We start from the raw sequence: 72089 nt of genomic DNA, 5'->3' as shown, positions 1-72089 counted from the left end.
AGGGGCTTTGGGGAAGCCAAATTTAGGTCACTGCAGCTCGATAAATCCAGCAGGATCTAGCTTCCTTAGCCGATGGAGTGTTCGCGCTCACTTGAAAACGTGCTCGTACATTTTTATACCAGAAGCCCCTGAAACGGCGATTCCCGAAAATGATCCCCTATGACCATGCCGAGCGTTGGTTTGGCAATCTTACGCGGACGGAACCACTTTATCTTTGACCAAAAGGTGTAAAAACCAGAAGATAACGTCAAAAAATAACATGCAAAAAAAAAAAATGGAAAAGCGGAAAAGAGGACATATAAAGGCGGGCATACGGGGTTAGCCATTTGAACTTTTGTTGGCATTTGGAGACTGCGTTCAGCTCGTGCCTGTCCTGTGTTCGTTGGTTGATTCTCTCCAAGTCTGCAATCGGTTCAGCCTTACCTTGGAGTCTGACGATCTCTATTTCCGTGGATTTTTCCGGCGACAAATATTTTAAAAGGTTGAAAAATATATTTGAGATAGTTAGTGCAAGATAGTTGGAAATGTGATTAAGATAGAGTAGCAGATACTCCAAACAAAATGCATTTGAAAGATACCGAAATATAGTGCCAAAAATATTTGAAATACCGTATCTGAAGTAGAGAGTAGAGTATCTAAGATAGGCACAGCTTAGATTCTTTAGATTCTCCCTTCTGTGTATTCGAAATTTATCCAGTGCAGTAGCACTGCTCGCCTGGTGCTTTTAACGTAGATCACGCAGTAGTGTCACACGACCGCACGCCAGTAAACAACACCCCCCTTACAAAGCTATTTATCAAATTTCTATAGAAATTAATTCTATAGATACTCTAAAGAAAATGTGTACACTTTTTTATCTACTTTCTATAGCTATTTGGTCGTTTTTTCATATACACATTCTATAGAGCTTAGTGCATAGACAAACTAGATGAAGATTCTAACAACGCTTTATCCTCTTTGTTCGCAATTGTTCACAAAAAAAAAACCTGCATATTAATTTTGGGTTTGTCTTGATACATCCAAAACAAAATGCAGTCGCCACTTTTTGTGTGCACATACGCAGACACCACAAGTACACAAGTTACATAGCACTCATAAGACAGTAATTCAGTGGTGTTTACTGCTCCAGCGCTATATATGCCTTACATTTGAAAGGCAATCGTTTTGAACGAGGATCGTTTCAGAAGATAAAACGTTTACAAACATGTTGATTTTTTTTTTGCCAAAACTTTATACGGAATCTGTTTTATAAGGGTTGGTGAACTACATCTCCAACTATGAAGCATTGCGAGGGGCGGTAATTATTTGACACAGTCGAAAAAAGCAGCCTCCGCACGGAGGCTCCAACGGGGTGTGACGCCGCTTCTCCACAATGCTTCTTATTTTATTGAGTCTGGTCTATATAAATTTTATAGAAATATTGTGACAGAAAAAACTATTAAAATATGGTAATAGAAATTTTATAGCATTTCTGTCGTCTTTACTTTATAAACGTCGATTGAAAGGAATGTCGAAAGAAAGCAGTCGATGCGATGAAAGTTTAAAGAGTCGTTAAAGTGGGGGTAGGATTTCTATAAACTGCCCGAAATATGTTTTTGTAAGGAACCATCCATATCGAAACTGGTCGAAGTGGAGATCGAAATGAACCCGGGATCCAAGGGATCCGCAGCAAAGACGAGGTTTCGCTTCAGTTGCTCGTGCTCCGAGCAGCGGTGCGTCAACATCCTCGGCCACCGATACCCAGAAGAGCGCCGCTGACAAGAAGGCTCATGACCGGAAACCGAACCCGGCCAAGTTGTAGCCTACGGTTCAGTAGGCGTTGCAATGACGTGTCCCCCGCGGCCTTGACAGGGTGTTGGCCTTTCGAAGCCCGGCCCTTTTCGTCTTTTAGTCTCAGACTTGGCTCGCCGCCGCCGACCCAGATAGGAGGGCATCGCTTCGGCATCGCTGCCCGTCTAATTAGAGGGGCATCCACATTTTGTCATAGTTTACTAAAGTACTCTTCACCGTGCATACGACGCTGTTCTACTCTAAGTCTGCTCGTGCCGGTGGCGACTCTGCCTTCAAGACTGGTTCAAGGCCATTGATCAACCTTCTTTGTGAGTTTGCGTTGCATCGTATTTTGCATTTTTATTTTTTTACGGAGTATTGCACAGGTTGGGCTTCCAGCCTGCTGCTCCAGTGATCAATTATGTTTACCTTCGCAGAGACTTGCTACTATACTAGAAGGATGCCGTGAGGATATTGTATCATTTTCGTCCGTTTGTTTTTGTCTTGTGTGGACAAAACCTCAACTGCCACAAAATTGTTATGTTTGCATTTGTGGACGAGTCAACACCAGCGATAGTCAAATACAAGTTAAAAATGCGCAGGAAGCTCCTCGCACGCCATTCTTGCCACCAGTCATTGTTCCCACGTAATGCGCAGATATTTCGTTACCGAGGCGCATGTCGCGCTGGTGCCCTTGGGAGTCGGTGCTTACTGCTCACACGCAAAAGGGCCAATACAGGCTGGTTAAAAAAAACCAAAAAACCTACCTCTATCTGAGCAAGGTACAACCCTAGAATCAACTATCTTGGTAACGACCATGGAACACCATTAGTCGGCTCTTCCTAATAATTGTTGATCCGGACAAGGCCTCTGCGCTCCTCTGAAATGCGGTGAAGCAACTCACTTTTAACCATACCATCTTCAATTTTTAAAGCTTTCTTCATCATTGCTCAGTACTCTTCAAGAGAAAACACCAGCACTCCACGGTTGACATATATGTTCCTTGTTAGCGACGCCACTGGCACGCTATCGATAGCCTTGAATAAGCGTCTCGGGTCTGCCGTAACTTTATATGTTTTTAGGCTTTATAATTTCGTCGGGGATCTAGCTCGTGTTTCACTCCACGAGCATCCGGTGATTAAAGTCGAACGCAACCGGAAGCTACACCAAAGAATCCGGTGCAGTCGTACCAGGCTGTAGCGGGACGTCGGTTCGTCAGCATCCTTCAGTTAGGGACCTGCCGCACCACAACATAGGATAAAGCTGCTTGGTAGTTCGATAAGCACGAAAACCGGCACGTATGGAGATTTTGGTTTGGCAAAGCAAAACATGGCGCCCAATTGCTCTTCTCGCCGCTTCGCCACTATGTTACAGTGTAACAGTGGTCCATTTAAAAACTAGAACTGCATGAAGCGAAGAAGAAAAAAAAACGACTAATTACGTCCGGTGGCGTTCTCTCTGTAGTGGGTGGCTCCACAACATGACCTACTGCGCCGCTTACAAATTGAAATTGCCTCCTACACTCTAAGAAAAAAGGGAGCGTGACTTGCTCCCTCAAGGGAGCAAATGCGCTGACACAACCATTGGTCCCCTAGGGGAGCAACGGTGACGGGAGCAACCCTTGCTCCCCTACCGTTCGTCCCTCAAAGTTGAACCCCCAGGAGTTCTTTTGCACCCTTGCATTTAGGCCCCTGGGACTAAATGTTGCGCCCTTACCTTATTTTGTAGGAAATTGCGCCCTTACACACCCAGGTGGCGCTAGTCAACGTCAAATCCAAAGTTGGTAAAAAATATGTGTCGCTGGGGTAGATCTTTTCCGCGCTCATCCATTCACATACGAACAACGCTTATTTCACATTTGCGGGTGTTATATACATTTCAACATAGACAAGAAATTAGAACACAGACGACACACACAACACACGCACAAGACACACGCGACGACGCGCCATTCCAATCGCCACCTCATAGCCTACCCGTGTGCCTTTTATACTGATCATATGAGAGGAGTCGTTTTGTCAGTGACCCTCTCAACGGTGAACGACATTACAAATACGGTGCTGCTTTCGCACCAGTATTGTTCTCCGATATTGTTGCTAAACTTTCCAAGGAGTGTTCTCTTACTAAGAAGTAACGGTACACACCGTAATTATTTGTGACAGTCTATAAAACAGCGTCCCCATAGGCTCCCGGCACCCATGTTCTCGGTTTCCCGCATAGACTGCCCTACTTTGCGCATGCGCGCCTCCGTGGCAACCGCGTCGTCTCTTGTGAAGAAAAAAAAAAGATTGTAAAGAACACAAAAAGAAAAGAAACCAGAATTCATCTTTTTTGTTTTTGGAAACGTTTTTACCACGTGCTAAGTGGTAAAACATTTTTCTACGTTCCAGTTAAACCAAAAAGAAAATATAAACGCTTTCAAAGCATGTTCAAAAGTATGCAAGAGAAGGACGCCAGGACAATGCTCAAAAGCCGCATGGCCAGTGCATCAACAATGGCTGCGCTTGAGTCAGCGGCGGCTTCCACGACGTGCTAGTACGGAAGCTGCGATCGTTATAAAGTCAGCTTCAACCCTTAAACATACCCCCTCTTGCAATTTTTGACGCTACGATTGTCTGTTGATACCTCCCCCTGCGTTCCGAAACAGTAAGTGTGTCGCGAACTCTGGCCATCGGCGATAAAGCAGACGCCGCCATCTTGTCCGCGCGTCTTTTGCACCCGCGCTCTTGCTCCCCCGCGCCTTTCGCTTCTTTTGCTCCTACGCTTTTGCACCCGGGGCTGCTTTTGCTCCCGCGCGCCTTTCGGTCAGTCCTGGTCTAATACAGTTAGTCCCTAGCATTTGCGCACGGTACCTAGCTCGAACCAGATAATCTCTTCGGGGAGCAAATGGGAGTTCAGAGGACCAAGTGCTGCCGTTAGTCCTTTGAGACCATCTTTTTTATTAGAGTGTAGCGAAGTTCGTTGGTTTTTGGTCGGACATTCTCTCCATAATGTCAAGACTTAAAACCTCCCCTTTGGGTGTCACAAAGGTTGCATCTATTTGTGAAAATCTTAAAAAGCGAAGTTTTAGTTAGCGCACAGAAATTAAAAAATAGCAAGAACAGGGTGGTGTGGATGTTTAGATACTCTGAATTATATCAACCATCAAAATGTGACAACTTGTTTCTCCGCGGTAAAGTAGCAATTTAGACAGTGCGGTAGAATTGCCAAACTGGGCCTTTAGCGCGCATCACGCAGTAATGTTTACTCCAGCGCGCACCTATATATTGATAAACGTAGTCAAACGAACTGAGGCGGAAATAAACTCCAGGATCCCTCTGTTCAGCAACACGATGTTTTGCCTATATCCCACACGTTGAAGCTTCATGGCCGACGTTATGAGACATTCCGTGGAGTTATAAAACGTTTTAAAAGAAATATTTAAACTCTACTTGAGTTACTTTCTATGATACCCATGAAATTACTTCCCTCGGGAACATTAGGAACTTTTGTAAAAAAAAAAGAACATTTATAATTTAGTGAAAGTGGTCCATAGGGTTTAACGTAAAGAATTTGCAGAGCAGTTGAATTATTAATACCCACGTCCAAACGTTTTATTATTGCTTATTTATATTTTATGATAGCCATCTCAAAAATTTCCAGGGAACATCGTATGTTTGTTGTTCAGTTCAAATTCTAATCTTTTGCATTTGCGGAGGTGTTGATTGTACCAGAAAGTTGGGGATGCGTCGTGTTAAGTCATTGGATGACTTACAAGCGGGAGCTAGTTCAGCTTGGAAAACTACCGATAGCTAACACTCATAGCCAAACGTAGTTATTGGGGAAGAACACTTATATATGCTAGTTCCTGCTGCTGCTACGCTGAAAGGATGTATCTGAAACCTGCACCTTCACGACAGCCGGCGCGAAAACGATTGTCACTGCACTTAATCTCTCTTCGCATGAACATGCATACTACAGTATTTCCGTTAAAATATGTCCCATCCTTATCTTCTTATTTTTATTTTCTTGCTTTTACACGTGTTCACTTGGCGGGTGAAGATTTCATTTGAGTTTTCATTACGGATTGGTGCGAGTTAAAAATAAAGATATGTTTTTGTTCTTCGTTTACTTATTTGGCGTTTCTAATGGAGCTCCAGGGTCAAAATCAAGACGTGGCGAATGTACATTTCGATAGGAGCATTCTCCGTTATTCCAGAGCTTTTGTGGGCTACGGTCTTTTCAAACCTTGGTCACAGCGTTTAGGGACAGACGTGAAGCAAATACGGGTAACAGTTCGTCGTTATGATTAATATACGTAAACTACACGCTCTACTGGCAGATAAATATAAAAGAAATATTTACGAGAAAGAACACAAAACTGATTTATTTCTGTCACCGCATTAAAACGTCTGGCCGCCGCTCTGAAACAAACCGGCTCATTCGTAATGGCTCCTGAAGCTGTGCATCAAAGTCAAAGCTTCCGCAGTAAGATTAAAAAAATAATAATAAACGATTCAGAAGACGCCGAGGCAATGAACGTCAAGCGATACATATATGGAGAACGAAACAGCGTCTCATTTGCAAACAAGTGTGCGTAGCTGTTCGTTCTGTTTATAAACACGAGCCAAGTATGTGAGTGTCCGGATCTGAGTGTAACCAGCAATTGGTTTTCACAGCTGTCTGAGATGGGCCGGCCTAGAGCCAAAAAATTAACTCTGCTTCAAAGTAAAGATCACGTCAGCCATGTTGTTGCTTAAAATCATAGTTTCTAGCCGCTTGAAGCTCTATCTGCAATCGCAGGAAACGGTTTCTCGTCCTCCAAAATGTTAAGACAGTCCGCGGCAGAGCAAACGACATCGCCTGAGCTTACTGACACTAAGGTGCCTGGACGCGTCTCCTACTCGTGTGTTCGGCGTCCTATTCCGCCCATGCCTCGAACGTGGTCCTAGAAATGACAGCAAATGACGTCACACATGCCGGAGTGTAGGGCTGTCGGATGTCCCTATCCTAGAGGTTGGTCGTAGAAGTTCAGACAAAAAGCAAGAGAAAACGCGAGTGTCGCTGTCGTCGCAGCGTCCCAACTCCCGGCTGCCGAAGCTTCCGTGGACTGTCACGCTGGAATGCGACCTGGAGCAGGACAGGCGTCTGCCACATTCACCACCTCTGCTGTGACAACGCCAGGGTCGCTGTCGGCGCCAATATGACACGTCTATCACGTCATCAAGCAGAAATCGAGAGACCACATTTTGGGACGCGGTAGTCACAGCAATCAGAGATGTGTTCTCAGCACCATATCTGACACTGTATGTAAAGCTGAGAGAGTCTTATTTTCGTATCGAAAGTATTGACAACTGCACCCGCCCTGCACTAAACACTAGCTAAGTGACGTCCCCGATATAATCGGGGAAGAGTGTCGGGACTCTAAGCGTTGTTTATCTAGTGACTCTAGGCCGGCCGACTAAGTGTCCCAAATCCGTGGCACATAAGAGAGAGAGAAAGAGAGAAAGGTTGCTTTGAAGAAAGGGGAAAACGTCGGCCATTAGGCGCCTGTGCGGTATCTTGTCGCCGTCGTAACTGTGTCACGTGCGTTTCGGGAAGCTTCATTTCCGTTTAGGAAAGAACGTGGAGAGGGGGCGTCGGAAGACTGATTTGGATCCCGAGATTACGAGGCACGGCTTGAGGCTTGTGCACCAAGGGCTGCCTGAAGTCACGTGCCCGGAAGTCGATTCCGCCTGTTTTATCAGTGGGATTAACGTGGTGTCAACCTCAGTGGCTCTTGCAAGCAACCCCCTTGCGTGCGCTGATATATGTAAGTCATAGTGGTTTTCGTCACTCTGAATGAATGAATTCGGCTAAAAGTCGACATGTTTTGTAAGTGAACAAAGTTTCACTTAAAACATGTCGACTTTTAGTATTATTATTTTTCATTAAAAATTTTATCAAAAGTACCAGGCAGATTTTTGCTTGGCCCTGAGCCTATAGTAGAGAGTTTTCTTAGATTGGATCCCGTATCCCGCCAAGACGTTCCGGAATCCGCTAGGAATTATTCAAAACTCTCCGAGCAACGCTAGTGACGCGCAAGTGCAGCAGCAGCGTCTCCGTTGTGGAGAGCATCGCAGAGGGGGAAAAACGACATACGAATGCTCCCAGTTGCCGGAGTTTTTCGCGTGATGCCTCTTTAGTATATACTAAAAGCCGTCCAAACTTTTCTTACGAAAATTACGCATCGCAAAGAAACAAACTGGCGCGTTTTCGGGATGCGCCTGACGTCTAGAACAGCGAAGCGCATATTTATTTCCCAATTACATTTTTAACAATAAGAAAATGCTCAAATATTTTGTTAAAACTAGTTGAAGACAACCGGAAACACAATCCGCAGGGTCAAAAGCGCATGTTACTGGGCTTTTTTTATTCAGGATAGGCTGAACAATGATAGAACAAGTGTAGAAACATGGCCAACACGGTGATGGTGAGCTTATGACGCTGTCTCAATGTTCCCATCAGCTCGTGTAGTTGGTGACAGATTAATAGTAAAGTTGATGCTCCTCCCAGCTCTTTCTATTTTAGCACAGTGAACGCTGAAAAGGAGGTCATCTCTTTGCCAGCGTTCGCTCTGCTAAAGTGGAAAGAGATGGGAGGAGCTTCCACTTTACTCTTAACCGATTAAGGCGCCGACTGCGTCTGTACTCAAGGTGAAACTAATTATAGACGAGTCACATTTAACCCCTTGCCTTCTACAAACGAGTGACTTTAGAAAAGCATGTGACGCAGTACCACATAGCGTACTACACAATAAATCAGCCTCTATAAACATTAATTGCAAGGCTCAAAATTGCATAGGAAAATATTTAAATGGTCGTGTCCAGTGTGTTGTACTAAACGGAAGAAAATCCTCACCCGTCCTTGTGACTTCAGGGGTCCCCGGGGGTACCATTCTTTGATCTTAGCTCTTTTTAATTTTTGTCAATGACATTGTAGAAAATATTCAATCAACGATCAAACGTTTTAGATTGTACAATAAATAAGGCAAGTAAAATGTTATTGTTTATCCGTAGAAATTTCAAAGACGGGTCCGGTGACGTAAAAGAGACGCTTTACTTTTTACACGTGAGGTACATAATTGATAATGCATGCGTTATATGGGATATGTTCCAGGAGTATCTCATCGATAGATTAGAAACACTTCAAATTCAAGCAGCGCAATTGGTTAGTAACCACTACGATCTGTATGACAGGTTGAAGCCATGCTCGGTTGGGAGCTTTTGAACAAACGGAGGCAAGAATTAAGACTCCAATTTTTTTCACCGCATTGATTATAACGATACTGGTATTAACAAGAATGTGTGTCTTTTGGAGCCAACGTACGTTTCAGCGAGGTGTGATACCTCTAAAATGGTTTTTGAATATCCCTATAAAGTAAACAATTGTTTGCAATTACTTTTTTGTAAAAACAATAAGAGAGTGGAATTTGCTGCCATAGGAAGTGGTGAGCACCTTGAAGAATAGTGTATATTTTCCTTGGTTGTATAACTAATTGTGCGCACAAGTGACCATTTTATGTTGTTGTGTGTGTGTTTTTTCCTGCCCCTCCTAGAATAATGCCATCGGGATGTTGTTGGTATTCTGTAAATAAATAAATATATATATATAATAGACACAATGACTATCCTTAACCAGTTCGCCTGCCTACATGCTTTAACTTCAAATATATAATGCCCGACCAGAAGTGTGACTCGCGTTTCGCTTTCGAAGCTTGCTTAGCGCGCTCTCTGGTAGACGGCAAAACCTAACTTGTTGCTCTATTTACTGTGGGTAGTTTTCTCGTTTGTTTTGCTGTTTGACAGATAGAGAACGCTCCATTTAGCCAAGGGGAAAAAAAACAGTCGCTTGTGAAAGTTTACGCCGAAACAACATGGCATTGGCGCGGAGGTCCGTTTTAGCCGACAAAAAGACACAATACTTTATTTTTGAAAGGAACTAATGCTCAGGCATCTGTGGTGACAAATCCTTCAGCCTTTCCTATTTTTAGGAATCGGACTTTATTTTGGCGGGCAGGGGCAGGAGCGACGAAAACGATGTAAATCCTGCAAGCATTTTATGCCCTTCCGAGTCTGCACGTCAGTGTTACTCAGACCGGAAGTCCCGACTTAGAGCAAGACATGACACCCGGACGGCGAGGACACTTTTGTTTTGTTTTATTTTACTGCAAGGTGGCTGTTTTAAACAATAAATTGATGTACCTTCCTCGAAAAAAAGATGAGCAGGCAAGAAGTTAAGAAAGCTTGTGACGCGTACAGTGTTATACCGCCTCTTGAAACGTACCTCATTTTGAATGCACCGCCGATCGGTTTTCAGTTTCCCACTGTCCGCGTCTTGACAACAACAGCCAAAAGTAAGCCCTGACACTGGGAGTGCGTGGCTGCATCCAATCAACACCTAACTATAATTGATAACAAAGCTGCGGTGCGATTGTTTGGCGAAATCTAACAAAAAGGGCCAACGCTGGGCCCAAATTACACACTAGCGATTCGTTAGCCCTCAGTCGTCACTACTTTTCTCTGTGCTAAAACGCGAGTCCCAGCTGAACGCTGACAAGCACCAGTACATTAATCTCCGAAGAATCAACGTTACAACTTTGTCATTTAGGTGGTGCAGATCAGCCGCTGTCGGACTGCTCATATACATCACACAAAGGGCACGGAGTTCGCAGCAGGCATGTTGACGCCTCAAGAACGCTCCAATCACTTTTCCTTCATGCACATGTACGCTCCACGCAAGTCTGCACAAAGTTCCTGTGTTAGCAATATGACGTCACACAAGGAAAAGGCACGCCTCAAAGAGTGTTTGCGAATTGCCCTTGGTGTGATGCATGAGCAGTGTGACCCAGACTTTATGCCAGGCATCAACACGGATAAATCACCGCCCATTTTTGAACCAGAGCGGTGCATTCAAAGTCTGCCAGTTTAGTTTTTGTTTCGAGAAGATTTGAAGCGCTTCGACGAGCCTTAAATATTTCTAAAGAAAATCTAAGATACATGGATGTGAGGAGTCTCCCATGCATTAGCTCTCACAGCAAGAATGGTCACGGTGCATGTGAGCTGGTTGCGTAATACGTATTAATTATGATGTCAAAATCCCGTGCTTATCCTTCAGTAAAAAAAAAAAAAATAGCGGACGCTGTTATGCCAATGACATCTAGATAAAACCAGTGAAGTAAGCTGTTGAATCGATAGATCCGATACTAAGTCATATCTTAAACCTGGCTTCAGTAACTTCAGCATTCTCAAAGCGCATGCAAAAAGCTAAAGTTTCGGTTTTATATAAAAAAAGAAGACAGGAATGAAATGGGAAACTACAGACCCGTATGAAGATTATCGGTCTTTTCAAAAACGCTGAAAATGCTTTATATCCGCTTGACAAATCTTATAAATATATACAAGCTGATTACAGGTTCTCAATTTGGTTTCAGGAAACATCGTTCAATGGAGGCCGCTTTACTTGTGCAGAAAGTGTTATTCTTCCAAATTTTCGAAGAAGGAAAAACGGGTTTGGGAGTTTTTGTGGATTTTACGAAAACGTTTGATTTCCTTGATCACGAAATTTTACTTAAAAAGCTTTACACTTTGGGCGCTCGAGGACACACGTTACGAATTTTAAGTCTTACTCGGATCATCGAGCCTAGTAGGTTTCTTCAAAAGGGAATTCTTCTTCAGCTACCAATTCTTCGTGGTGTTCCTCAGGGCGGTATTAAGTCACCTCATTTTTAACCTATACATAAATTACGTCGCAAGCATTAACTTAAATGTAAAACTTGTAAACTATGCCTACGATACAACAATACCGTTTTTCGGGAGAGCACTGAGATCTGCTAATAGACACGGAAAATCTGACGTTGTCCAAACTGGAAATTTGCAGTCGGGAGAGGTCATTACAAATAGACATACAGAAAACAAAAGCTGAACTTTTTCACATCAGAAATAAATCGGTCAGCCTAACGTGAGATGTCATTCTAAGTTCAACTCCAATTGAGATTCTGAGTCGTTTCAGGGAACTGTGAGTAAGTTTTTCTGAAAATATGTCCTGGGACAATCACATTAATTTTAGAATCCTTAAACTGACACAAATAGCTGGATTGATTTACCGCCATCGATCAATTTTGCCAAAGAGTGTGAAGCTACTAATCTATATTTCATTATTTTAATCGCACCTAAATTACTACCATCTTGTCTGGGGCTCGGCTACATTGTTCAATCTTGAGTAAATACTTTTATTACAAGAAAGGGTGTTGAGGTCTATAGGTGGCGTGTCATTTGACTCTCATACAGCTGGTCTGTTTACGGCTTTCGGCGTTATTAATATACACAATTTATACAACTATAGAGTTAGCAATACATTCAAATTGGAAAGGAACAGAAACACGCGTTTTTTTACGAGTTTGGTACATCTATCTGTGAAGGGACCGGTTTACCCACTTGTCACGCAGAACATTGGGAGATGGTAACGCGGAGCACAAATTACGGCTCTCTGATGATTAGATATACGGTGCTTAAATTGCTCAACCAATTTGATGCTAGTAAGTTGGATCTGATCAGAATTTCATTTAAGCTACCTAGAGAATATTTTGTAAGCCTAGATAGGTAAAATACCAGTGATCTGGTGTTTTTTTTTTTTAAATATTTACAGGATAATTCAATCTTCTTTGATATGTGTGCCGTGCTCGTATATCATGCACCCGTTTTGTACTTTTGCATGAAGTAGCATTTTCTCCTGCACCTCTGCTATTAAGCCTCTGTAGAGGGTCGAGGGCATTGTCAAGCTGTATTCCATAGCTATTTCTCTTGACTTCCACCATCAATGTAGATGGAAATAAACGAATTATTTTCAGACTGCGAAGGAAGCTGTAACTTCCAGTGTGTGTGTCGCGCGATTCTCCTGCTATGCAATTTGCGATTAATGGTATGTAATTGCCTTCCTCCAGGAACTCAGAGGTTCTGCACGCGGATCCCCCAGTGCCTAGCTCTAATTTTCGGTTAGTCCTCAAGGTGCCTGTCGAGATCTATGGATCTGCCAATGGCCAATGAAGGAGCGTCCAGCGATACCCAAGAAGACAACGAGGCGGCCATCGACGCCCGGGACTTCAATATGTACATCGACGCCGGCGAATCGGGCTCAGCCGCTCCGGGACACCAGGTCATGACGCAGTTCTTCACCACTGGGTGCGTAGGAGCTCTCGACAGGCACCTTTTAGACAAAGGCCAAACATTACTAACGTGAGGGAATAGAGGGAAATGAGCCTTCATGTCTGGGTAGTTTCGGTGGTAGAGCTCACCAGAAATGCCTGAGCGATGAGCACTTCCGTGACGAATCCCGAATGCGCCGAATCGGCTAAAATGCCCGTGGAGGACAGTCGGTTTGTCGTCTTATATCGAGACGACGCGCCTGCCTTTTGCCTTTTTTACCTTGATAATTTCCTCGAAACGCCCCGATGTATGTAGATGGTGCTGCAGTCGAACAAGATGGCGCTGCCTAAAGAGGTTTCAGCAGAATGGTCTATAGTGCCATGCAGAACGTTCAGTCATTTAATTTTAGCTGTTGCTTCAGCAACAAGTACCACAGCCTGCGCAACCAGCGCCGATAATTGCGGTCAATTAACAGGATTGATAGTACACTCTTAGAAAAGAGGGTATCGATAGTCCTCCCTTAGGGGAGAAACTGTCTTGTAACCTATGTTCCTTTAGAAAGGGAGAAACCTTCGTCCCTGACGCTGGGGAGCAACTAGTTCCTCCGTCGCCTGCATCTCATTATGGCGGCCCCGAATCGAGCAAATCGAGCCCAATAAGGCTAAACGAGGACGCTACGTCTCTTCTACGGGACGAGAGGAGCAGCAAAGAAAAGCGTACCACGAGCTTTCCGCGAACTGTGTTTATTTCCGAAGCGAGATTCCTCCCACAGGTACAGAAACTTGCGTTTCGAAAGCAGTTACTCAGTTTTCTCGTCGACAGCACTACGGAGACAACCGATACTCAATTACTTCGCGCACTTTACGTCTTACCTTTGGTATTTCTTGAGTCACAATTCCTTCGTCAACCGCACATCACAAAGAATGGCAAACTCAATTCGCGAAACCAAAAGCCGCTCTCAAAAGAACAAACTCGAAGCCGCTGCTCATCACGTAGCGTGAAAGAAGGTTAAATCACTTGCCACCAGATGGCAGGGTCAAGCAGAGTAATTGCAAGTAGCTAGGCTAGGTGGCGCTAGGTACTGCCCAATTCATGTTCTACAAAAAAAGTATTTTCCCAGGCCACACTATACACACATTACGCATAGTACAAGCATCAGGTGAACATACATTGAGCAATGCACACACATTCATTGCGCATACAACCATCAATACAACCGGCACACCACACTAACCCGAACACTACACGCGGCTCTGCGTTTACGTATTTAATACTGGTCGTTTTGAACGGACGGAATTGCTCGGTGACTGAATAAGCAATAAAAAATATTCCCAGCATGTGTATATTTTTCCAGCAGTGTCATACCTCTGAGAGTATTTTGAATGGCTCAGGGGATGAATCTCTCATTAAAAAGCAAACGCTCGATCATGCCGTAATTATTTGAAAGCCAATAAATCAAGCTGTTCCACTGCGGTTCGAAGCCATGAGTTTGTTTCCCCGCACGGCACGTCGTATCCTGTATTCCTATTGTAGTGTTTGCTTTTCTGTTTCTGCTGTTCGCGCAAAGCTGCAATTGCCGTCTTGAATTAATCTATGTAGAGCGGATATTCACTCAGCTGGAAGTCATGCTTCACGGGCTGAGGAATCGCTTTTCAATCAACTTGAATGCAGTCAAAGCCGCGACTTACGGCAGGTGTTAAGTGTACGGAGCTACGCCGTGGCGAGCTCGAAAACCTCTAGCGCTCATCCCAGCGCGCCACTTGGAGGGCAGTTTCTTCAGGAACCGTAGTACATTTAAGCAGCAAAATAAAGGGTAGCTTTTTTTTTTTCGATTTTACCAACTATTGTTTTTTAATGCTAAAATTCCACAGTGTAAATATACGTACTTTCCGTCACGATTTCGTACTGTTCAGCCCTTTCCCCAGAGCGCAATCGCTCTCGGGGACGAGAGAACCGACAGTCACATTGGCCACTGTACGATAGGAGCTTATTGTTCAGACCAGCGTTCCAACATGACTATCCGCACGTCGATCGACTGCACCTAATTGTCTCAAGTGGTATTAAACTCTTTAATGTAAAGCGGAATGTCAACCTGCGGCACGCCGCCCCATCCGATCACGGCCCGACCAGCGGCATCAATGCCCGATAGTTTACGTAATCTCATCTTGCTGTTACACCACTGATACGCGAACACACGGTCACATCGGCGATAATTTCAATCTTCTGTTCACAACCCACAACACTGCCATCACGATGTTGCTGCTATGTTGCTGACACGTACAAATACAGAACCACGTTGAACGCCGGTTGCACTCGGCATCGGAAATCAGAACCGAACTCAGCACAGAAGGCACCCAGGCAGCCGGCAGCAAAACCTGCCTGTCTTGGACGCAGTTCCTGCGATTTCCATAACGTCTAAAACGTCGACACAGTTCCGCGTGGTTTCGCTAATATTTTCGCACCGCGTGAGTCCCGCAATCCGGAGACGGCCATCTTACTCAGTGTACGTGACGCTGCTGGCACTGTTCCGGAACTTCGCTGTTTCTATAGCGGCTGCGTTTGCTCGTTTGATAAAATTAGTGATAAAAACGTCAATGCAACCGAAATGTTCTGCACGTTTAGATTAGAAGACGGAATTACAGGCGGCCTTCACTGCCGCGGAAGCTCAATCAACTCAACAGCTATTTATTGAATAACGTGAGCGACCTGCTCGAAAAACGAAACCGAAAGAAGATGAGTCGGGAGGGCGAAAACTTTCTCCCGTGTGCCAGAAGAAGGAGGAGAACGTTTCGTTCCTCCCGTTTTCTTGTGTCCGCCTGGGGGCGCGTCAGTAGAAGGGAGGAAGACGCGCCGTTGCTACTTTTTTCCTCCATTTTTTCTTAGAGTGTACCCGCTGCATTCTAATAAACCTCTTGTATTTCGACCCTCATTTTTTTTTCTAAAATATCCTCGTACGGGGATACCTCCTTCCTACCCCACGACTGCCCGTTTCGATCTGGATTAGCATCGTACCGGCGTGGTGCACGTTAAAGACCCCAGGCTGGCGATCGTACTGCACTGTCTAAATTTCCCATCTACAGCTGAGACGACAGACGCTCATTCAATTACTTACTTCCGGTTGTGTAAACATACACACAACACAATTATTGCTGTCTGCCCAATTCGATATTTTTTCTATTTGATACTTCAATTGTTTTACCAATGGGTACCAAAAAAAGAATTTGCAAAAAAAAAAGAAAGTCAAAAACTCCTTTTTTTTTTTTTTTTTGCTCTAAAGTGCGTACTCCGAAAAGTGTGCCATTCGGTCCGTACAAAGCGGTTTGTTTAAAATTAAATAACCTTGCACGGGACAATCTCTCTAGTTCAATTGTTTCTATGTGACACTTCAATCTTTTTGCCGAAAGCTTTCAAATAAAACTTTCTAAAAAGCAATAAAATAACAAAAACTATAGTCCATGGTTTTGTTTTTATACCGTAGAGTGCCTACTCGTGAAAGTGTGGCGTTCGTTCCAAACAAAATGGTTCGTTAAATAAAGAACATAAAATCCTAGAAGACAATTCACTACCATTTCACCTTACGATAGACAGCAGCAGCAGAATCATCAAGCATTATAGCTAATCCCGCGCGGTAAAAGTATCACGTGACTCTCCGTACATCACGGGCCGCTATGCCCTTCCTGAAGGCCATCAAACACTCACGTGGGATTGGATTGACTTCGATATCGATATGGTGGCTTCGGTGGCTCGTAGTATCATCTAGGGCCCATCGTAAGATGAAACTGAGTATTGTCAACTGGAGCCGTTCAGCCCTGGTCCGCCGTGCTCTGTACGCACAGAGAACCATTGTTCTGAAGGCAGGGGGGGGGGGGGGGGGGGCACATTTTTCAAGCGCAAGCCTATGTACTAGAATGTATTCTTGATAACACAAACAAAGGCTATGTTTAACCTTAGTGATTTGCCACAATGTTCTTTCTAGCGGCACAAGGTGATCACCTTGAAAATTTACAATATTTTTCAATTTCTCAGTTTCCATAAAAATGCATTCTTTATAACGAAATTAAAGACGCTGAGAGAAATATGACTAACGACCTAAACTTCATTAGATACAGACATTTCGGTAAAAGACCTCGACACAAGTGGTTAAAAGAATACACTACTGTACATTATAAAATATTTAAATAAGTCTGTTCCTTACTCCAAGAAGTATTTCAACTTGAGTGAATATAGTTTGAACTGGAATTCAATTACTTTTGAAGAAATTTTACAAGCTTAGGAGCTCTAAAAATTTCATATTTTCAGGACAAAAATGGGGAGAAGAAGCCACTCCACTAATTGCGCTTTCGCTGAAAATTGCGTCCTCTACAGCTACCGAGAGGAACAGAACGGAACGGCATCTCTTTAGAATGTCTGGCTTCCCGCATGTGCTCATTGCCCTCCGTCGTGCTTTGTCTACTCGTCCACGCTCAAAGCTAACGAGACGCCGAAGCATCATCGATGGTAAGAGGCTTGCTCTGGAGTAGAGACAAGCCTAACTTTCCTTACCGTTTTTAACCTGTCAATGACTATAGTGATCTCTAGAAAAAACACTTCGCCATGTAGACATATAAAAATTTGACGCACGCGACAATATACCCTTGAGCGCCGAAGTACTTGAATACTTTCAGTGTCGGTTGATGGATCTTTGACGTCTGATTTTGCGCCCCGCAGAGCAGGCTCTCAGCAACAGCCATGCGCCCCCACCTGCATCGGAGACCTGTCCAAGGGCAAGGAAAGTCACGATGTGCCCCTCTACGTTCCCTCGGTGGAAGTGCTGGGGCCCGGGCACGGGGCCCCGTCCGAGGCCAAGGCGTCCGCGATGCGCAGCTGGCTAGAAGGACTGTTCCAGCCGGGTGACAACAAGCTGGCCATGAAGGTGTTCGGCCACAAGATGGCGCTTATGAAGGAACGCATCCGGCAGAAGGCCGCCGGGAATTGCATCATCCACCCGTGCAGCAATTTCAGGTGCGTGCCTCCCTGCTTTTCTGACCAGCCAACACCTCATTAAATCCTATTCACTTCAAGAACCGGAGGAAAAAAAATGAGACGTTTACAAATCTCTGTAATGCGAAACTAGACCAGACCTCTTAAAGAAAAGGAAGGGAGAGTACGGAGGGGAGGGTATGCCACTTTTCTTCCTCTGTACTCTCCCCTACTCTCCTCCTCCTGCTTTCCTAACCTCTCCTCCTACCGCTGAAAATGTTCAAGGGTGACGTGACACGTAGTCGGGACGTCATTTTCCCCGTAAATTTAGCGGGAAAACTGAATTGGTGTTGAGGTCATGTGACGTCAGTTTTCCTTCTAAATTTAGCGGTGAAACGTAATCCGCTAAAGTTAACGGGAAACTTTCCCCGCTAATTTTAGTGAGAAAATATCTATGATAAATTAGGCGTGAAAATCTCCCCGCCAAGAATAACGGGAAAGTTTTCAGCTAAAGTTAGCGAGGAAATTTAGCGGGAAAAGATCTCTGATAACTTTAGCGGGGAAACGTCCCATTATGCATCACGCGCGGTTACGCCGACACCGACGCCACTCAACCCGGAAACGGGCGCCTAAGAGCTGCGCTCTAAAAAAAAAAGTCCGACTTCTCGCGGAACAATATTGATTCACTCATTTATGGGGTGCATTGCGATATCTGTGAAAAACTTTGAAATGCGTTTTTTGTTATTTTATCAAAACGTACGAGTCTAAAACGAACAAAATCATTTTTTTCTTCCGGCAACCAAGTATTTAAAAGACAACACCAATAAAACTACCCTCTGCAAGGCATGAATTGTGCGCAAAAACCGATTTTTTTCTTTCTTGATGTGACAAAGGGATGAGAAGGCCGCAGTGCTGAATTTATAACGTCACCTAGATAAGCAAACACAGGACACGGATTTTAGGCACGAGTGGTGCGTAAGCATTTGGCTCGTGTTCAATCATCGAGTACCCGAACCACAGCCGAGCGCTGCCGCAGCACTCGTCTCCAATCCACGCGCCGCGTTTTCCTTTTTGGGGTGAGGTCAGAAATACAACACTGCAGCCTTCTTATCTATGAGGTGTTGGTCCAGGGCTGAGGTGAGGGTATCAGATGAGTGCCTCGATTAAAAAATCATAGATTTGACTGTTATTTAAACAAACGTCTCAAGGCGGCATTATAAACCGGGAATGAGTTCGAACCAGTGCTGTAGGCGTTAAAGAAAAAGTAACTAAATTTAGACTCGTTACCTACAAATAAAAGTAACGCGTTGCCGACCTACGTTACCTCAACATAAAAGAACCGCGTTACTGCTACGGATTAAAAGCAGCGCAGGTTGCTTCTGCGTGGCTTATTATTTACGAATTGAAAGGTTTTACTGTTCTGATGTTACAAGTACGCATAATCGCCGTATTTAAAGAAAGTGGGTGTGTTCTAGTGGTAAAAAATATACAAAAGATTAAAGGTATGTGATAGGAGTGCAGAAATTGATATGATTGGGGGCCTAGGAACGCGCAAAACATATATGTGTTATTTTTTTAATTCTTGGGAAGATGTCACGAGTAACGTAACCACGTTACCCGTTACTGGGCATACTTAACGCAAGCACGTTATGATTTACCGGTTTGAAAAACGTAATGAGTACGTTCCTAGATTACACAAAGTAATGCATTGCCGGTAACACCGCTACTTGTGACGCGTTGGCGCCAGCGCTGGCTCGAACCATAGCAAAGCCTAAAATAATAACCGCTATTTTTCCTTAGCTCAAGTGGACCAATGTCACCAAACGTTCCGCGCATGCGTGACGCCACCATTAATTTAGTTAACAAAAGATAAATGGCAGTGCTCAAAGCGGCTCCTGCAGTCTCGTAGTCTGCAATCGCGGAACTGTAATGAAGTTCTCGAACGGGCACAAATACTAAACGTTTAATGGTACATTGAGGCGGCGGTGGCGTAGCCACGCAGCTTGGTGAGATCGGTCTATGATACAGCATGTAAACTAACGCTTTTAAGTCAATTTCGATTTTATGCAAAAGTTGGTTTCTCAACGTATCGCGCTGGATATTTACCGCAGACGTATTAGCAGGTGGTGAAAGTTAACAATGAAAAAATAAATCAAACAATAAGTTAACTCGTTAAAAAAAAAAGAAAAAAAAAACAGAAATTTGTTTTGGTCAATTTATGTCGCCACTTCGCAGACGTTGCATGCGTATATAGATAAGAGCTGCCGACAGATGGCGTACGCCGGGTCGATGGAGCCCCGGCCGATTCGGGTTCTTTCGCGGGATCGTCTGCTATAATAACCGGAATCATCAATCCTGGACGCGGCGGACGCCATCTCTTGGCAGCGCTTATGCCTAAACGTGCATTGTCTGCAAAGTGGGGGCGTAAATTGCTAAGAGCAGGTTTCTGTTTTCTTTTTTCTTTTGAACGAGTTAAGTTTACTCCCTGATTTTTTCACTGTAAACATCCACCTCCCGCTTGCACCTCTGTAGTGTATTGCAGCGTGATACGTTGAGAAACCTATTTGTGCAGGCACCTAAAGTGGATTAAAATCATTAGTTTGCATGCAGTAGTTGAACAAATACAACGTCGTCAGTTAAAAGTCCCATCAACGCAACCATGAATATCGAATACTACGTGATGATTCCCATGCTGACACCGTTATTTGAACTATGTAAAATTTTAATCCTACGGTTTCACTTGGGTGTTTTGCCTAATAACTCTACGCTCTTGTGCACAGGCTCTATTGGAATCTCTGCATGGCGCTGCTTCTCGTGTCGAACCTTATCGTCTCGCCCGTGACCATCTCGTTCTTCAATGATGACCTGTCTATCCGATGGATCGCCTTCAACTGTGTCTTGGATGCAGTCTTCCTGTTTGACATCATCGTCAACTTCCGAACAGGTCAGTGTGCTTGCACTGGAAGTTCATCTGTAACATAACCACTCTCAGTCGCAGTGGGGCATGCAGCATGCAGGTACGAGCAACAGCGGCGAAGCCTAACGATGTTGGTCATGTCATAAAATTATCCGAGATCGAAAAAAAAGTAAGTTGGAAAAATTATAAACTTCAAGGAAAGACACGAGGTAAAGAGCTGACAAAGCAATACACAGCAAAGGCCCTGCGCGGAAAAAAAAAAAAAGAAACGCGCGTTTTAAGAAACAACAAATTTAGAGGACAACTAAGCACTTATGAGCTGTGAATGCGAAAGCAAGAAAGTCGTTCTTCCGCTCCCTTAGTTCGTCTGCCTCGTACTGGCGTGGACGGCCACGTTTCTCTAATGCCGAGGTAACGGGCGACGGCTGAGCGCGCCCTCTCGTGAAGGGGTCGCGCCGCGCTGAGCTCGGCCGTGCAGCCTCTCCGGAGTTTGCCCGTGCGGTTTCTGCGCCCAGCTGCTCCCTCTTACCGGTGGCCGGGTCACTTAAAAAGTAACTGCAAAGAAAAAAAAAAGCGTTTTTTATAAGACCTTAATTAGGATAAGCATGTCTCAAAACAATTTTTTCCGCGAAAAACAATTACAGCAATATTTATTGCGCGAGACTGATTTTAATTTGTGGCCATTTCGTTCGTTTTAAGTCGGGCGCCACAAAGTTGGTAGTATACGCCACGGAGTGGCTGCTATACGTCACGAAGAGGCCGCTAACCGACAGGGAGCGCCGTGTGATAGCAACTCTTCTCGTTGGCTAAAGATTGATTGACAGGTTAGATCTTGGTTGTTAAACCTTTGTAATGTGGTAATTTCTTTTTGAGCGGCATATTTTTGCGTTTAAAGAATAACCCAGTTAATGAGAGTTATCACTCTTTACAAAAGGTTTACTAGACGGGCACTTCCGTTTGGATTTATATCATAACAAACAAAACCTTCGCCATTCTTTTATGGCCACCGAAGTCTGATCCCGTTCGTCTCGCCTACCTTAACTATAGTCGCTTCGCTGAAGTAATCAGTGTTTCGTATTGAACCCAGGTGCTTAAGTGAGACTTTCTGAAGTGAAGTAGTGTGTGTTTAGCAGCTGTCGCAGGTGTTAGTGATAGGAAGCGACGCGAGGTATTGGCTTTCATAGCGCGGTTTGTTACTTCCGCTTTCCTCTTTGCTTTCTTTGCGTGCTTTTTTCTTTCTTTTTTGTGCTTGCGCGATCAAATGTCGGCTTTTTGGAGATGTCAGTTTCTGTAAGGCGGCGCCGTTGCTTTGTAAAGTGCTGCCAGATGAGTGATCGCGAAAGCGAGTCTTCCAGCAGCCATTTCGCCCCGACAACCTGAATGCTATTTGGCTGGAGGCGACAAATGTGTCCAGGTATGTGCTCGTCATTTCGCTGCGGAGGCCTTCGAGATTCGCACTTGTTGCACCGAACGTCTGCGACTGAGACATAGCTGCTACGTAAAAAAACCCTGCACAGCAAGTTATTACGTAAGAGCTGTCCGCAGAAGCCTTCCGACGTCCGAATTCTGCGTTAGATGACAGATTTTTTTCTCAGCTTCCGAACCATCTTACGTAATGTTGTTTGAATTGAATGTTAACTGTTATCGTAAATCTTGGCTTGTGATTACGCCTTTGTAGATCATCTCGTTCGTTTTGTTGGAGACACGCAAACGACGGGCATAACAAAATCGTTTGCATATTGCCCATACCTCGCGAAAGCACTTCCCCAGTCACCTTGCTAAAAGCGCGAAACACGTAGTCCACACCGTCCTGACTGCCCACTTTTTTACCTGCTTTAAGGTGTATTCACACGCAGGACTTTGTCCGCGGACAAGTTCCTACGAAAGGCGTGACGTCACCTTTTCCGGGGTATAAAATCGGCCATTGTTATTTGCAAAAACAGCAGGCAAAACCAAGGGACATGTCCACGGACCTGAAGAACGTGTCTTCGGACCTGATATATCTTGCGTATCACGTGGGCGGACGTCACAGAATATGTCCGCGGACCTGCCAGACCATGATTATAGGGGTTTTGAAAGCGATCCAATTCTGCCTTTTTTCGAGTCCGCTGTGGTCCTCGGACAAGCCCAGGAACCGATTGCGTGGAAGTGCTCGTGGTACACTTCGTTGCACGAGCGGTTTTCTTTTTTTTATATATGCCTCTCACGGTTCTCGTGCACGGATGGACCTTTGCTCATTTTCCTGTACGATTAGTACGCACGAGCTACAGCTGTGGAAGATGCTCGAGGATTCCTGCGCATAGTGAAAAGAGGAGCCGAAAAGAAAAAGAAAGAAAACGACTGGAAATTGTTTTCAATTCGAACATGGAGGCCAACAAGGCTTCACGAGTTGTTGTGGCTTGTGCTCTCATGATGGCGGATGAAGAAGTTGCGGAAGCACCTAATATCGACGCAAAAAAACCATGGATTAAAACATGGATGCCCAAGAAGAAACTCGGTATACAGAATCTACTCTATCAAGAAGTTCTGGAGAGCGACCCCGTAGAGCACCGCCGCTTGCTGCGCGTTGACTCCGACCAGTTTGCTGACATCATACAAAAACTCGACACTGAAATGCGTCCAGCCATCCCAACCAAAGACAAACTTCAACTGACGCTGCGGTTTCTTGCCTCAGGTGTGTGGTTATTCTTCTTACTTTTGTCCTTGTTTTAGCATATTTGAGAGCTACGCTCGACTTAGCCGTGTTTCTTGTTTTCTTGCGAATTTTCAGGCGAAAGTCAACAATCCGTAAGCAGGCAGTTCCGCATTAGCCACAGCGCCGTCAACGTGTTTCTCGTTGAAACTTGTGACACCATTTACAAAATGCTGGGACCAAAATATCTGGTGTCCCCGCGGACGAAAGATGAGTGGCTTGCGATAATGAAGAACTTTTACGAAAGATGGCAGTTTCCGCAGTGTATTGGAGCGCTGGACGGAAAACATGTCACAATTATCAAACCTCCAAACTCTGGATCTGTGTATATTAACTACAAGAAGACCTTCAGCATCGTGCTTTTTGCTCTTGTGGACGCAGACAGCAGGTTTTTGTACATTGATGTTGGCGCACCTGGGTCTGATGGAGATGGAGGCATTTGGAGGACGACACCACTGCGGAATGCCATCGAGAACGGAACAGCCGGTCTGCCGATCTCAGGACCTGGACCGGTCGGCGTCCACCCGTCATCGTACGAGACGACGCCTTCCCCTTGTCTACAAACTTAATGAAGCCATACACTGGTACAAATTTGGGCGGAGAAAAGGTTATATTTAACTACAGGTGTGTTGCCTACATTGTGTCATTTCTAAACACCGTTTTCCTTATTGTTTTATTTTATTTTTTTATTTCAGATTAAGCCGAGCCAGACGGGTAGCAGAAAATGCGCATTCCGGCAAACCGTTTCAGGTTTTTTGCACACGACTATCGATGCCGAACCAGGAAGGGTCACCTCATTCATTAAGGCGGCGTTTGTGCTGCACAACTATTTGCGAGCTGCACCTGTGCTTTTTAAAGCGTCGAGGGAGGACCACCAGCGAAAAAGGACAATCTACTTCGGGCTACGAAGTTGCAAAGGGCGCTCCGGGGCAAGAGCTCTAGAAGGCGCCATCGCGTGGCAGGGGGAAGAGGCGGGCCTTAATCTGCGGATAAATAACAAAATGTAACCTTACCTGCATGTTCAGACAAGTGCAGAAGCAAAGATACCTTTTCATGAGCTGTATATTGCTACTTCCTTTACTTAACAATCGTTCATGCATGTGCTGGGACTTTGACCACCAAAACCTTTTGTGGTATGCTCTAATTGTTCAACTTTATGTAAATAAACTTGAAAGAATCTTCAGTGTTTTCTTATTTTTTATTTCGTCATGCTATAATATTGGTTCGCAATCTAACACACTCGCCCACTCAAACAAAAACAGCCGTCAGGTCCTAATGGAATAAGTACGAAAGGCAAAGGATACAAGCGTTTGTTTGTTTTCAAGTATTCCCTTTACTTATGAGTGCGAAATGCTAATTTTGGTTTAACATTTTTTTGTTTAAATAGGGTTCGTTGAATTACATTTGTTTTTGCTGTTGGTCTAGGTAACGCTTGACGAGTTCCAATACCTCTATCTGACACCCAATAAAATTGGTTCCGTTCAGGCTTCTCATGTGGCCCGCCACTACTCTTCCAAAAGTATCAGCGTCGTCGCCACATTTTTCAGCTGCAAAACTTTCGGCAATTTTAGTGAAAGCAACCGTGCGCTCTTTCCACCCAGAGCTGGAGCAGTCATCTGCTTACTTTTTTCCGTCATCGCACTTTGAGCGCTTCGCATGAGTGCCAGACGCTTCCACACTGGAACTCGTTGTTCCGCGCGGTGTGTGTGTGGAATCCGTGCCAAGGACGGGTTCCCTCATCTCGGTCATAACAGACGACAATTCTGTCTCACTGTCCATCTGGAAAGGTAAAAGAAATACGAATGCGTTACTCTAGAGGAACTATATGTAAAGCCCCCGCTTGCACGGGAGATTATCGCAAGTGTCGGCCATTTACTGTTCAGAGCAATGAGGGAGAGATAAAGAGAGAGAGAGATAGTTTTAGTATTGAAAGGAGGACGGCAATGGGGTTACGTGACCAAGCGTAGATGTCACCACCGTAGTATTGTGGGAGAAGCGAGAGTTGTTTTTTTTTATATAGACGCAGCAGGTCGGACCCATCGAAGGCTCACCGGCGGTTGGCCGTTTCACTTGCAAAATTTAATAAAAAAAAAAGCTTACTCAATAAAGGACCCAGTACACTGCATTTAAGGTCAAAACTGTTGCGTGGCCCTGAAATTTGAATTAAACTGCCTTGCGGCCAGGACCCGGCCCGCGGGCCGCCGGTTGTGAAACCTAGTGTCTCGCAGCTTTATCCAGAGACTATCAGCACTTCAAGAAACCGTGATAAACACGAGTGAACGAAACAAAATGCTGAAGCCTGAACGAAAAAAAAATGCTGAAGCGTGTAGAGCAAAGCCAGAACTCGAACGTCAGCCAAGCTAATAGGATTCAGTGACCTCCATCAACGAACGCTCGACAACGTTTCGTTCGATAGGTCTAAAAAATTAAGTTAAACGAATGGGTCAACCCGCCAAACGTTACTCACTCCACTGGGATCATTGTGTTGGTAAGATTCGTTGCACTCCCGGGAAAGGACAGGTTTGCTCCGATCCAAGAACAGGAGACTGCGGTAGAACCTCCATCTACCGTTGTACGTCTACCCCGCAGCTTGGCCGCTCTTCGTTTTCATGATCTTTTCCTTCTCCCGTCTGTAGATACGTCGCTTTTCTTGAAAAAAGCTCCTCACTCCCTCTGAAATATCAGACAATAATAAGCGGTCAAATACAACTCGGGGTCGACACTAATTAGTCCGCCTTCAATGAACCCACCTTCCGTGTAAGGCCCATACTGGGAGTAGCGCCGTTGCATTTCATTGGCAATTTGTTTCCAGAGCTCTGATTTTATGCCGTTGTTGCGGTACTGGTCGTCTTGAAGGCACCAAAGCAGCGGAAACTCTTCTACGAGTGCGATTAAACACAGCGTCGCTTCATCGCTGAGATCCTTCATCGTTGTCGTCTTCAATGTCAGGTTCATCAGACGCTGGCGGGATTGGAATCGACCGTCACGTGCGTTGCGTGGCCGTCTTCTTGTTGCTTGGAACGCAGCGAAGCACCACCAAGGCTCTGGCGCGAGGTGGGAGCGTTGGGAAATACCAATCCTGAACAGATATCTCGTGCAGCGAAGGCAGCCAGAAAGGTACGAGCTCGGACTCGCAGTTCTCGCCTTGGTCCACGGCAACCATGCAGTATTAATTCGTATGTCCTCGGACTTGCACAAGTCCGCGGACTAGTCCGTTGTGACATCGAAGCCACGTGATACGCATATTTCACAGGTCCGCGGACATGGTTCCCGAAATTTGTCCGCCGTGTGAATACACCTTTAGAGCAGTTTGTACCTGCTAGTAGGTATGCCTACTGAAACTGCAACCCGAAACTAGGGGCAGTACCAGTGATAAAAAAAAGACAGAGTTGGGAAAGCTTGATCGCCCTACCCATTCTCTAAACTCTCAAGTGATTGTACCACAATAAATGCACCCACATCTCTTCCCAAAGTAAAGAAAAGCACTATGTTCACTCCGTAAAAAAATGGTCTCAGTTCATGCATCTGTGGGCAGGTAGGAAATCTTACCCACATTTATTCACACAGCATGATGAGCGCAACAAACTTACAAGAAATTTACAAGAAAATATTGGTTGTGACTTATGTTTTCCTGAAATTCTGTTAACCGGTCGTTTGCAGGACCGAATCATCTTACTCGAGCGGTATGGGTCGATGTGCAGACACGTCGCTGTGCAAACTCAGTCACCAACACGAAGCATAAAATCGGCAGATTTAGAACAACACTCCGGAGCCCATTGTTCAAATAAAATGACGTATTTTTGTTGAAAACGCCCGCAGCTTTTTACTCGCGGTATGCGTCGGGAATATTCCACATTTTGAAACGGAACGAAGGAAGATCTACTTTTAGAGACGCTCGCTGCGTCCTCCCGGACCAGCTGGACCGGATCAGCTGACGACGACGGGACTGAACACGTTGAACCTCAACACCACAACAACCATTTTGCGCTCCGTGTTAGTGTGGGTTTCTATTTCCAAGCCCTGCAACACACACCACGAACGTTTCAGTTCTTTGTCTCATCGAGGTGTCGCAACAAACAAAACGTGATCGCCTAAGTCAACGCAGCGCTACCGTGAACGTTGCCTTGAGGTTGCGCACTCGTGGATTCTGTGACTCCCTTCGCTTTCAAAGCACACACGACGATTACGAATGATAGTTTCCGTCTCCCGGCAACATCAAAGAAACAGTTCTCCCGGTCACGTCTTTGCTACATGCGCTCGCGAACCGCGGAACTTGTCGCTTCCCGTCGAACCAAAAAACAATACCAGCGCCATATTGAACGTGCGTTGTTGCCAGAGTTTCTCCGACCAAACAAGAACAACGAAAGCAAACCGGCTTTAGATTCCAGCGTACATCGGCGGCACCTTCCCCCCGTTCCCCGTTCCCCCCTCCCTTTCCTGGAGAATCGGCATCACTCGAGATAGGCAAATATACGACAGCACTACGAGTGCAAAAACAGGACTTTTCGGTAATTTTTCGCATAACCGATAGTTTTGTGAACCCAGCAGCTTGGTTTACTTCATACAGATTTTATAGACGTCGAATACTACTTGCAAATGTGCACATGCGCGCGGAGGAATAGGTGACGTCTGCTATTTACGCGCCGCGTGCGTATAACTACCCATCACATACACTCTATGTATCCCCTCCGTTACAATAAAAAAAAATATAGCGCGAGCTCAGTTGCTTTGCTAGCGCTTTTCTCATTTATTCCCTATAGTAGTGAGGCCCTCTCATTCTTCCTGTTTCGAGTTATTGTTTTGACGTTCTCACGCGCAAGGTACACCCTTGAGTTAACTTGCAAAGCGTCTAAGCTTTGCCGCGCACCCGCGGGTGTACCTAATTACTGCGTGAGTTACAAAATGAGGACAAAACTCCTTCAGCAAAACCTTCAAGAAAAAAAAAAGAGCCATTTTTTATTGCTAATACATGATGTTTATTTTTTTACTCGCAAAAGACAAATCACATACAAAGATGAAGACAAGAAGATATGTGCTAGAAAGCAAAATATCGCACATTCGAAAGAGGTCGGTGTGAAAAAACGGAAGGAGATGCATATGTCTTGAGTTTCTCAAGGGCAGTCTTTGCCAAGATCACTAGCTCAAACTTATCGCTCGTGAAGCGATCCTAAAAAAATAAATACAGTATCGCATATTTTTAGTTGCGATTTGTGAAGCACCGGTCGCGGAAATATGTTGCACAAACAAAAGCCCGAGGCGTGCCATCGCTGGTGACTCTCCTTTTACTGACGCAATACGCTCGCGGTAACACTACAGCCCTCTTTATCTTAGTGGCACCCCACTCTCTAACGAATTGTTCTCAAATCGGCCACTCAATGCAAGCGAGCTAAGAGCGAGCGAATCAGTTTATATTATGGAATACGCGGGAAAAGACGTACAAAGTTCTTCATGCCGGTAATTTTATTCCGTGTTCATCTCGTCTCATGTTCGTACTAGGCAATCTTCATCGGCGAGACCGAAAGAGACAGGTTTACGATCCAGAGTTTTAAAATGACTTACCTGGCAAAGTTTCCCTCGGAGGCTGTCGAAACTTTTCCGACCGATCCGGTGGAGCCATTGTCTTCGTCGCTGAAGATTTTCTTTTCCCGTCGGAACGACAAGACGCTTCTTCCCTTTCGCAATGCTGTTTGTGCATTCCCAGTGATGGCGTTGATTTCTAGCAGACCACCGAATCACGCAGGATCACGAGAAGGCAACGGCCACGTGTCGCGCCCGATCCAATTGAAGCGAGGGGAAAGAGAATGTTTGAGAGGGAAAGGGCATGGGCAAAGAAAAGCCTCTCTTTCTCAATTTAGACAGTGGTTTGCACTACCTTTCAGTATACAGGGGCCTTAGGGCTCTCTGCGTGCGCTGCACCGCCATAGAGAGTGCTTCTTTGGTGGTGTCTTTTAAAACAACGTCGCGCGAGAGCCAATGGGAGCCTCGTTCCTTAAAACTATGACGCGCACCAGCCAATAGGAGCCTATCCTTCAGATTTCTGCTACAGACGACAGGCTTTGCTTCATTGGGATAGGGTAGGTCAGCTTGGCGCGGCTTTAAAAGCTGATGACGTCGGTAAGCTCCATGGGACAGTTAGTGTTTTCGCATTATAAACGTAAACGTAGCGGCGCGCGCCTTCGTTTTCAATTTGGATGCCACGCAAACAGCACGGCTTTCCTTCTCGCCTCCTCTCCGTTGTCTCCTCTCAATGCTTGTTCTTGGGAAGGTGGGAGCTGGCAACAACAACGAAAATTTTCATGACAGACAGCATAACGTGTGAATGGCTGTCCGAACTCACGTGATGAGAACGCTCCACCTCTGTGGAGCTTGCACCTCTGAGGAGCTTGCACCTCTGAGGAGCTTGCACCTCTGTCCAAGAACGGAAGCAAAGAATAGCTCCCCCCCCCCCCGCCTTAAAAGATCGTCCCAAGTCGGACTGGAAATAGAGGAAAACCTCCACTTCGGATACAATAAATGCTATGACTGCAAAAAAAAAAAACGTGCCTTGATTGGGCATCCCTTAGAACCATGCTCGTTTCTTGTTCTTTTAGCTTTAAAGTTTCTTTTTTTAGTTATTGGCCTTCTCAATTATGACGTCATTTTGTTTCTTTTTTTTTGTCTATTAAAAACTTCCTAATTTTGTTACCCTAGTCTCGGAGAAGTTTTATGATATCGTTTGACTCGGGAAAGCTCACGTGCATACATACTGTCTTTTTCAAGCTATATAGGCCACCTCGTTAGTTGGCCAGGAGGCCGTGACCCCTATGATTAACTAGAGAAAAATCCAGCTACGATTGTGAAATCACGTGCAAGCTGCTTTTATCAGCGCTTGCGGTGTTCAGGTCGTTTAAAGGGCAACTCCGCTCAATTCCGAAAATTTTAGGCTTACATGTGATTCCATTTCACAAAGCGCTACTAAACAGCTCTACGTCCTCGGATTCGCAAAATGTGGAATAATATTTGTGTAATCTTAATTTTAACATCAGCTGATACCGAAACCGAAACTTCGGTTGCGTCAGGCAACATTGGTCTCGTGCCGTCAGAGTCATGGCCACATCACGTCGAACCACGTGGTCTTGTGACGTTCGTGGGGGCGAGGGACAGGACACGCGACGCGGGCAGGTCGCTTTGCATGGCGTGGACGGTGATGGCGCGGGGGAGAGGGGGAGGGGGAGAAGACAAAAGAGGAGAAGGGGAGCGGAGAAACAGACCGATAAGCGCGCAGGGCAGCGCAAACTAGCGCATCCGCTTGAGGGTGATCACGTGGACGCCGTTCAGCCAACACCGGGAGGAGAAACTCATGACGTCATCGTTCAATTTCGCTCTGAGAAGTAAAAACAAACAAAAGGTGAGAAGGACGTAATCATGCCTCTGACGTATGGCTCAACGTTGGCCGCTCCAACTCCGTCGCATTGACTGCGCTGACGATTGCGCCTCACGTCGGACGCTGGAGTTAGCAGATTCCGGCGACTTGGCTGATTTGAAAGTTTGCTGACCAGTTTATTAAATATATAGACGGAATTAGATCGTAATATTTGACATGGGGTCTTCCTATGTGATACTGAAGAGGGCTACGTAGTTTTCTAAATATCACAAATGAAGCGGAGTTGCCCTTTAAATGAACATTTCAAATTCTGATATTATGCAGCTCACATCTAAACCAGAATAATTAAAAGACGAAGTTAGAACAAAGAGATCATCAGAAAAAGAAAATGTAAAGATCACGCATGCCTCAACACGTCAGATAACAAACGCTTCTCAGAAATGTCTTCAACCTTTTGTTTGATCTAAAAAAAAACAGTGAAACTGTGACGTCACAAAAACAATGTTGGCACATAAAATGAATTCATTATTGGTACACGGAAGCACTCGAAGACAAGCTCAAAAGAAGGAGAACTGTAAGCCACTGTGAATTGTGCACTCTCCTCCTGTCTTTTTGTCCTGGTGTCCTCGCCTAAAGGCCCGTTCACACTGTGCCATTTCTTATTTAAGTTACGTTGCGAACTTTTACGACAACTCACGTTACGGCCGCTTACGATCTGTGCGTTCACACTGTACCCTGCCGTCCGTAAGAAAGAACCAATATGAATCATGATGTAGAATACCCGAGACTGTGGTAAAAGCTGGGAAACGTGGTCGAAGAAAAAAGACAGGGGGACGAAACGTCGAATCGGAAGTTCTTTTCCCCTGTATTTTTTTTTTTTTAGACCAAGTTTCCCAGCTTTTACCACAGTCTCGGGTATTCTACGCCATGGTCAACTTCCACCAGCTCGCCTGCACACTCACTGTTTTTCCATCAATATGAATCCTCTGGTAATGATTAAAGTCAGCCAACAGCGTATCATTTAATATGGCTGCCGTCCGCGGTGCCTGCTGGTACACCGCTGGCCCTGCTTCGATTGCAAAACAAAAAAAAAAAAAATGCGTTTGTGCTCTTGAAGAAGGGCTAACAGGCTCGCAACATGACTGAAAGGAGGCATGCCCACGGATTTTAGCTACGGCTTGTGTATGTGCGATTGTAACATTGTAACATGTGAGTGTAACTACACAGCCAGTATGCTGTTGATGTTGGAATTATTTAGCAAAACTTCGTCTAGCTTTCCTACCTCTGGCTCCAGCTGCTTCTGCGTCCTGCCGAACGAGTCAACACAATACAGTAGGACTGTTTTGGCTCGATCAAGCCGGAATAGTGCTTTCATCTAGGTTGTAGATACGGATAGTAGTAGAGGAAGAAGGCTTCAATACATTTGATAGCCCAGTGGTTGAACGCGTAGTTTTCATACTTCATCAGCTGGTGCCATTAAACGATATGAACCGACTCGCTCAGCTCCAACCCGCCGTAATTTACTAAAATTTGCGAGACGTAGCCATGTCAAAGCTTACTGCGTCCCTCTAGGCTTAGGAACAGCCACATTCAGAAGGCGATCTAAAAAGTGAGGTGAGATTACCGCTCATGCTTTGTAATTGAAACGAGGTAGGGCAAAGCGAAAGCGTACTGCACCGTTCCTTGCCGCTGAACGTTCCTAATAGTGCAGCACTATGACAAAATTCCTCTAAAGCGAACAATACATGGCACCGCCATATTTGCCTTACCTTATATTGGAGAGCAGCGCCGGGCCGCCGGGCTTCCGAGCGTAGCGCACGTGCCCAGGAGCTTCGCTTCCGCAAGTCCCGATTGGTCGAACGCAAGCGGTCGTAAGAATTCTGAAGAAAAGTTCAGCCAAGCCCAACTCCTTGCATTACGTTAAAACTCGTGTTGCGTCGCTGCTTGCCATGGTCACGGGTGGTCGTAAGTTGTCGTAACAGTTCGTAACGTAACTTAACGTTAGAAATCGTACAGTGTAAACGAGCCTTTACACTCAGCACTGTACATTGAGTGTTTCGGACTGTGAAGGTACAAATTTATTTCTGCGTGTAAGCTTTTATAACACGAAGAACTCCTTGATTTTATTCTTGCCTCTTCGGGGATGCCATGCTTTCGCAGGACTCTTGAATCGGGACAACTCGAAGCAAGTAATCCTGGACCCGCGGAAGGTCGCCTGCCGCTACATCCGTACCTGGTTCTTCCTGGATCTGATCAGCACCATCCCGGTCGACTACGCCTTTCTTCTCCTCAACCAGGACCACAGCGGCAGTTACCAGCTGCTCAACGCGGGCCGCGCATTACGCAACCTACGTATCGCTAAGATGCTCAGCCTCCCAAGGCTACTGAGGCTGTCGAGGCTCGTTCGATACGTCAGCCGGTTGGAAGAGGTCTACGTAAGTGTATTTTTGCTTTCAACAGACAGTTGTTATAGTCACAAACAGAATGAAAATGACAGGGCGTCTCTTTGGAATGTCCGGCGTCCAGGATCCGGCTCGCGCTTCTGCCTTCCGCATAGCATTGGCTGCGCAAGCACGCCTGAGGCTCACGATACGCTGAAGCGTCATCGATGGTAGGAAGCTATTGCTGGAGGCGGGGCAACTAAAGGCCATCCTTGTCGTTTTCAATCTATCAGTGACTCCAGCGAAAATTAAAAAAAATTAACAGTAAACATGATACACTTAAAAAAAAGAAAAGTTGTAGCCTCACACTGTTTTGTCTCATATAATACACCCCAAAACTTCAGTTCGACGTACAGCGCACTGACGTCGAACTGACTGCCCGAACTTTTTCGAGGGAATTGATAACGGAGCAATATAACATATAAAACAGTTAAAGTACGTATCAACGAGCTATTTGCAGTCACTCACACATACATTAGCTATTTCGACAAGTTAGAGAACTCAGCTATTAAGCTAATCGTGCAATTTGGTTCCGTCGGTTCGATGTCAGTGCGCTCTACGTCGAACTGAAGTTTTGGGGTGTCGTATATGTTATAAGGGGTGCAAGAATATACATTTCTTTTCTTAGAGTGGAGTTACCTGTCCCGATGGCAAAATTACCACACCTGCCGTTGCCCCAGAGGCTCTCAAGAAACTAAAAGGGACTTAGTGAAAGGGAAAGATAAAGAAACTAGTACACAAGAAGTACCGTTTTTCGTGCCAACGTTTTGTTTCTACATGAGAATTTATGGTCATAAAGCACGTGGAAGCCAAAGAAGAGCCAAACTTTTTCTCCTTTGGTCAGTCTGGTTATCTTGTACCGAATTCGCCGCACAAGTGCCAAAGTTATGCTTCACTGATGTTGCTTTGGCACCAAAGTCGCAGCCTTGGGCCTAAATCACCAAATAAGTGCCACGATTACGATTCACTTCTGGTTGTTAAATTTTCATGTGGCAACTTTGAGCCTAATGTGGCAAATAAGTAACAGGTTTGGATTTCGCTGCTGGTTCTTTGGTTAATACGTTGCATATTTAGCTCAAGTCTGCTGGCACGTTGGCGATTATGTGGCGAACCACAGAAACGCCTAAAAAGGCCGGTATACTAGCACTAACTAACGCCAGGAGGAAAACCGTATTATGCCCATGGTAACAAGCTTGTGCCAAATAAGTATTTTCTCTGGCGTGGTGCAAGGGCACGGACGAATACTCGACCGGAAAGTGAAAATTCTGGTCATCATTGCACACCATCCTTTTAACCAGTTTCTGGTCACTCGCCATTATAGTCGTAGACAAACGCAACTTAACGTGCAAACGTATTTTCCTGGCTTGTCGTCACCGTCGAATGGCAAGAGCTGGGTTATGTAATGAAATGTTCTCTTGTTCGCCTCCTCATCAATCGCATTCAACTGCCCCACGTAAAGGCACCAGGTTTAGTTACCGTGAGCAACGAAGTGCGATCATGTAGTCTAGTTTGTTTTGATAGCCGACATCAGCGATCGATACGAACTTGCAAAATATATATATTCTTTGTAGAGTGCTACAAGGTCCCACGAAAAGAGGAACAGATTATGTTCACAACGCATATAAAGATTGATATCTTAACTTTTCATGATGCTTGCTGGCACTGTCTTGCTGACTATGCGGAATTCGGAACCCGATGGCTATTACCTACATATTGATAAGCAAACATTTATTCACTTGCAGTACGAATTACGGGTGGTCAAATTTAACTTAACCAAATACTTTTAGAATAATTTTGTACTCTACAAATATACCAGGTGTGAGCACTACGCGTGCGTAGAAACGTGATTCGCGTGATATGAAGCCAAGGCACATGCTAAACGCCGACAGCAGGATCAGAGGCGCACGTTGCTATGTTTTTGGATAAATGTATTGCCTCCATAGCTAAAAAAAATTTCGAATGTTGTCCGCCACTGCTCTTAGTCGTTAGCAGCGAAATTCTTCGCTACAGGCGCTGCTTTTAAAGGGGTACGGAAACAAAATGACGTAAACGCCTGTTTTCTACCTCCCGCTTCAAAGTTGCCCAGCTAGAAGCGCAATGCGTACCACGCTCGTCAAGAGTTCGTGCGTGGCCAAGTTTACGGTAGTGGCGAGCGTTACCGCTTGGTGGCGTCGACGCGTGACAATCTCGACTAGCAGTAACATGCGAGGACTGAACGCCTTATGGTCTATAGCTTGCCGGTAACGTCATTCGCGGCTATGCCGGTATTGTATGTGCCACGAGCGTTCGGTTCACGGTGTTAGTTTCCGGCCGCATTTGTAGTAGCTCCAGGAAACCAGCAAGTAAAAATCACTGTCGGTACACAGGAATACCGACACCTGCAACCTGGGTATGTTGTCATGAATAACAATTGATGAGGCTGTTCCACAATACGCGAACAATGTACATTAGGGGGAGACCACATTTATACGCATCCATTGGGACCTCCGCAGCGATTTCGGCTTCCGCGGCCCGCAGGTGAGCCCCGTTTCTTCCTGTTCGACAGGCCCCTTTTATGACTTGCAGCTGCGAGCCAGACACTCTGGCGGCGGAGGGTACCCGTTTAGGAGGAGCCGGGGGAAGTGGGGAGACAGGTTTCGGGAGGGGACTGCTTAGGCGAGTGTCTGTATGTGGGGGGAGATGAGTGTGCGTCAGTGGAACGAAGGAACTCGAAAGAGAAAGATCGCGGCGACGCCGACCTGAACAATGACTGTTTATAGTATATTTCTGTAATCGAGTTTATGTAATATAGTTGTTTTTGTTTATTTCTCAATTCCTTTAATTAGTATATAACCGCGCACAGCTTCTGCCACAGAGGCGATGAAAACTAAAGCAAACTAAACGTTTAATGGGGCGAACTTGTGCCCAAACCAAGATAGAAAAAAGGCTAGCGTCGCAGGCGTCGATGGCGGCGAAACAACAGGATCGGACGCTGAGTTGAGACTGACTCAGGCAAGCCAGGCGGAGCGTGGCGTGTCGCAGTCAGTGTACATGTACGTACATACGTGGCCTTCTGTACATACGTGGCCTTCTGGAACAATCGATGTAAAACATTTTTCGCGTAGAACATTTGGAACTCAAATAAACAACAATGTTCTCAAATTCACTCAGACGCGAATTTACAGAACTACCAAAAAGGCGCATCCGCCCCCCGGCATCGAACCTCGAGCCCTTTGTGTAGGAGCCGAGGACGATAACCATTCCGCCATGGGCTCGCTTTTTCGGAAACGAACGTGGGAATATGATGTGTTCACTGGGTGCCATATTTTAGCGCGTTATTCACAGCCAGACTGGAAGAGGTCCATGCATCTTCAGATCATGCCTCTACGTATAGTCTGCGAAAACGGCGATCTTGATGGTGTGGAATGCATGTTAGGGAAATACTCTGGAAGCTTTATCATATACAACATAGCAAACTCTTTAACATTCTCCACCCAGGCACATTCAGGACTAAGTTACTCCACGAACGAGCCATACTGCCAAGAACAGGCGCTGCTTCGTAGGAACTTATGACGTCGCGATATTCTATCGGAGCTTCACAAAAACTCCTCCAGGCGCGGGTTTGATATCGTTTAATTTATTCTAAAGTTGTTCTTCTTGTTAACTTTTCTGCCGACAGCCCAGAAACACTAGTCTCTAAACAAAGAAATAAGTGCAGCCCTTTCGTTTCCGCGCGCCTTCGATCAAACATGTATTCCAAATAAAAGTGTACATAATAATCGAATGACTGTAGAACATTAAAAAAAGTAATTGTTTTTTCTAAATATAATAGCAACTTTTACACCCGAATAATCGAGTTCGCAATAAATTAAATTGATTGGATTATGCCTGAAAGAGAGAGAGAATAAACTTTATTCAAATCGGTCGAGCAGTTTTGCTTTAGGGCGAGATGGGGGAGGAGGGAATTAACCCCTGTCCCGTCTTCGAAGATGGAGGTGGTGGTGCCTCAGGTGACGGCTCGAAGTCCTTGGACCCGGGCGGCATCTTCGGCTTGCCGGACGGCCGATGCCCGAGAAGCGAAAATTATTAGTTTTAAGTTAACAGCTTTTGCGTTATGCAGACACCATATAGTTAAATCATGCTTTAAGTTTCATAAAAAAGAAAAAGATTTCGTAAACCTTTCGAATTAAAATATAGTCATTTGATCAGGATCCCCTCAATCCTCGAATCTGATTTATTGCCATACGAGCCAAGACTATTAGTTGGTATTTTGTGAAAATTGTCTTTTAGGTTTAGTTTTCCCGCTAATTACACTATCTGGATGAACAGTGTTCGTCTCAAAACAGCGAATACCGTTCATCCGCCGGAGGAACGTAGGCGACCACCTATATTCTAAAATTGCGTTAACTAAGTAAGTGTTATACAAAGAAATATGAAACTTTGTCATCAATTTAAAACGCTTTGGTTGTACTCGAGCGAAGATTGAATTTAGAGCGCCTTTCGTTTTGCTCGCAAATGACCCATGGATCCAGGGGGGTCGCGTGCGCGGTTCAGTAGACAGGCCCGTAGCGACTCAGACGGCTTCTTTCCACGGTGGTTAATTTATGAACCTAAGAGTTTAATATTCGGCTTTGCGAAGCTCCCAGTAAATGAATAAGTAAACATTTTAAGACGGAAGGTTACACCGAGCTCTTTTGCCATGATTCATGTGGGTCGGAAGATAATGGCAAGGGGTAGGGCAATGGGGGCACTTGACGTCAAACAGGGGATCCGAGAATTTTCTTACGGTGTTCCGCTCCCCCAGTTGGGGTGACTCATTCTGATCATCTTCTTGGTCTTCGCGCACTGGGGAATTCTTCGTTAAATAACATTTCTTATACCAACAATGCTTGGGGCATTCTCAGAATATGTGGCGTACGTCTGTTGTGCCAATAGACATCCGAGACCTTGGTCTTCTGGCTGAGGTCCTGTTTTCTCTCTTTTATGTATTTCTGTTCTTGTCATGTGAGTCATACTAGTGCCGGTTCGGCGTCTTTGTAGAGAGAACAACCTCCACAGGCCGTAACTTGTGCGTGCTGAGTATTGATCTATACGCATGAGGTTCCTTGGCCTTTGCTTTCTTAAGATCTTCTCAGAGAATTTGGGTCGACCGGGTTTATCTAATTTGCTTGAGGGGTGGCGGCGACAGGGCCGGGGGCATGTGTAGATGAACGAAAAGAAACACCACATTTATACTTTTTCTATCTTATCCTTTCTCCCTCTTAGCTGCTCACTGGGGAACTAGAATACCAGATCGATTGCTCGCGGCGGTGCGTGGTGAAGTGCTAAAGAAACAGAAACAACGCTCAGATACCGTACAAGAGACACGGAGTTTCTCTGCTGACATAATAAAAGAATTATCCTCGACAACTCCTGAAGCAAGTTCGAGGAACAGTTTTTCTTATACACATCGATGTTTCAATTATGAACCTGACTCCAAGAAGGTTGTATTTCTTTTTCGTTCTTTTTTTTCTAGCCATTGTGACAAAACCCTCACACAAGAAAGAAAAGAGTCTCAGATAGTGTCTGTAGAATATCTGTTGTATTTTTCACTAGCGGTGTGAGTGTACGGCTCATCAAAGCGGTCGGTGGATTTCATTGAGTATGCAGGTTTACCCCTAAGGTGGTGCACTCGACGGGGCGTACTCGAGTCAGAAGCAGCGGAGCGCCGCCGCGAAGTAGGTTCGTCGCCGGCCGCGCGTCGCCGTGGAAGTCTCTGGAGACCAATAGACCTTTTGCTGAATTATCCAAGCATCAAAGAGAATGTTGGGGACGTAGGTACACGCGCTGCACACACTGGCCTTCCCTGTAGAAAGAATTCGAAGTAAGTAACCAAACTAAAAGCCTCCATGGAACGCGCGTTTGAAGTGCGATTTGTTTTAGATGTTTGCTTTCGAACAGTTACAGCTGAAGACGGCACCACGCCACGCTTGTACCTACGCCCCCGGCATTCCTTTTGATGCTCGGGTAATTCGGCAAAAGCTCTATTAGCGGCGGGATGTTTTGGTGGCGACTCCTATAGTTTCCTCTCATGACGTCATTACCTTGCGAATAGCAAATTCAATGGTGTTCGTAATGAGCATGGTGGAAACTTGAAATAACTGCGCTATTAAAGCAACACTGCCAACACCGCCAAAATTAAAGTCTGAAGTCCTTCTATTCCTCTTATTTTAGTCGAAGAGAAACCCTTCGCTGACGTCATAGACACCTCTGGGCTAATCGTGGAAGGCCGATCAGAGCGACGCTTTTGATCGCGCACGTCGCCAATAGACCGATCTCACCAGAAAGTTTGGCTACGCAACCTCTGCCGCAATGATTGAGGGAACTTTAGTATTTCTGCACGTGCTACAAACTTGTTGAATCTCTGCGCTTGTGGGGCACGAGACGGCACGAGCCCTCGCATGCACAGCCGTCTGCCTCCGTGATCTAAATTTATGGCGGCATCACGCATGCGCCGAACGCTTAGTGAAATCTATCTGTCGGAGCAAGCACGGAAACGGCGCCGCGTCGCCGGTGTAGCTTCGGCAAGCCAATCAGGACCCGCGCGTCCTCTTGTGAAACTCAATAAAAAAAATTTTAATTGGTTTTTGTATTTGATAAGGGAACTCTCGTAATAAGCAATGGCGGCACTCGAAACACGTCAGAAGATACACTGCTTTAAGCCGTGGCCACACCACTATAATAATAATACAATAGGCAGTCTGAAGACGCTGTCTGAAGCGTGTCTTTTCCTTGTATGATGGTTCTGGAACAACGACCGTAAAACAAGAGTGTGCAGAAATGTTTAAAGCGAACATGTGCAGAGATGTATGCAGCAAAAGTGCTTCTAACACACCCGCAGGTAATACTCTCATCATGTCTTTCACGAACACCATCTCTTTTTGTATGATATATGAACCGTGTGACAGTAGTTACCTGATACCAACCAGAAGGAACCGACCTCCCAACGCACCGAGGCCATTTTTTTGAATAAAATAGCTTAAGCCCTTTTAACTTGCACACCTCCAACAGTATCTTCAAAAGCAACCCAATCTCTGACGTCATCGCCTCTTTTGCTCCTTGTTCCCCGTTTCTTTCCATTGCAGTTTCTCAACAGGTCAAGCGTGTTCGTGAGAATTGTCAACCTGATCTGCATGATGCTTCTCATTTCTCACTGGAACGGGTGCCTTCAGTTTCTCGTCCCCATGCTGCGGGGGTTCCCTTCCAATTCCTGGGTTGCCATCAACGAGCTCGAGGTGAGCACACAATTCACTGCCCTGCAGCCCGCCTATAATGTACCGATTAGCGAAAAAAACGACGAACACCGCTCATATATATCTCAAATATACGCGTCAATAATCTTTATTCACGATTAATTTTCGGTGACTATTAAAACGAAGTTTATAAAGAAGAGGCGATGTAGAAATTGAGCAGAGTTCCCACAAAAAACACGTTATTTTATAAAGATAAAATATACTAATTTTTGTTCGTGCCACTACGCAACATCACAACAAGCAAGCTCGATGACGCACGTTAGTGACATCGCCGACGAAGAAAGACCGATATGGGTGATAACATCAATATCTTCCGGTATGCACCCAGCACTCAAAAACAGCATCTATAACAGCAACAATAAATTGAACAAGGAAAACCTTATTGGATACAAATTGGTTTGTAGAGGCACTTGTGGACGTGGTTAAGCTAACCCGAAAACAGTGCTCATTAGAAAACAAAAATTAGGAACGCGTTAAGTCAGGTGCGTCAAAAACTTTAGTATAGGAGTGTTTAACGTAGCGTATACTTCCGGCTTGAACTTCTGCCGCGAAAATCGACGATGCTTCATCTGTGCCCTTTGAGAAGCCGTGCCTCTAGGCAGTTTTTTGCTGTTCAGTACAAATTGAATAGCAATACGAAAGGCGGCGCCCGACGGAGCAGTCGGCGACATCGAAAAGCACTAACTGCTACTAGATTTTAACGACAAGTGGCAGTTAACCAGAGTTAATAGAGGCCGGTTCTAGCAACCGACTCGAAGGCGGACGCCAAGAAGGCTTCGAGCGTTAAAGGTGAATAAAAAAGAGCTGGGGATCGGGTACGTTCCTAATTGTCCATCTAGAGTTCCGTCGTCGGCAGAGCAGCCGGCCTTGATGCAGGCACTTAACGACATGAATGATGGACTCATTAGAAGACTTCCCATAAGAAAATACTAAAGGAAACACGAAAGAAGTTCGGAGGCATGACCTTAGAGGACTTTCCAGAAGTTAAAGGGCGGCGGTTTTATACGGTGAGAAGGGGAACATGCAGGCTGACTACGAAGGCGAAGAAAATCTATTGATATAAAGTTACTTGGGATCAAGTCGAGGAGAAGATTGCAAACAGTCGAACTGTGAAAAATGTTGGACGACATATTTGAGAAGTTGGTGCGTTCGCATAAATTCTTGTACTTATTTTTTACGGTTGATGAACTTTAGGAATAAGCCCGGAAACTCGCAACCCCTTAAAAAAGAAAGACGAGTTAAATTTGTTCTTTATATATTCATTTACATTCAAATATTTTACTACCCTGCGCTTTTCTTTTTTACGTACGCACCCTTTAATTCGCTTTTCCTCGACAACTCTTTTTCTCTTCTTGTCTGATAATTGCTCGTTTCAATTTGTACCATGGAAGACTGCTTCCCCGACACCTAAAAAGGAAATCGCCGTTTAATTTTATTCATTCGGCTCGCACCCAGCGCCTTTCCCACTATTAAAAGAGTGTTTTTCGAAATTTCAACAAGCAACATTCGCGGTCATTTCTTGGTCAGGAAGCCTGTGGTTGGATCCGAGACTTGCCGAATGCTGACGCAGCAGTTGGGTCCAATAGATACTCAGTGTGTTGAACACGAGCATCTGTCCAACAAGCTTGTAGTACTAAAACTATCTTTTAAGAATGGTCTTGATGCTACATGTTGAAATCACCCTTTCCACGTAAAATAAACATAATGACTATACCAGTTTGAAGACATAAGATATCAAAGCCATACTTAAACATTAAAACTAATACCACAAATATCTTAATACCTAAAAGAAAACATAAGATGTAAAGACCACTCTCAAAAGATTAAACGAATTAATACCTCAAATACCTTAAGTTAAATATGTAAAATGAAAACATACAATATGAAAACATAAAATAAAATATTGATATTTAAATTTAGCGGACCATGCAACCTCACTGCTCCACAAAATCTTAATGAGATAAACTAATTTAAACTGTTCTTCTGAAATTTAAAGTCCCTTACTAAAAAATAGAAAACTTGCTAAATACAATACATGTTTTTGAAATATTCATCTTAAATTTAGATTTACATGTCGCTTACACCTCTATCTATCTATGTACCTGAAAGGGAACACTGCGCTCAGCCCCAAAAAAGTAAAAATAAAAGTAAAAAATAAAGCTAAAGGATTTTGTAAACACATCTACAGCTTCTTTAAAATACAACCTGAGCTTTCAATCACAGCTTGCTTAAATAATGGCTCAAATACTTAACAGGTAATTAAAGTACTCAATGAATACCTGTCTCCGTCAATATTAATGTATCACTATCTCCTCCTCCGACCCACTTATGTGCATAAAAAATTCTAAGAACACTTGAATACGAGTAAATTCATCACCACACATCAGCCATAACATACTGAATACTTTTTTTATGTGCAATATTTCTTCTTTCAGAATTAACAGAATAAAACTAACAGAACATGCACAAGCCTTTGTCGTCGTCGTCCACCAGCTAGAAGACAAGAACCATTCTTTGTTCTCAGGCAAACCTAGCAAACCTATAACTAGGCTTGCTAGGTTCTTTTTCTGATTCTTTTCAGTTACATTCCAATAACTCTGGCTTCGTAGTTTCCAGTTTTTTCTTTGTAATTGGCTTATTAAAAATATTTTATTCAATTCGAATTCTTTTATTTATATTTAATTGATTTAGACCTGTTATACCGTTAGGTGCTGCAGACATAATTTATTTTTAATTATTTTCGCTCTCACTTACAAGTTGTAATTTGTACGCGTCCAAAGAATTGGGGTCTCGGATAATTGGGGCAACAGCTACTGGACATGCACATTTTAAAAGTGTCTGGAACCCAACAAGAACTGCGTTCTTTCTTTCAGGAGAAAAGCTGGTTTGAGCAGTATTCGTGGTCCCTGTTCAAGGCTGTGTCCCAGATGCTTTGTGTAGGCTACGGCCGTTTCCCACCCCAGAGTTTCGCGGATATGTGGCTCACTCTGCTGAGCATAATCAGCGGTGTCGCCTGCTACGCCTTTTTGCTGGGTCACGTCACAAACCTTATACTGTCCCTAGACTCCTCGAGTCGTCAATACAAAGAGAAGGTGAGAAGTGTTTTTTTTTTTTTCTGGAATTTTAACAATTATACCGCCAAGGAAGCGAGCATATAGTCAATTCGGAGAGCAAGTTTGTCTGCCTTTTTCTCCAGGGTTGTGGTGACGTCAGAATGCCGAGCTATGATGGTCTCTGATTGAAGGATTGTGGGTAGACCACAAGGTAGCTTGCTTTGAGGTCTACCCACTATCCTTCAATCATAGCCAATCAAAGCTCGGCGTCCGGACGTCACCATCATCCCTGCAAAAGAAGCAGAGGAACTTGGACTTCACACAAACCTCTTACGAAATCGAAGCGAGTCTGAACTTTAGTGAACCCTGATAGTTATATGATTTCAATCAGGGCTCTTGGTAACCGCTTTGTTTTTTCCCGTGTGAGCAAGCACGTGCATTAGGAAGCTTGTCAATTGTTCACGCTCAAAGCTTCAGTGCTTGCAAGCATGGGGCACCAGCCGGGACGCAGTGCTTGCCATAGATTCCTTCCAAAATGCGGTCAACTCACCCTGTCCAGAGCCGAACAAGACTTTCTAATGAGGTCAATGCACCGCCTCTCAACGCCAGGGAAAGCCAACATCTTCGAATGCAGACGGCAGAAAATGGGAAAAAATTTTTAACAATTTGCCCCATGTACGTCGTTTTTGATTCTTGAAGTCGAAGGCGCTTGAAGTAAGGCGATGTTCTTATCATAGCATCGCCATTCGTACGGAAATATTAAAGCTTTCAAGACTGCCACTGAATGTCACCGACTTGTTAAGAATGTTTGGACGCTATACACCAATTTCAAACAGTATAACTAGATCATATTTAAGAGACACAACTTTAACTTTTAGCTGAATGGTTGGAGCTTTTACTCTGAAACTAGAAAAAAATGCATGTTTCATCTAGCAGAAATTATAATATGATGAGATTCTGGCAGAGGTGCCAACCTTACTGTGACCTGCCCTTGCCCACAGATAAAGCAAGTAGAAGAATACATGGCGTACCATAAGCTTCCCAGTGGTCTTCGTCAAAGGATCACAGACTACTTTGAGCACCGCTACCAGGGAAAATTCTTCGACGAGGAGGCCATTTTCGGAGAGCTCTCAGGGGGGCTACGAGAGGTGGGCAAATCCTGAATAATTATTCAAGACTAATCTTGCACTAGATGTTCGTCAATGCTTAATTGTTGCCTCTTTTAAAGCAATACTTAAGTGGTCGTGGACAGACGACAATTAGCGATGTAATGTCATGTCTGCTATCTAGAAACTCTGGCTTTCATTTTAGAGCGCAGTCTTAGGCGCCCGTTTCCGGCTTGAGCGGCGTCGGCCTCGCCGTCGCCGTCGCCGTCGCCGTCGCCTTTGGCGTCGGCGTCAACGTCGGCGTAACCGCGAGCCCCCCCCTCACCCCCCCCCCCCCCCCCCCCCCCAAGGACCTCTTGAGCACTTCGGGAGGACCTCGGGTTCGTTCGGGAGGACCTAGGGAGGACCTGGGGTTCCTTCGGGGGGACCCCGGAAGGACCTCGGGCACCTTTGGTGACCTCGGGGAGGGTGGTCACGTGACCCCCCTTCAGTACCGTTTCCTCCTCCTCAAAAGCTACGCTCTATTTCGACATTACAGGGAGTTGTAAACGGCTTTCACTTTTTTTTAACAAAATTTACAAAAGGATCAATTAACGTATGTCGTAAAGACCGACTACTTTTTACGTTGGTGTGCCAGTTGGGAAAGAGTACGAAGCTCAAAGCTGAGTTATAAAAGTTTTATGCACTTCTATTTTGACGAATCCAAACCTATTCAATCAGTCACAACTAATCGAAAAAGAATGACCAGCAAAAAGCAATTTAGCACTCACCAAAATGTTGAGTTCGGCCAACTTGAAGGGAATATCGGACCCATAGCAAAACCAGTGTCGTCTTCGCCGTGGAGGTTAGTCTAAGCATCTTGCCAAGGTCTTAGGTTTTCACGGTTAATTGTTTCAATCACAACAACTTTAATAATATTTGGGTTAGAACGTATATTTTAATGATAGATAGACTCAGATTGAAGAGTGGCCTCTAGAAGGGAATGGTCACTTTTTGTTTCGTCCAAACGCGTACTTCTGCGGTGTTCCTCTGGGATCTTTGTGCTATTGATTGTTTAGGCGCTGATCTGATCTAGCTGATCGAACTATAGTTAGTTCCATATGCTGCAACAGTTGAGGGCCTGCAACGAACACATCCTGTTGTGTGTTGGAGGTAACCAATCCTGTGCAACTGTTGGCGTAACCTTTGCGTTTCTTCTACTGAAGTAGTCACCCTTGATTACAATGACCCGCAAACAATGTTCTGCAGGATCTAATCACCTTCAACTGCCGGACCCTGGTGGAATCGGTGCCGTTCTTCGCCAACGCTGACGCCAACTTCGTCAGTGACGTAGTATCAAAGCTTAAGTACGAGGTCTTCCAGCCAGGTGACGTCATCGTCAGGGAAGGGACGCTTGGTATCAAGATGTACCTCATCCAGGAAGGCATCGTGAATATTCTGATGAGCAACGGAGACGTAGCTATCAGTCTTTCAGATGGGTCCTATTTTGGAGGTGAGTCTAGGACGCATCTGTTAGTCCCAGTATCTTCAAAATGAATGCGTGTCTGTGCCACAAGCGTTCCTTTTCGCGTAGGAGGTGTGATACGGAAGCCAAAAGTAATCAAGCCATTCTGCGTTACGCGCCATGGTGCCAACGATTATGTAAAAAGAAAGACTTTTAGCAATGAATGATTAAAGGGGCACTTAAAGCTTGTCGCACTGACGCCATTTCTGCTGGAACACTTTCCCACCTGCGAATAACTAGATGGAGACTATTGCAGATGAAGCACTTACCATCTGGAAAACACTGTCGCACTGACGCCATTTCTCCTAGAACACTCCCCATCTGCGAATAACTAGATGAAAAGTTTTTAAATACTTTCTTGATCAACTATACTCACTATCTATGAGAAATGGTATCTTTTACCATTGTCAAAATGAGTTTAAGCACGCGGTAACAAATAAATGTTTGCGTGAAATATACACGCATGTCCGGAAGTGTTCCAGGATTATCCGATAAATATCGCCAGTGTGTTCTGGCGTCGTAAGTGATTACACGCGGTTACAATGCGCTCGTTTAGACTCAAGCACGTGTACAAGCCTTAACCCCCAAGTGAAAATAATAATGTATTTTCTTTGTCTGGCTGTTTTTGTGTGTTTGTTTGTTCCTTTGTTTAGTCAACGCAGGTGGCTTTGAATACACCAACAAGCCATTTTTTTCTGTTCTCTGCGCAGAGATGTGCCTCCTGACCAATCAGCGAAATGTGGCCAGCGTGCGCGCCGAGACCTATTGCAACCTCTTCTCCCTGTCCGTGGAGCACTTCACCGCCGTGCTCGCCGCGTACCCGCTGATGCAGCGCACCCTGGAGTGCACAGCCTCCGAGCGCCTGAACAAGATCGACGAGAACTTGGATGCGGACATAGGCCTTGCCCGGTCAGGACACCGTGAGAACAAACAATACAACGAGGATGAAAAGTGAAGACCACGAGTGGCTCTAAAAAATGAGCTTGTAATTCATGCTTACGGTTTTACACTGAAGCGTACAATCAGTGTTGTTAGGACATGCTAGACATACGTATACGTGCCACGAAGGACACTACACATGAGTGTGCAAAACTTCCGTAACATTATCATGCTGCGCTGACATTTTTGTTGGAGTGTTGCTAGGTGCACGCGCTTCGCGCACTGGCGACTTTGTCGTGGCTTGCAAAAAATACAGAGTTTTTTAAAGCCACAGATTCACTCCTCGTATACATTATACAAAAGACAATGTGTTTGGTACAGACAAGATGACAGAATCCAACCTTTTTTTTTAAGAATATATGCTGCCGCCTATAGGGACATTTGGGTTCGAAACTGCGTGGATAGAAAACAACGCGTTCGCAAGGCTTTTTATTGACCGATTTGACCACGGTATTTGGGTGCATTGGTAGGATTTCTAGGATTTTTAGACACGAGCCCTGCGGGTGAGCGAGTCTTGTTCGCGTTTGAGGCGGACAATTGGGTAATCGTTACCCAAAACTGCGCGAAACCCTACCTGACCGCTGTACATGTAAACAAACCCCATGTTGTTGTGGCAAGAGTCCATGCCGCTAGGCTCACAAGAAAAAGACTTACGATAGCGGATGATAACCGACACCGTACAGTCGAAAACGTTTCAATAACATAAGATAGCTGATTAAGCATTCCATTAAAACAGATGGGCTCACGCAATGACGACAACACGATCGCTGTCGTTGCTTCGTTCCTTCGACGCGATGAAAAGTATCCCTCTCTCCTCTTTTCGCCTACATACTTGCGTTGAACACCTCACGTTAACATTTGGAGGGGGCTGAACGGTTTGGATCAAAACAAATAGAGCGTCCGCTAAATTACCCAAGCACCAAAGAGCATGCTGGGGACGTAGGTACACATGCTGCACGCGCTCACCTTAATTCCCTATACAAAAGAGTCGGAGAAAATAACCAAAATAAAGCGTTTCTGGAACGCGTGTGCGAAGTGTCATTTGTTTTAGATTTTCGCATTGGAACAGTTTCAGCTACACAAGACAGCACGCGCAGCACGTGTACCTACATTCCCGGCATTCTCTTTGATGCTTGGGTAACTCGGCGGAACGCCTATTTACCCCTGGAAAATAAATTAAAAAAACTATTTTCATCGAAAAAGGGTAGGAAAACGAGGTTTGTGCCCAACATTTAAGATGACACATCTGTTCCGGTAGCTCGCAATTTCGAACCCAGGAGCGTCGAGTATCGCACGCATGCGCACTGCTCTGGGCACATCCGAAAAAGGTGGATTATGCGCGGACACGCCTCCGGCATATTTGATATATGCGACGAATATGTCTGCAGCCGTTTTGTTCGTACGATCAGTGCAACAGAACCGTCATCCACGGCAGACTTGCACGGTACTCACTACAAGTTGGTAGAAAGTTTTAGAAAGCGTTTTTGCACATTTGACATGGTACGATGGGCCCTCCGATACGAACTGCGCATATGCGCGTCTTCTGCTGTAGCGCATGCGCAGTTGGTGCCGGAGGGCCCATCGCACCGTATCGGACGTGCAAACACGGTTTCCTAAAACTTTCTAATAGAGAGCTTTAGGGAACCGTATTTCCACATTCGATACGGTAGGATGGGCCCTCCGGTAAGAACTGCACACGTGCTACAGGAGAAGACATGCGCATACGCAGTTCGTACCGGAGGGCCTATTGAACCGTATTGGATGTGCAGTAACGGTTCCCTAAAGCTCTCTAACCAAATAACTTAAAATCGGCTCCTTTTTGAAATAGATTTGTCATCATTGTATCACATTTTACATGGAAATTGTGAGTAATCGGATTACTTTCGGAAGAATTAAAACTATACTTGTAACAATTACAATTTTCCCCTCCCTTTTTTAAGGGTGCCCTTTGTTTGTACAGGCCTTCTACCATGAAATCCTCCAACCAAGTCTCCGATTTATCCAAACTGGTGCATTAAGAAGATAAATAGCTCCTAAATCGGTGATTCTAATTAGATAATAGGCAGTACGAAAAGCCTGTTTTCAAACCAGCAGAAAGCTCTGTCGGCTTGGAAATCTGAAGTAATTGGAAAAGTAACGGTTACTTCTTTAAGTAACAGCCAATTATTTCTTTCTCCAGCAATAAAGTAATCTACTTTAACACTTTTCAACTAGAAGTAATTGTAATTGTAAAAGATTACTTATTTTCGAATAACGTGTAAAAGAATGCCCACAGGGAAGAAGCACGCTTCAGACAGTTTCTGCAGATTGTCTTTTGCGTGATGTATTAGAGTGTCATTGTAGCTTTGAGCTCCGACCGACTTTGCCTTCTGCGAATTTATCACCTGGTGTTTCGCTCGTGCCTCGATTATCGCAGTATTGTATATGTATCGTCAAGGTTTCTTTCTGGAGGTCGTTCTACTAATAATCATCGCCCAATCGGTATGCGTTTCGCTCGCCACCCAGGGAGTGATGTGACACAACGAGAAGACAACGAATGCGTTTACTGTACAGTGCTAATCACACTTCTCTATAACGCGCGAGCGTGCGGCTTTCTCCGGGGAGCGCTAGACTGGTGGCATTCGTGGAAACTAAGCTAGTCACGTGGCGCAACATAGACCGGCCCGCTCGAGGGGTGTCCTGCCCACTCTATCAGCTGGCGGCGAACGCGGAACGCTGCTTTCACGCTTTTTACAAACATCATTGCTCGAACAATAAACAAACTGAAGCATGATGATGTCGTCCTCAAAAAACAAAAATATTTCACAAAGCACTTTACTTTTATCGCTTATCAGCTGATAGAGTAGGCAGGACACCCCTCGAGCGGGCCGTTCCATGTTGCGTCACGTGACTAGCTTAGTTTCTGCGAATGCCACCAGTCTAGCGCTCCCCGGAGAAGGCCGCAGGCTCGCGCGTTATAGACAAGTGTGATTAGCACTGTACCTCCCGGTTGCCCTTCGTCGAGAACCGGCAGTCCGGGCCCGCCGACCGTTGTCGTCGCCCGTCGATCAGAGCTCGCAGTCGGAGTTCGTGTACATGCATGGGGATGGCCCTTCCCTCGCCAGCGCTGCGTAGGCTGGCTGCCCCGGGCTATCGCAGCCCGAGTCTCGCTGCGGAACCACCCCGGGATCGTCATACACCAGGTCGGTATGGCCAGGGCTCGCCGTTTCCACCGGCCCGTCTCCAAACCTCCCTGGTGGACAGCTCCGGGGTTCGCCATGAGCCAGGCCAAGCAGCCCGGCTCCGTCGTTCCTGCCCAGCTCCAGCCTCGCTGAACACGCACTGTCTCGCGCCAGCCCGTGACTTCTCCTCCGACCGCCTGTCACGTGCCCTCTGCCTCGTCTTTCACCCTCGGCTCCCACAGACCTTAAGCTCAATGTACGCTCGATACGATCCATCACCGTGGAGTGCGACAGCCGACACCTGCTCAGTCGTTATGCGGAACACATTGAGTCATGGCTGCAGAAGTAAAAAGTTTCTTCGTGGTTTATGTACTATATTAGAATCCACTCCGTTTCCTAGCGTTCTTCGCGTGAGTTTACGGGTTGGTTCTTCTAGGTAACGTGAAGAACCGACCCATAATAGGGCTCACTCTATTTAGTATGTGTAACGAATTAAGCAACAGGATGCATTGTTCCGGAGTACCCTTTGACTCCCGTTTCGGAAAAGTCTGTCTGTGGGGTTATCAAAGTAACTGAGAGCTTAAAGGGGCACTGACACATCAAAATTATATTTTTTTATTATCCGAAACGATTGAAGACGATGTTAGGACATTATCCTCAAAATTCAAAATTTAGAAATTCAGTATTTGTGAAGTAAAAAAACAATATCCAAATGCCGAATTGGAAGTTCCCGCACGATCCGCGCCGGTGCGTTGACGTCAAATATTGCGGAGTCCTGAGAGTCCACTTTCTTTCACGACTTCCTGCTGTTGCTATGGCAACCCAAAGCGAGGAGGAAAGGAGCGAGCGCCGGCGGACCGGTTTTGAGCGGTGTCGACTATTTTCCGTGGTAGGATACAAATCCAGGAGACGGCACCACAACGGACTCCGATCTTTGGTATTTCAAAAAGGAGGGCCGTAGTGCGCTCGCAATTGCGTTAAAAAACATGTTTTACGATTGCCGTTATTAAATGTTATAGAAATGTCACCTACAAAGCTTCTAAATTTCATGATTCTTGACGTCACGAATCAAAAGAAGCGAGGAGGCGAGAGGCGGGAGAATAAAACGCCAAAAATAAAAAGGCGCGCCACGCGCAAAATCTTTTTTTTCGCGATGCGTTTTTTTTTTTTCGCGTTTATGACCACAATTTGCATCGTTTTAGACAATGAAAAAAAATATGACCTTTGGGGTGTCAGTGCCCCTTTAAGAATGACAAGACGTGGGTCATCTGCATATTTTTATCGCACCGCGGCCAATCAGATCGCAGCATGAGCCAATAAGAACGTCGAAGAACGACTCACGAAGCACAAAAACTCATATTTACAGACAAACCGGAACTCCCCTACGCATGCGCGATGGGTTGTGGGCAAGACGTGCACCGTCTTTCATCAAGAAACTGTTGGAATGAGATGTCCGCGTCGGTGTGAGACCCCGTGCTTCTCTATAACGCGCGAGCGTGCGGCTTTCTCCGGGGAGCGCTAGACTGGTGGCATTCGTGGAAACTAAGCTAGTCACGTGGCGCAACATAGACCGGCCCGCTCGAGGGGTGTCCTGCCCACTCTATCAGCTGGCGGCGAACGCGGAACGCTGCTTTCACGCTTTTTACAAACATCATTGCTCGAACAATAAACAAACTGAAGCATGATGATGTCGTCCTCAAAAAACAAAAATATTTCACAAAGCACTTTACTTTTATCGCTTATCAGCTGATAGAGTAGGCAGGACATCCCTCGAGCGGGCCGTTCCATGTTGCGTCACGTGACTAGCTTAGTTTCTGCGAATGCCACCAGTCTAGCGCTCCCCGGAGAAGGCCGCAGGCTCGCGCGTTATAGACAAGTGTGATTAGCACTGTACCTCCCGGTTGCCCTTCGTCGAGAACCGGCAGTCCGGGCCCGCCGACCGTTGTCGTCGCCCGTCGATCAGAGCTCGCAGTCGGAGTTCGTGTACATGCATGGGGATGGCCCTTCCCTCGCCAGCGCTGCGTAGGCTGGCTGCCCCGGGCTATCGCAGCCCGAGTCTCGCTGCGGAACCACCCCGGGATCGTCATACACCAGGTCGGTATGGCCAGGGCTCGCCGTTTCCACCGGCCCGTCTCCAAACCTCCCTGGTGGACAGCTCCGGGGTTCGCCATGAGCCAGGCCAAGCAGCCCGGCTCCGTCGTTCCTGCCCAGCTCCAGCCTCGCTGAACACGCACTGTCTCGCGCCAGCCCGTGACTTCTCCTCCGACCGCCTGTCACGTGCCCTCTGCCTCGTCTTTCACCCTCGGCTCCCACAGACCTTAAGCTCAATGTACGCTCGATACGATCCATCACCGTGGAGTGCGACAGCCGACACCTGCTCAGTCGTTATGCGGAACACATTGAGTCATGGCTGCAGAAGTAAAAAGTTTCTTCGTGGTTTATGTACTATATTAGAATCCACTCCGTTTCCTAGCGTTCTTCGCGTGAGTTTACGGGTTGGTTCTTCTAGGTAACGTGAAGAACCGACCCATATTAGGCCTCACTCTATTTAGTATGTGTAACGAATTAAGCAACAGGATGCATTGTTCCGGAGTACCCTTTGACTCCCGTTTCGGAAAAGTCTGTCTGTGGGGTTATCAAAGTAACTGAGAGCTTAAAGGGGCACTGACACATCAAAATTATATTTTTTTATTATCCGAAACGATTGAAGACGATGTTAGGACATTATCCTCAAAATTCAAAATTTAGAAATTCAGTATTTGTGAAGTAAAAAAACAATATCCAAATGCCGAATTGGAAGTTCCCGCACGATCCGCGCCGGTGCGTTGACGTCAAATATTGCGGAGTCCTGAGAGTCCACTTTCTTTCACGACTTCCTGCTGTTGCTATGGCAACCCAAAGCGAGGAGGAAAGGAGCGAGCGCCGGCGGACCGGTTTTGAGCGGTGTCGACTATTTTCCGTGGTAGGATACAAATCCAGGAGACGGCACCACAACGGACTCCGATCTTTGGTATTTCAAAAAGGAGGGCCGTAGTGCGCTCGCAATTGCGTTAAAAAACATGTTTTACGATTGCCGTTATTAAATGTTATAGAAATGTCACCTACAAAGCTTCTAAATTTCATGATTCTTGACGTCACGAATCAAAAGAAGCGAGGAGGCGAGAGGCGGGAGAATAAAACGCCAAAAATAAAAAGGCGCGCCACGCGCAAAATCTTTTTTTTCGCGATGCGTTTTTTTTTTTTTCGCGTTTATGACCACAATTTGCATCGTTTTAGACAATGAAAAAAAATATGACCTTTGGGGTGTCAGTGCCCCTTTAAGAATGACAAGACGTGGGTCATCTGCATATTTTTATCGCACCGCGGCCAATCAGATCGCAGCATGAGCCAATAAGAACGTCGAAGAACGACTCACGAAGCACAAAAACTCATATTTACAGACAAACCGGAACTCCCCTACGCATGCGCGATGGGTTGTGGGCAAGACGTGCACCGTCTTTCATCAAGAAACTGTTGGAATGAGATGTCCGCGTCGGTGTGAGACCCCGTGCTTTTTTTCCGTTGGAATTGTTGCCAGCAAAGTCTCACTACTACTGTGCCCTCTGTGAAATTAGAAGTCTTGCCAGAAAAGTCTCACTACTTCTGTGCCCTCAGTGAAATTAGAAGAGATTGGTCGCATTGCAAACTTCGCGTGCATCATGTGACATTCGGCGATATGTTCCGCATAGACGCGACAAAAGAGACGCTAAAGCCAAAATCATAAATGACATTCTGCTTGTTATTTATGGTTGCAACATAAAAAAAAGCGTAGACAAGATGGGGTACTCAACGTCGAAAGTGAATATCACAAGAAAAATCGGATCAAGGGAATCAGGCAAAATATCTATGATCGCCACCGGTTGCAACGGTCAACATAAACTTTTATGAATGATCTACTACACAGAACCAATTTGCCCAGAACACCCTTCAAGATTGCTAGTTTTCACGTGGAACGTGCTTTGTCTAGTGAAGGGGTGTTTTGAAATTTGCGAACCCGAAAAGTGAAGACGCCGATTAACTCGATGCTGATTGGCTAAGCCAAGTGATGACGTCACACCCCCTAGTTCAACGCTGATTGGCTGGTTCAGGCTTTCCAAGAGCGCCAGCGGTTTAAAACCCTGTAAGCGCCGGTATCTTCATTCCAAGAACTGCTATCGAGTGTGCATGCCACGCGTTAAGTCAGTCGCTAAACTAATCGATGAAGAGCTCCGACAGTGTAGGCGTCAATAGCAGACGAGTCTGTCTGGGTTATTGTGTTGCACGTTCCAACTTCCACGTGCAACACAATTACCCGCAATGTGCTATGTTTAGAGGTCTACAATGATTTAGTAGGGCAATTACCATGTCGACGGGGTGTATACTCTTGTCGGGGTCTACGTGTCGGTGCCATATGAACTGTACTTTGCATCTTACTAAAATTCCCTGCGCATGATTTGGAGTACTGTAAACACTTACCTCGGTTCTGCATAAAAAAATAATTGATATAACGTTTATTGAAAATATTCGAAAAGCAAAAGACCATATTATGAAAGCGTCTTTTCACATCGTTATTTCGCACAGTGACTAGCTCCTTTTACAACACAGTAGTGCTCAAATTTTTTTTAATCTACCGTTAGGCTATATTGACTGTCTTCTAATATTAAGCTCGGGCTTGTAATATATAGCTTTTTTTTGTGTGTTCAGCAACCACCTTTGGTACTTTTGCTATAATCGCTTTACACATTATATATCTTCTAGCGTCAATTTGGTTTCGTTTGTTTAGGTCTATTTTTGTTTTCTTTCTTGTTTTTTTTTATCGTTTATACTGTTTAATTGCAGACTACGTTCATTCCGTGTTCTAAATCCACCCCCCCCCCCCCTTGAAATTCGTCCTCTGGGTGCCCTTGAGGTCAGTAAAATGAATAATAAATGAATAAATTTTCATTTAATTATATTTTATTATCACAAACGCACGAGACGTGCGAGCGCATTACACAAGGCGGGAAACTCGTAGCATACATATAGATAAGCTTCAAAGCAATTTACGCGTAAATACTATTCACATCATACAAAATCAAAGAGAAAAGCGTGCACACAAAATACGACAAGGTGTGTAGTTGGGCTAGTTGGTTGGCCATGTTGAAAATGTATTAGAAGTGAGCAAAAATAGACGATAGACCAGTGGAAGGAGAACGCAGAAAGAACGTCGAATTTAACTGAAACATTTACTTCTGTCCAGTACAGCAAGTAAGCATAAAAAAACCGGATAGACACAAAAACAATCAACCCGATAAGGCATTCCTCCCGACCATGACGACACGCGCCTGCAGGTACTTGCCCATGTTCCTAATAAAACAAACCTCGTTACTCGCTAGGGCTACGGACGGAGTTTTCACACACATTCCCGCGTTATAGCTTGGAAGAAAATAGGACGCGTCAATTTCCATGGCAGACTTGCTTCTGTGTGGCGCTAAAATGCTAATGTCATCAAATAGCGCAGCACATGCATACCTATCACAATGAACCGCGATGTGTACAGACGGGAAGGAGCGCAAGGAAAAAAAAGTGTCACCTCGCCCGGACAGTAACGCACCTGCCCGTCTGACTAACGTACACCTTGCCACAGGACAAGGGAATCAGTTACGCTACCCCACCAGCGCAAACGACATACGGATTGCGGTGTTTGACCTCACAGTGCGCTTTCGGGCGTTCACCTCGCTTTCGGGCATCCAGAGGCTAATGGCACTAAACAGTGACAAATGCAAATCAATGAGAGTATCACGTTCTCAATATGTGTGTCATTCCTACCATCTTAACACTAAACCTCTCGCTGCTGTTTCTCTTTATAACTATCTTGGAGTTTCCATAACGTCAACGATTTCTTGGAAGATTCATGTCGAGTATGCAGTTAACAGTGCTAACCGCATGTTAGTGTACTTAAGAATAAATTTGTGCATGATTTGGGTATGGATCTTGGATCTAGTGTGCATGATTTGGGTATGGATCTTGGTTTGGTTATCACTTCTTGGTGATATTGTCACGAACGACGAGGTCATAGATCAAATAAAAACTCAGGATTCTAAAATGTTTAATTCGCCGAACTTGCGTCCAAAACAAAAAGAAACACAAGATAACAACAGAGCGTCGCAAGCGTCGAAGCCGGCGTAACAGCAGTATGGAGCGTTGGGGTGAGACCACGGTGTAAGATACACTTTTTAGGTGAGGACACGGCGGGGCTGAACGCGCGGCGCGAGGAATCAGATAGTGTTCGTTCGACGGGCACTCGAAAGGATGCATCATTCCGCTGTCATCGTGCCCGCGGCTGACAGTGTCGCCGGCGGTCAAACGGCGAAACTGTGTGAGAGCGAAAAAAAGTATTTCGCTGCCATGACACGTCGGTACGCTGTGGCAACATTACCAGAACCACTAAGTTTGGAAACTGCCATAGAGACTACTCTGAAAAAGTGGCCTCGATCTGTCCTCCAGAACCGAGCTAATGGCGAACACAACGCCGCCATTTCTCCCGCAGCGGACACTCGAGGAACTGCACGTTACTTCTATTTTGGCTTTAATCAGCCATTTTGGCGCCGAAACAGATACAGCGGAAGAGGTTACAGGGGTGCCACCCCTGTCTCCCCAGCGGACGCGCCGCGAGTTACTACCGAAGTTAAAATGTACCTAGGCCGGGACGCGCTACCTGAAAGCACCGCTGAGGCATGGTTGTATAAAAACAATATTAATTGTTCCGCAAATCCTTTCAAACTAAAGATTATAAAAACATCACACACCTTCATTTTGTACTAAACTAAAAAAATTCATACAAAAAGAGTCTTTTCCGTTTGTTTTTACACAAAAACATGCTTTCTAAAAGCTCAAGGTGACCACAGTATATACAGACAAATAGAAAAAAATGGCGCTGTTGTTGTATTTAGCTCGGTCTCAGTGGACGCCAGCGGCCCAGGTTCCGACGGCGAGCTTCCCAACTGAGTGTTTTAGTAACGTTGACCGTGGTGTTTCTGCACGTGTGACAACCTCGCTGGAGCTCTGCGCGTGCGTTACATGAGGCGACACGAGCCGTCTTGTACGTGCCCATAGGGAGCCTACGTGCCCACGGGTCGACGAGTCACCTGCCGGCGCCACTTGACACCATAGTGAGAGAGAGAAAGAGAGAAAGTGAAGAGCGAACTTTATCGGGCACGTAGTGAGGAGCGCGCTGTCCTCACCTCATCTTACACCGTGGGCGAGGCTGACTCCGGAACGCCACGCGCAGCACCTGTTGTACCCACATGGGTTTCTGGAAAATTCGGCGTAGAACATTCGCAACTCTATCAGGCGAGAAGGTTCTCGAACTTACGAAATGGTGAGTTGAAAGATTAAATTGAAGAGGAGTCAGCTCACTGGAATGAAACCTTGAGCCTCGGCGTGATAGCCAAGCGTTGTAACCATTCGGCCGCGCGATCACTCGGCAACGTGCGCTGCATTACTACCCCCTTTTAAAAGCGCATCATCTCGATGCGACGTGCCAGGAAACAAAGCAAAAAAAAATAATGGCACACATGCGGAGGCTTGTAAAAGAAAGTCCTATCGAGCGTAGAAAAAAGCGCGGTTCATAGTCCTATCGCTTGTTGTACGGCTTGAGGCGTACGACGTGGACGACTTCCGGCCGTGGAGGGCGGCGTGATGAAGTCCGTGTTCCGTCGGGCATCATCATCTCGTAATTCAGATCCCCTAGTCGACGAAGCAATTTGTGGGGTCCGAAGTAGCGTTTTAACAGCTTCTCGCTGAGACCGTGGCGGCAAATCGGTGTCCACACCCACACCCTGTCTCCGAACTGGAAGTCGCGGTCTCGACGACGAAGGTTGTAGCGGCCAGTGTCGACACGTTGTTGGGCTTTTATCCGGGGTCTGGCGAGCGGACGGACTTCTTCTGCCCGTTCCGTAACCAACTGGGCGTGGTCGCTTCCGTCGACAGCTGGTTCCGACGGTAACGTCACGTCTAACATTGTGGTTACTTTGCGAACATAAACCAGTATAAAGGCTGGTTCAGACATGTACAACGAGCGCGATGCGTCCGTTGCAACCGAAGCGACCGGAACGACCGCTCTGCGCCGCGCGTACACACACCTGCAACCACTGCAACAAGCGCAGCGGGTCGGCAGCACGGCGACCGCCTCTCCGTTGCCGTCAGCTGTTTCAGCGGTGCCTCCAAAAAGAAGGGGACGCGCTGCCACTCACTTGCGTAACAGAAAATAGACAGACCGTCTTCTATGACCTCAAGCTTTATTACTCTTTTCAGGATACGCTTGCAGGGTAGTGCATTAAAAAAAAAAAAAAAGAGAGAGATGCAGTACGCCGTCTTGCACGATCACGACTTTAATACACGACTTTGCCAACAGTACAAATCTCGCCACACGCCTTTTCTACGATTATAAAAGACGGTGTAATCTTAGCAACGATATAGCAACGTAGAAATATAATTTGACAGACGATGCGAGCGTTCAGGATTGCTAACACTAATCACCTTTTTCGGGCGATGAAAACGAGTAAAAAATTCGCATCCTTTATACGGTACGCACCAGTAATACATTGAACTTGGGCACACGCAAGGAATGCGCCAAATCAGAAATCCGGGCGATGTTCGAGGACACAAATGCTTAGAAAGCACCACTGTAGTCGAAGTAAACAAACACGACGGCACGGGCGTTTCTGCTGTCTTGAGAGTACAACCACGACATCGCCGCACGAGTAGGTGGATCTTCCCTTCTAATACGTGCTGGGTTATCAGAGCGACACACGACGAAAATTCACAGTCAAGGCTAGCGCTTTTACGCGGAACGATGAACTTTCACCCCGACGTCGACGATCACCACCGACGCCATGTTTGCAGACAGAAGGAGTCGGCCCGCGACCGGCAGACCGGCATGCAACGCGCTCGACCCATTCTCCTCGACCTGTGATTGGTCTGTCGTTGCGGTCGCTTCGGTCGTTTGCAACGCATCGGGGAAAGTTGGGCTCGCTCCAACTCCTTGCGTCGTGAACGACACGTGCGTGCATCCCTCCGTCGCTATGGCAACTGACGGTTGCAGACCGTTGCAACGGTCGTTTCGGTTGTTTCGGTCGTTCCGGTCACTACGAACGCATATGTGTGAACGGGCCTTAAAGGGTGTCACCCCGGTGGTTCCTTGCACGGCCGTGTTGTAAGCAATAGTGACGTACGGCAACACCTCGTCGAATATCTTGTGCTCCACGTCGACGTAAGTACATGGAGATCATGATGGCGATGGTGTTGTTGAGTCTCTCCGTCAGCCCGTTGGTCTGCGGGTGGTACGCCGTGGTGCGACGATGGCTGGTGTGGCTGAGATCAAGGATTTCTTGCGTCAGCTTGGACAGGAACGATGAACCACGGTCTGTAATCAGAACTTCGGGAGCGCCGTGCCGGAGAATCATGGATTCGAGGAAAAACTGGGCGACTTCCGCAGCAGTTCCTGCAGCAATGGCTTCAGTGTCGGCGTACAGGGAGAGATAATCTGTGGCGATGATTATCCAGCAGTTTCCGGAAGTTGACAGGGTTAAGTTGATCCATTCAAATCTGCTGGACGGGTGCAGTTGGCGGAGGAATTGGCTGCAGAAGACTGGCCGGCCTCGTCGCAGGTTTCTTGCGTTGGTGGCACTCGTGGCATGATCGTGTGTATTTCTGGTCGGTTTTGGGGAGTTTAGGCAAGTAATACTTTTCACGAATACAGGCCAGTGTCTGGCTGCAGCAAAGGTGTCCGGACGTCGGGTCGTCGTGGCTGGCGTGAAAGATCTCCTCTGGAAGGTCGGTCGGGATAACCAGCAGCGACGGCGAGTTGCTGTCCCTTAAAGTTTTTTTTGTAGTGTACACCTTGTGGAATGGCGAAGGTCAGCAGGGCTTGTAAGAAACCACGTGGCATGGTTTTCCCGCGCCGTTCCAGGTGCTCTCTTAGTGCGCGCAGCTCAGGATCGTCTCGTTGACGTCGTGCCATGTCGTCGGTGTTCACTGCGCCTAGGAAGCACTTGTCGTCCTCGTCGTCGCTGCAGTCGGAAGGTGTTTCGACGGGGACTCTGGACATGCAGTCGGCGTCGCTGTGCTTGCGGCCTGACTTGTAGATTACAGTCATGTTAAAGTCTTGTAGTCGGAGACTTCATCGAGCGAGGCGTCCTGACGGCTCCTTGAGGTTCGCAAGCCAGCAGAGCGAGTGGTGGTCCGTGACTACACGGAACGGGCTCCCGTACAAGTACGGACGAAACTTCGTGATTGCCCAGGTGACCGTAAGGCATTCTTTTTCAGTCGTGGAGTAATTTTTCTCCTCCTTGGACAGTGTTCGACTTGCGTAGGCGATGACTCGCTCGGTGCTTTCTTGTACTTGAACCAGTACCGCGCCAAGTCCTCCGTTACTTGCGTCTTTGTGAACCTCGGTTTCCGTATCCTGATAAAAATTTCCAAGAATAGAAGGAGTGTGGAGTCGTCGCTTCATCTCGTCGAATGTCAGCTGCTGCTCCTCGACCCATTTGAACTTCTGAGCGTCCTTAGTGAGGTTTGTGAACGGTGCGTAAATATTTGCGAAATCCTGAATGAACCGCCGATAGTAGGCTCGTAGTCTAAGGAACCTTCGCGCGCCCTTCTTCTGTGTCGGTGCTGAACATGCAGCGACGGCGCGAGTTTTCTCTGGGTCTGGGCGAACACCTTCGTTACTAACCACGTGACCTAGGAGCTTTAGTTCGTCATATGCGAACCGACACTTTGACGGCTTAAGGGTGAGTACGGCCTTCCGTAAGGCTTGGAGAACAGCTCGGAGTCGCAGCAAGTGCTCGTCGAGGTTGACGAGACAGCTCTGCCACATCAGGCCTGCAAGGACGGTGTCCATGATACGCTAGAATGTTGCTGGCGCTGTACATAGTCCAAAGGGCATCACCTTGAGCTCGTACAGCCCACCTGGCGTGACTAAAGTGCTTCTCTCGGTTCAATTCATCGACTTCGATCTGCCAGTAACCGCTCTTCAGGTCAATCGATGAAAAATATCGGGAGTGGCGCAGCTGGTCTAACGTGTCGTCGATGCGTGGGAATAGGTAGACGTCTTTCTTCATCACCGCATTCAGCTGTCGGTGGTCCACGCGGAACCTAAGTGTTCTGTCCATCTTCTTAACCAGTACGACTGGAGAGGCTCATGGATTGCTTGAAGCTTGTATTATGTAGTCGTTCGGCATCTCTTGAACTTGCCTCCTACATCTCTTTATTTTCTTTTATGGAGACTTTGTACGGCGATCGATGCACAGGGCGCGCCTCGTCTTCGGTAACGACGCAGTGCTTCGCAACGGCGGTTTGGCGCACCTTCGATCTTTGGGGTTGGATCGCGGCTTCTGAAGTACGTGAAGCTGTGCTACCGGGACGTGTCGACTTGCCTGCTTGAGAACGAAAACAGGACTGCCTCCGTCCCCATCAGCACATCGGTGCGACAGGGGTACCCAATGACGCCCATTTTGTTCGCGCTCTACCTCGAACCTCTGTGCAGAGCTATCACGGGTGACGTGAACATCCGTGGACTAACCCTGCCGGGAGGCGCCGTAAATGTGCTTGCGTTTGCGGACGATTTAACAGTGCTGTGGTCGTCGAGATGTCAAGTGCAGGCGGCGGTACAACATATCGGCGCCTTCTGCTCTGCCTCCGGTGCCCAAATGAACGCTGGGAAATCGAAGGGAGCGTGGCTCGGCGATTGGGACTCCAAGCCGGAACAATTTCTTGGCATAAGTTTTGCGGACTCTGTGACGAACTATTTAGGAGTGAATTTGACCCGTGAGCGTCTCAGCACGGGACGTGGTGGAATCGATCTCAACCGTCTAAATGTCAAAGTGTTAGAGTGGCACGGGAGGCAGATGTCTCTGCCTACTCGGGCTTTGTATGCAATGCTTTCTTTTTTTCAACCATATGGTATCCGGCCCAAGTGGGCCGTGTGCACAAAGTGAGATTTGCAAAGTGCACCGTTTTCTTTCCACCTTTGTGTGAAAATCACTGTTTAAGCGCATGAGACGCGATAACTTGTTTTTGAGCCAAAAGAAAGGCGGCCTTGGGTTAGTAAACGTTGAGCTTAAGTTAAAAGTTCACCGTTTTATGTTTTTCAGAAGTCAGAGAAACGACATTGTTTTATCCTCCTTCAGAGTGCTCGGAGGTAATTTTTTAAAACAGTGGCTAGAAGGTGAAGCTGGGTCTTCCCGCTCACGGATCTTAAAATTCTACAAAGGAAGTGAAGCAGCGATTAAGTTTTTTAAGGACCGCTTTTCTGATGAGTACCTTGACAAGGTAAAACGAAAGACTCTGTACTGGGACACGCTCGACATGCTAATTTCTGTCCCACTGTATCGGATGTGTGAAGGAACAGCAGTGGAATCAGATGTTTTCAAACGGTTCCGACGCTATCCCGTAAGAACGGCTACAAAAACATTTTTCTTAAGTCTGCATCTGAGAGTTCCCCTGGTAAAAACATGGCTGGTGCAGAAGGGTTTTTTCGTACCGTGGTCCACGAATTGCCCGCTTTGTCCTTTTCCAGAGACTCTAGAACATGTTATCCTATTTTGGCACAAATGCTGAACTTTTTTGGGCACAGCTGCGGGTGGCACTAGAAGTTTATCTGTAAGTGTCGTGGCGAAGTGCAATGTTTCTTGAGTGTGGGCCGGGAAGAGATAGTCGAGCCTTTGAGGTTCCGACCATCCTTGGTTTGTACGCGTTGTGGAGGTCAGGAACGGATCACCTTCATGTTGTCGAAGGAGGGAAACCTGCGTGGAGTCATTTTTTTTATGTTTTTTGTGTATGCCAGCTCGCTTATAGAGACTGCAGAGCAGGAGGGGCTTGAGTGTTGGGAAACACTGAAGGCTCGGCTCGGAGTGCGCGGGTTCTCTGCCGTCACCAAGTGAGGCATGCCATTTGCGCTGCGGCGGTCTCCAGGGTTAATACTGCCTCTGCAGTTGCGTCCTTTGAACTGCGGATCAGACACGTGAACTGTTGTGTCACCTTGTGTTACTTTTCACCCTGCACACTGTGTTATGCTCTTTCGTGGTTTTTCTGCACTTTGATTGCATGAGAGAGTGTGAACAAATTTTTAAACATGTACATAAAGATCAATTTTAAATAAATAAAAAAAAAAAGCCTAACGGTTATTTTGCCTGCTTCCCACGCGAAAAGCCAGGGTTTGATTCCTGGGAGCGACGTGTCTTTTGTTTATCCCTGCAATTTAGTGTTCTGGTAAATTGGAGAATCCTGGTGCTTGTTCGAGGTTCGAATGTTCTACGCGTCGAACTTTCTGCGCCGATTATTCCAGAAGCCAATGCGTGTACGTAAGGGGCTTCGCGTAGCGAGCCGGAGTTAGTTTTTGCCCCAGAGTTCGACTCTGCTGTCACGCCAACTTCGGCACCCGCAACGGTCTGCTTTCCTCTGTTTTCTTTTTTTTTTTTAATTTTTGGGCACAAGTTTGCCCCATTAAACGTTTTAGTTTCCCCGGTTATTCTTTGTTTAACCTTGTCATTCGTGACAATATCATTGGTACATGTTATAAAAACATTTCTCGGGCAAAAAAAAAAGGAGATCTATTCAGCTATTCGGAACTTTCAGGACCTATAAGGGGAGCGCTGGTGCCTAGCAAAATGGCTGTCATCTGGATGATTGTCGTAGAATAGCAGTAAGATGTGGGGTCTGCGACGCATAGTTAATTATAGTTTTGTTTTATACGATCAGTATTAGAGCCCTACTTTATTTCTTCCCCCCCCCCCCCCCCCCCCCAGGAAGGTGTAGGCAAGCACCTTTCTTGTAAAGCCGATCATGCAGGAGCTAGGGAGCGCGATCCTCACACTGCGGTAGCACCATCGCTGAAAGTTGCGAATAGTAACATCGCTGAATATTAGCTCCTGTGGTGGGCCTTAGACGCATCGTTTAACTACAATCTATATTCGCTATATGGGGAGTTCACTATAAACGAACTTGGAATACGGAAATGAGTAAATGGATAACAAACAGAGCCTACATAATAGCCACGGCACTCGTCGCACTTCCTTCAAATAGGTTGCGTTCAGAAAGGCACTCAACATTGGGAGACGCTTTATTGGCATTTTGAAAGGTCATCCTGCCCGTAGTTAGTTTCCACTCCTCTTCTATGCTTATCAATGTTCGCTTACAGACAGTGTTCGCGAGGGCAATAAGTGCCGGACTGACGACAAAAAGAAAAGAAACAAAAGAAGCGTCAACGTTTTGCCTTGGCGGAGTTACATATGCAACAAGCAACAAAAAAGGTGTTATTTTTGTGTGATATTTTTTTTCTATTTGTTTTTTCTTGACACTGAAGTCTGCAACGTTGTCGTGGGTCGTTTCCCGTTGTGCCTGGCACCTCATTGTGACAATCATAACTCCCGTAAAACTACCACTTTTGTTTCAGGATTTTTCGGGGGAAACTTTAGGAAAAAAGAGACGCCTCTGGGAAGGCGAGGGGGAACATTTTCATCGTACGAACTTTGGGGTGAAAGATGAGTCACAATCGGCACAAAAACAATGTTTTCATGAGCTTAATTTTAGTCATCGTAGCTTATCGGAGCTAGCAGCAGGATTTAGTTGGTCGAGAGAACGTTCAAGTTTGCTCGTGACACGCCCATGCCACTTCATGCCAAAAAACTCGGAAAATTGCGGTATGTCAAGAATGTATTTGAGATAATGAGTACAAGATAATCAAAAATGTAATTTAAATACAATATCAGATACTCTCAGTCAAAAGTATTTGCATGATACCAAGATACTTCAAAACGTATATGAAATACCGTATCCTGAGCAGAGTATATGAGATAGGCACACGTCTGGTATGAAACAAAGAGTCGTGACGGCTGTGGACGTTTTTCAAGAGAATGTAAATCGAGTTTGTTCACATGGACGCCAGCAACCCCGGACTCGGCGCGGTACTCGTTCGAAGACCAGACGGAGCAGAGAGGGTGATCGCTTACGCAAGCCGGGCACTGTCCAAGGCAGAAAAAAATTACTCTACGAACGACAAGGAATGTCTGACGAAAGTAATCCCTGGAGACAAGAGGGACAGAGGACAAACATAAAACTCCAAACACAGCTATGTGACTGGTGAGCGACCGAAAAAATCCGCCTGGTCCGGGTATCGAACCCGGGACCTCTCCATTACATGCGGAGCGCTCTACCAACTGAGCTAAGCAGGGGTTAGACGTCAGTAGAGCAAACAGGTTTTATCAGCTGCCACCAGTCGAACACCAACAAGGGTGAAGCTTGCAATTTAAGGTTATAATTATAAAGCAATTAAATGCAAAGGTGCAAGCGAACTGGACAAGAATGACGAAAGTAATCCCTGGAGAAGGGGAACAAGAGGGACAGAGGACAAACATAAAGTAATCCCCTTCTCCAGGGATTACTTTCGTCATTCTTGTCCAGCTCGCTTGCACCTTTGCATTTAATTGCTTTATAATTATAACCTTAAATTGCAAGCTTCACCCTTGTTGGTGTTCGACTGGTGGCAGCTGATAAAACCTGTTTGCTCTACTGACGTCTAACCCCTGGTTAGCTCAGTTGGTAGAGCGCTCCACATGTCATGGAGAGGTCCCGGGTTCGATACCCGGACCAGGCTGATTTTTTCGGTCGCTCACCAGTCACATAGCTGTGTTTGGAGTTTTATGTTTGTCCTCTGTCCCTCTTGTTCCCCTTCTCCAGGGACTACTTTCGCCCTTCTTGTCCAGCTCGCTTGCACCTTTGCATTTAATTGCTTTATAATTAGAAAAAAAAAGAATGTCTCGCTGTCGCCTGGGTGTTAACCTAGTTCAGCCCCTACCTCCACGTGATCCCATTCCGCGTTGTCACGAACCACCACGCTCTCTGTTGACTCGCCAACCTCAAGGACCCGTTAGGACGCCTCGCTCGCTGGAGTTTTCGACTGCAAGAATTCGACGTAATCAACGTGCATACGTCTGGCCGCTAGCATAACGACGCCGACTGTTTGTCAAGGGCCCCAGTCGAATCTCCTCCAGACAGCAGTGATGACGACGATGACGCCCGATTTCTCGGCGCAGTTACAGATACAAACATGGGAGCACTTCAACAAGACGACCCGGAACTTCGCGCCGTGATTGACTACCTCGAAGGTATATAAAGTTCAGTACCACGAGTCTTGGCCCGAGACTTGTCAAGCTTTGTTCAGCGGCGAAGCGTGCTCTTCAACAAGAACCTCGGAACCAGCAACCCTGCCTGGCGGTTGGTTGGTCCTGCCATTCTGCGAGAAGAAATCTTTCAAACATGCCACGACGACCCGACGGCTGGATACCTTGGCTACGGCAGGACGCTCGCCCGGATTCGTGACAAGTACTACTGGCCGAAACTCCCAAAAACCGTCCATCTGCACACACGGTCGTGCCATGAGTTCAAAAAACGCAAGAAGCCTCAGACGAAGCCAGCAGGACTCCTGCAGCCGATATCTGCCCCGACTACGCCCTTCCAGCAGTTTGGCATGGATATCTTTGAGCCGTTCCCAACATCGACGCAAGGAAACCGGCGGATTATCGTCGCGACCGATTATTTTACACGATACGCAGAGACGAAAGCCCTTCCATCGGGAACAGAGGTTGAAGTCGCTAAGTTTTTTGTCCAGTTCATCCTCCTTCGACACGACGCACCTGAAGTGCTGATCACAGATCGAAGGTCATCTTTCATGGCACAGCTGACTCAAGAGGTTCTTTGACTCAGTCACACTAGCCATGGACGAACCACCACTTATAATCTGCTGACCAACAGGCTAACTGATCAGCTAAACAGGTTAATTGCCGACATGATCTTCATGTACGTACGTCGACGTTGAGCATAAGACGTGGGATGAGGTGTTGCCGTACGATACGTTTGCGCACAACACAGTGGCTCACGAAACCACGGGAGTGACACCGTTCCTACCGGTACACGGCCGAACGGTTACCACGATGCTCGACGCCTTGCTACCTCACGTGTTAACCGACGATGGCAACGACGACGCTCTACTGATCTCTCAACGCGCGGAGGAAGTTCGTCAACCGGCAAGAATCAAGATTCAAAGCCAGCAGCGAGTCGACGCACGCCGGTATAACCTTCGTCGCCGGGACGATCACTATCAACCCGGAGACCAGGTATGAGTGTGGACACCGATACGGCGAAGCGGTCTCAGCGAGAAGCTTCTGAACGCGATTTCGGACCCTACAAGATGATACGACGCCTCGGGGATCTGAACTACGAAGTTCTTCCCGACAAAATGCTTCTATCTGCAAGAAGCCAGCCGCGACCCGAGGTGGTGCACATTGTCCGGCTCAAGCTGTATTACGAACGATAGAACTTCAGACGCTTGTCAAAGAGTGAACTTTGAACTGTGGCTCGCGATTTTGCTATCCTTTTGTTGTGAATTTGTGTTTTCATTTTGTGCTGCATTGGGACAATGTGATTTTTTTAAAGAAGGGAATAATGCTGCGCGCGCAGCTGACCACGTAGGCAGCGCGGCCGTGGCCTAACGGTCATCGTGCTTGGTTCACACGCAGACGATTATGGTTCGATTCCAGGCAGAGAACGTAAATTTTTATTATCTCTTTAACTCTCGCATGCTAGTAAATTCGAGAACCATATTGCGTATGCGAGGTCTGAATGTTCTATACTTGGTTTCAGCTTAGGTCTGAGCGTGGCCATTGTTATGAGCCGAAGGTCCAGTCAAAGAGCGCAAAAAGCGCAAAGTCATGGCGTTCTCCGCTCTTGATAGGACGAGCCGGCGGAGGAGCGTGCACTGAAAGACGGCGAACACCGCTGGTCCTATCAACTGCGGAGAGCACGCCATTACGGTACGCCTTTTTTGGCGTTCGATTGGTCCTTCGGCTCATAGTGTGGGCCACACTCGGACCTAAGGGAAAACAAAGTATAGGCGCTGAATGTTCTACGCCGAATGTTCCTTGAAGCCCAGGCTGACTCTGGCTCCGAGAAGCGAGCCAGAGTCAGCCTCGGCCCAGTGTTCAATCCTGCTGTTACGCCGCCTTCGACGCCCGCGATGCCCTGTTGTTGTCCTTTGTTACCTTGTGGTTTTGGGCACCAGGGGGGGGCTATGTTCGAGAAATGTTTCGTTTCTCCTAAAAAGAAATGGAAGTGACGGAATTGACGATATCGCGTCTGATTGGCTAGACGAAGAAGGGAACTTTTGTCATTTGAGCCTCTAACCCATCAGACGCGATATCGTCACTTTCGCCACTTCCGTTTCTTTTTAGGCGAAACGAAACATTTCTCGAACATAGCCCTCCAGTTCGCCCCATTAAACGTTTTCGTTTCCTCGGTTATTCCTTTTTCGTCACCTCTTCATTCGTGACAATATGACGTGCTCCATGATTTTACAGGACACACTGGTGTGAGATATTCGCCTATAGTTCGAAGGATTTAATTATCGGCCGGTTTTAAGGATAGGTATTACTTGAGCCTGGCATCAATCGCTTGAGACAGTGAGAAAGAAGGGACTTTGTTGAATAAAATAGTGAAAGAACGAGATATCAAGTTTGTCGTTATTTTAAGGTGTCTTAAAAAAATATTGCAACGTGAAGAGGTACTGACCAGAAGGTTTCAATTAATTTAAGAATACTTTTTGAGGTGTAAAAGTTAAAGAAGGCATAGCCTGAATTCCGTCCGTATGTGAAACAAAGGGAAGCAAAGGAAAACATTCCTTTGTAAAAACACTGGAAGGACGTTATTAAACGCGTTGGCTGCCTTCACGTCCCAAAGTCGAACACCATCGCATTAGTTAGGTCTAGGTCGGTATCTTCTCCTTTCATATTAACGACACGCCAAACGTTTTGAGGTCGGATTGCAAAGTATTTGGTAGTGGCAGACCATTGAATTTTCTCTTGGGGTTTTTTACTTTATGCTTACACGTATTCAAAACAGTGGTAATTTGTCCAATGCAGGGGTGTATGGAACCGCACGGGGTGGTGAAAGAGCTGTTTCTTTTTATGCAGGAGTGTCTTTATAGATCGGGTGAACCATGAAGAGTCCGGATTAGATGTATTGAAGAAGAGAGATTGTGACAGGACAACACCTCTTAAAGTTTACTTTTGATGAAGGTCCGATTTTCATCTAGAGAGAGCGATGCGTGGTTGTGCGTGTAGTCTACATGTAAGTGGGCCACAGTCCTGTTTATGTCTTCATCTGTGGCGCAAGAATAGTCATAAAACCTGGTCTCGGCAGAACGTTGAATAGAGAAGGCTGCATCAAAAAAAAACCTATAGTCACTAATCCGATCAATAATATTTACTTCCAGCACATATTGAGGATGGGTAGCTAGAAACAGGTATTTTTTCTTGCGATTTCAGAAACGAACTGGTGAAGATCGTTTTTACGCCATATTTCAAGGAACGCATTGGACTGAACTGAATTCGCTCGCTAGTCATAGAGTTGTAGACTCGACCAATTAATTCCGGAAAAATTAAAACCTTCAGCAAGGAAAAGTGGGTGATTAAGAATGTTTTAGTCATGGCGCCTACGGAATTACAAAACGAAATGTTTCATTGAATTCATATCTTTGTGAATTGGTAGGGCAATAACAAACAGCATGAAGTACGATTTGAAAATCTTGTTGTAAGCGAACACACTACACTTCTAAACGCGAAACGGTTTGGGTGACTGAGCAGCGGACAACCTTTCTAACCGCGATAAGTTTGCCGCCTCCTCCTTGTGTCGTTCGTTCTTACCTATAAATAATGTAAGTATTATATAAGTTCGGCACTGTTGATGTTGAGGAACAACCAGGTCTCCATTCCAAATATGATATCTTGTTGACAGCTGGCTGTGTTAGTTTTAAATTCTACTTGATTTGAAAGGACGATTCGGAAGTTAGCTACTAAAAGGATAAACCAGGTGAGGGCGCGGTGTCAGTACTGGAATTTTGGGCAAGTCTTTCTTTCGAAGCATTAACTTGGGTAGCCCCCTGAGCTGAAAGACAGTTTGGCCAAAATGAGAGTACGCATAGGTCTGCTTTTTTTTCGTACAGCTTATCAAACTTAATTTTGTACCATGTTCCCTCATTTTACCGCAGACTCATAGTTTCTCTCGCGCTAGTCCGGTTTTTCCGGAATAATCTTCCGAGATCGACACTTTCGGTGAAGCTACGTTTTTTGTTTTAAAAATGTTATGAAATATCTCCTCTTTACTTTTAAAGTTTAAAAGTTTCACAAATATTGGTCTACGGAATTATCTAACGAATGCGATGCACTCTTTCCTTCTTGCCCAAGTTCACAACCAAACTTCTTGCTACTAATTAAATCACTAAAGATTGACTCAGCTTGGCTCCAAATTTTGGTATCGCCCTCTGGAAATTCCTTGAAAGTAAGGCTATTTCTTTTTAACCGATTGCTTATGTCATTGACAACATTTTCTAGTCTTTGAGTGAATTTGCAAGGCAGCACGGTTTTGTTGAAGCACCCCCAGAGTTGACTTCACCGTGGTCAAATTCTCATATATATCTTTGATCTCTTCCACTCTTGTTTCCAAATTGTCAATGGGGACTCTTAGTCCAGCGAGGCTCCCTTTTATTTCGTTTAGCTTCTTCGAGTTCTAAAGTTGGTTTGGGTAAAGTTGGAAAGCAGGCGCCGATTGATACCCCAGGTTGATCAATTGTTTTCGAGTTCGTCTGAGGCCTGGGGTTTGACCCGACGTCGCCCGTGTTTGACAAGAACATAAGCATGACAGTGGTAACTACAAGTATATATCTTCAGACAGCCCATATCACAGACACTCTTTATGTGCAGGCAACTGAACACCTGTCATTGTTTACCCCTAGCTTTCCTCGGGTGAATGCAATTACAACCCACCCGGGCTCTGTAGGTTGCAACATCAAAGCCCATATAAGCGCAAAGGGGATTCACGGCCTTAGAAAACAAAGCAGGAAATGCCCTGGTTTGGGCTTCCATGCAAGTTTAAAGTGATTAGCACAGAACTTGTGCCGCGAATAACGTTGACACTTTGATGCTTGCTACTTTTGAAAGCTGTGCTAGCTGTGCTTCGATAGTCCCTTGACGTTGTCCCGGCACACCGTGCGGTGGATGCCACCTGCGCAGATCCATGCAGGCGAGCGGTGACGTGGTCCGTTATAGCAGGACGCGTGTAGCGTGCGTTGTGTATCTGCAAATTTGAAGTGATTAGCACAAAGCTTGGGCTCCATATCCCTTTTTTAACTTTTACTTTTTACTTGAAACCTTTTTACTTTCATACTCCGAATTCATATCTATATTTTTTTTCACACTTATACACACTTTATGTTCATAGTTTTTTAATCCACCACCAACCACTACAGTCAGTGACAGGTTATCTCCAGCGTTCGCTCGACTTGATTGGAATGAGGTGAAGGAGCTTCTCTTGAACTCTTAACCTGTCACCATCTATAAAACTGTTTTCACTAAACATAAAATTTGGCATTGACATTTAGCTTCAAAGTCCTATAATACATAAAATGCATTAGAGAGAATTGGTGAGTGAATTGGTGTGCAAAGTGCCGTATACTTTCCCGCTAAATTTAGGTGCGAAACTGAATGGTTGTATAAGTTACGCGACGTCGATCTCCTCTCCCCCCCCACCCCCCCCCCTTAGATTTGGTGGGGAAACTGGATTGGGCGTCCGTATCACAAGACGTGAATTTTCCCACTTAATTTATCGGGTAATTACATTGTTTATAAGTGACGTGGCGTCA

The 72089-nt window shown here is 45.9% G+C and overlaps 1 protein-coding gene across 1 annotated transcript; it reads left to right on the top strand.

Moving 5' to 3' along the window:
* Positions 1-17757: 17757 nt before the first annotated feature.
* LOC8039252 (potassium/sodium hyperpolarization-activated cyclic nucleotide-gated channel 2) lies at positions 17758-47528 on the top strand. Its single transcript, XM_029979889.4, has 8 exons — positions 17758-17933; positions 20672-20835; positions 33024-33298; positions 40408-40557; positions 43449-43667; positions 44630-44776; positions 45983-46226; positions 46949-47528. Exons 1-8 carry the CDS (start codon positions 17788-17790, stop codon positions 47191-47193), a joined length of 1590 nt encoding a protein of 529 aa, XP_029835749.4. The 5' UTR covers positions 17758-17787; the 3' UTR covers positions 47194-47528.
* Positions 47529-72089: the final 24561 nt, after the last annotated feature.

The sequence above is a fragment of the Ixodes scapularis genome, unplaced genomic scaffold (assembly GCF_016920785.2).
Source record: "Ixodes scapularis isolate PalLabHiFi unplaced genomic scaffold, ASM1692078v2 PGA_scaffold11__112_contigs__length_91849675, whole genome shotgun sequence".
Lineage (NCBI taxonomy): Eukaryota > Metazoa > Arthropoda > Arachnida > Ixodida > Ixodidae > Ixodes > Ixodes scapularis.
The sequence above is the reverse complement of the archived record's forward strand: the minus strand, read 5'-3'. Positions and strand labels throughout refer to the sequence as shown.

What these genes read in the sequence shown, in the direction of transcription:
- LOC8039252 (XM_029979889.4), top strand. Translation starts at nt 17,788, where the DNA reads ATGCGCAGCTGGCTAGAAGGACTGTTCCAGCCGGGTGACAACAAGCTG. An exon ending in CACCCGTGCAGCAATTTCAG is followed by an intron (nt 17,934 to 20,671) that starts GTGCGTGCCTCC and finishes TCTTGTGCACAG; the next exon opens with GCTCTATTGGAATCTCTGCA. An exon ending in GTCGTCAATACAAAGAGAAG is followed by an intron (nt 43,668 to 44,629) that starts GTGAGAAGTGTT and finishes CCTTGCCCACAG; the next exon opens with ATAAAGCAAGTAGAAGAATA.